This window comes from Buteo buteo, chromosome 3, assembly GCF_964188355.1.
Source record: "Buteo buteo chromosome 3, bButBut1.hap1.1, whole genome shotgun sequence".
Classification (NCBI taxonomy): Eukaryota; Metazoa; Chordata; class Aves; order Accipitriformes; family Accipitridae; genus Buteo; species Buteo buteo.
This window is the reverse complement of record NC_134173.1, coordinates 36,921,963-36,994,051: the sequence shown is the minus strand read 5'-3', so window position 1 is coordinate 36,994,051 and position 72,089 is coordinate 36,921,963.

Genomic DNA, 72,089 nt, shown 5'->3' with positions numbered 1-72,089 from the left:
AAGTGCAGAAGTCAGGTGATACAGTGAAAGCTGAAGTATTGGGTGCCTGCTTTCTTTCAGGCTGCAGGAAGGAGATTAGTCTTCACCAGACACTGAAACAAAGTAAACAGGGAAATGGGGCAACACAGACCAGAGCAGAGTAAAGAGTAAATTAAAGAATATTTAGATCATACAGATGTATTTGAGTCAGCAGCGCCTGATGAAATCCATGCCAGGGTACTTAAGGAAGAAAGGAGCTGGCAATGATCTGAGATCTCACACAGACCAGGGAGAGCAGGGGAGGTATTGGAGAATATAGTCTTAAGAAAAGGAAAGGAAGAGGACAAGAATTACAGGACAGTCAGGCTAAGTTTGATACCCAAGAGACATGTTATCAAAATCCAATGCCTTTATAGACACCTATAGAGTAACAAGGCACAAACCTCAAGATGAAGTTATCAACAGTTCACTTCAAACTGAAGGGCATCTCACACTGAGAGCTGCAGGAGGTGTCCATTGCTAACAGTTACTTTCCATTTTCTTCTTAAGAACTTGCTGCACTGACAGAGAATATGTTTCTGAACTTCCTGAGCAAAAGCAAGCTCAGGAGCATTGCCAGGATCTGAACTCAGCTCATTCTTGATGAATGCAGTGAGGGGTGGTCTGTGATCTTTCAGATTAAATTGGATGAAGATAGATGCAACATGCTATGCTTCTTGTGGAGAAATCAAATGCACAAATACAAAATGGGGAATAACAGGCTGCGAGCAACCCAGCAGAAAAAAAAATAATAAAAATATCTGTGAGTCCTACAGGATCTCAGGTTATATCCCAGAATGGAGAGGAATTCTCACCAACCCAAGGTCTTGCTAACACCTTGCTAACATTTTAATCACCTAGCATATATGTAAGAAGGAGGTTGAAACTATGGGTCGAGACAGTAGTACTATGAAGAAATAGAAGTCTCCATGCCACATGGACATGGAGAAATGGTGCAGAGCTTTACTGAAGCTATCTCTCAAGGGTCTCTAGAAGCACATCTTAGCTGGGTCTAGCAGCTTCTTCAGCCACTATTCAATCAGCTCAGTAAGTGCAGGTAGTCTCTTCCATGACAGAACAAGAAGATGAATTTAAGCCACTGCATTGGAAATATTTTCTGCATTGGAAACATTTTCTGAAAGTGCTAAAGAGCCTAAACCATTGGTTTCAGTAATAAGCAGGTTAGATCCTGCAGCATGGGTACTGTCTCACAGTCTGGAGTGACCCTATACTATATATCCATATAACAGACTTGGTGTGCAATAAGAGGTCTGAATAGGAGATGCTGGAAACATGTTATGTCAGTACCCACAATGAGGCTTACCTTAGGATGAAGAGCTCAGTCACCTAACTGAGTACACATTCCCCAAGATTCAATAAAAGGGCATATGCAGGAAAAGAAAAACCTAAAAACCTTCGTGTGAGAGGTATTAGCAGCAGTGTCATTTGCAGGACCCCAGGAGCAACTGCTCTGCTCTGCTGCCTGCCTTGGAAACCTGAGATGATCTGTAGGGTTCTCTCCAGGTTTGTGCACCACCTCTCAGGAAAGACATAATGAATCAGAGAATAAAGAGGAGATGAACAAGAATGAAAAGAAGATTGGAGGGATAAAGTTTTGAGGAAAAGGAAGCATATGATAGAGGTGTTTGGGAAAGCAGTTACACCATTTTCTTTCTATGTGTAAAATGCTTTAAAAAAGACAAGGGAGATCAGTTCCTCTGGAGGTAGGTGATAAAGGATAGGACATAATTTTGCAGCAAAGTCAAGTGAAGATGATATTAGAGTAAGGTCAGAAAAGCAGTAGGACAACATCTCACAACAGCTACCTGAAGAGCAAATGATGCAGAGGACCTTGACTTCATTAGTGAGCTTCCTTCTCCCACTCCTGCGAACCCTTGCTGTGGCTTATATCAATGCCAACATACGATGTGGACTGAAGGACTCCAAATATTTGTCGTCCACTCAGCCCTTTTGTCAGTCAGGTTAGGGTGCAGAGGGGGAGCAAGAGGGCTGCAGCATGCAGAGCTTTCGGATTGACTGAGGGTGAGGGAGAAGAAGAGACTGCAGTTTAGTGGCAAGGCAGTCATCACCAGTGATACAGATGACTCATTGCCTCTTTCTCAAGCGGTCACAGAATCTCCATCCTTCAGTCTGTCCCCTTCACTCTGTATTTTTCCTAATTCACATTTCTACCTCCTTTATCTTTTTCCTCTCTGTCTCTGTTTCCCATTCCCTTTTCTCTCTTCCCTCACCACTTTTTCCATTTTTTTTTTGGCTTCCCTGACAGAGACCCCACAGTACTAAGTCTTATTTTGATTGTCTAATTGCGGTGGGTTTTCTCTCCTGTGACTGCTCTACAGCTGGGCTCTGTGCACATTTTCACTGCAGAGCTTTCCTGCCAAGAAAAACATAGACTTCTCTGAACTGTTCACCCCTAGGAAAGACCAGACTAAGTTGAGGAGAAGCATGATGTGGAAAGGGAGGACCAGGGGAAAGTGTTCCTTAACATGGAATATGCCTGATTCAAGCAGGAAACTTGGCAGACCTGACAAAAAAAAAGCAGGATCAGACTGCTCAACATCTGCTCAAAATTAGCTAAGGACCAGCAATCAAGAGGTGCTAACATCCAGCGCACACCTTTTATTGCTTTTCAGCAAGAAACCAGCCCAAACCCTCTGAAGGGCACCCTTGGTGCCAGGTCTTCCCACCAAGGCAAGCAACAAGTCACTAATTGGATCACCTGCCTGGAGGTCTGATGAATGCATTGATGTGACTATTTTAGGAACTTCAGCCTGAAGGAGGAATTTAAAGAAAGAAAAAATCATTTGAAGGGTGGTGTGGCAGCTACGGGGTCTCAGAAAAAAAGGAAAATGAGGAACAGGTACTATTAACAGTGAAAGAAATCAGATATGCTATTACAGAACAGTTCAAATGGTCAGATAAAAAGGCTGATTATGTGTTCTCTTAGAATGAGCCACCATGTAGTTTTGATCATTACCAACCACTTTCTGTCACAGCAGATAATTTCTACTTCTGAGACATGACTAGAATACTTTGTGACAAACATATCTGCAGTCCAGGCTTCAATTTCAATCTTAAAGAGCTCTGTTTTCAAGAATAGCATGTCATTACACAAAGTGCTTGGACACAAGGAAGTCAGCCGGTTAGATGGCTACAGCGTGAGACCACTGCCTGCAACTCACTCAAATACTTTATATAACCAGATAGAGAAAGCCTCACAAGGAACTGCAGGTCATTTTACTACTGGATGGCTGTCCTGCACAAGATAACAGGGCAGGCCACGCTTCTTTTGCAGCTGCAGAAATGATGACCCAAAGGAGAGGCAGAGAATAGTTTCACCATTATGCCTTAAAATGCATAGTCTGAGGTGATCTCTGCATGCTGACCATAAGCATTTCCTGTGTTCTCCCACATTTAGAGATGCATAAACAAGTATCAGAAAACTGATGCAAGACACAGCTGTTAAGAAAATCCCTTGGTTATAGGATTAAAAGAACGCTTATTCAAAATATTGCAGGCATTTGTCATTAGATCAATATTTCTGCTGGAGAAAAGAAAAAAAAGGGCAAGGAAAAAGTAAAATGTTCTCTGAGTGCATCTTGCACTCAGTGCTGACGGAAAAAGGAGTAACAGCCCCCTCTAAGAGCAGTCGCTCAGTCTATTTTCCATAAATCTATTGGGCAACTTGAATCAATAGGGTCTTCTGGAACACCTGAGGGTTATTAGATCCCTTTTCCATGATATACTTTTTTATAGTGGCTCAGTTTATTTAGTCTGTGTCAGTTTGCATATCCATCCTTAGAACTAATCTGAAATAATGATGCAATAATGGTTTTAAGGATAGGCCTTTTTTGCCATATAAATCTTTATGTTTTAAATTATACAGTGGCCCAGTGGCCCTTTAGAGCTCGTGCACTCCCTGACTGATAAGATTTAAGTCCCTGAGGTCCAAAATGAACTGTACTGTAGCATGCATTATGGCTGCATCACAGAGCAATTTTATCAGGAGCAGGAAACACAGCAGAATTACACAAGTCTGTAGTGCTATCAATAGGAAGTGATGACTCACCCAGCTAGTGCTTTCAACGTGGCAATATCCTATACAGTGAAATCGTGTTTTGAGGGTGGTAAGTGACCCCATTGCCAGGAATAGGTGAAGGAGTGATAGCGGCAAGAAGAAGGAAAAAATAAGTCTTTACATATAGCATCCAGTACTTCTAATACCTGTAAAACCCCTCATTTGTACTGTGATTTTTGGCCATTAAATTGTGTAGAGCTTTGCAAGGATTATTGAAGCGGGTTTTGAACTGAGATGTCATCCTTACAAAAAAAGTTCATGTCAGTCTTCACAGAGCTCACTGACAATAGTCTGATCATATAAACACAGTCTGATACAAGACCTGGGACATGTTCAGACAGCGTTGTGATAAAAGAACAACCCAACCCGAGTGGTGGATAATATTTAGAACAATAGGTGAAAGGTGCTCGTGGAAGTTAAAAGAAAGAGTTCTCAGTACTCAGAATGAATCCTAAAGAGGAATGACACGATTTGGTCGGGTGCAAGCCAATCTATTCTGCCATTCAAAGGTTTTGGAGACTATTTATATGGAGCTCCAGAGACAGCGTTTGATAAGCTTAACAATCCATATGGCACCCTGCCAAATCTGCATGAGGCAACGGAAATTCAAGTTGCTCTCAGCTTTCCAGAGAATAGATTGGATGTTAAGTAGAGCAAAGCAAAGTAGGTTTCTGCTATATGTCTAGACTTGGATGGTAAATGACTTTTCTGAAGATGCATTGATTAGAAAAATGACTGCTTGCCCTTGAGTCACTGCCAACCTCAGACTGGCACTATATCGTTGTGGAATACTGATGCAAGAGGAATGAATAAACTTCTGTGATAACATTATGTCTACACTGTCACTGAGAACTTTCTGAAAGGAAGAAGAACTTGTGGATAATCTACTTACCTAAAGAAAAGGCAAGAAATAAAAATGCAGTTTAAGCTATCTTGATATATAATAAATAGTTCAGTGGGCTCTAGAGGTAATGGCTTCTGATTTTCATATCCTCTTTGTTAACAGACTGACGTTGATTTCTAAAAGAGTATGGATTCTGATTAAAGATTCTTGGGGTTTTGTGCTGTTTACTAGGGTTTTGTCCTCTGAAGTTCCTCTGGCGTTTAGCAGCATGTGTGCTCCATGGGAGAAAACCTTCCCCTAACCAGCACTCACTTTTCTTCATTACAGTAATACTTTTCCTTCTATGAATCACACAGGGATTTTGATGCTCTCTTTGAGAATTTCAGACCTTTCCAAACTTGGCTGATGTTGGACAATGGATTCAAATGTCATCAAGTCCCTGGAAGGCCGAGCATATACACACACAGAGAGCAAGTACATTTTGTCTGTGTAAGAAGCCAGCGACGCAGGGGCTCCTTGCAATGCTGGATTTTCCCCTAGCCTTTGCTGAAACTGCTCCTCAGCCTGTGGCTTTCTCCTTAGTGAAAGAGCAAAATGATTCAAGAGAACTCTAATTCCTAAACTGCAAATGTCAAGAGGGATATGTTAGGCACAGGCTTTATGTTAGGTACCAATAAAGGTAGCAGACTTTTCTTTGGACAAAAGCTTTTACCAGCTTGCTTGTAATCCATTATGAAAAGGTCAGTAAAAAGCTGCAGTGCTTATGCCAGACCCACAACTCAGATTTGTCTCCTTGGTCTCTTCATGAAGGACAATAAAACAATAAGAGCTGAAGTAGTGGAAACCCAGGGAAATGGCAAATAATACATTTATTTAAGAAAGATAGTCAGAGAGTACAAGCAAGATAAGAGCAGTGCACCAAATAAAGATGAGGCAAATATTAGGTCCCAGCTTCTATTGAAGCCACCTAAAGGGCAGGCTGGAACTGTCAGAGAGATTCACATCTCTTGATTATCTCCAGCTACATGTTTCCATCACCAGGCCGGTGCCAATGCCTGTGTGACATGAATGATCAGGGAACCTGTCCAGTCAGAAACCCATCACTTTTTCTTATTTTTGAGCTGGTTTTCAGGCAGATCAGTTTACTGAACCAGTTCACTGAGCATCAGGATGAGTAGTAGAGGTGGCAAAAAAGGAGAATTGGAAATGCATGGCCAAGGTTAGGTGAGACAGGCTCCACTTCGGTTGACTTAGCGCCATTGTAAAATCACAGCCTGAGCTGTAAATACTTGAAAAGTTGGAAGATATTTCTCTCAGAAAGCAGCTGTGCAGGACAATACAATGCAGGTAGTGAAACATATGGACATCTGGGTCTGTCGTGGTTTAACCCCAGCCAGCAACTAAACACCACACAGCCGCTCACTCACTCCCCCCTCACCCAGTGGGATGGGGGAGAAAATCGGGAAAAGAAGTAAAACTCGTAATTTGAAATAAGAACGGTTTAATAGAACAGAAAAGAAGAAACTAATAATGATAATGATAACATTAATAAAATGACAGCAGTAGTAATAAAAGGATTGAAATGTACAAATGATGCGCAGGGCAATTGCTCACCACCCACCGACCAACACCCAGCCAGTCCCCGAGCAGCGATTCCCTGCCCCCCCCTTCCCAGTTCCTAAACTAGATGGGATGTCACATGGTATGGAATACACCGTTGGCCAGTTTGGGTCAGGTGCCCTGGCTGGGCATGAGAAGCTGAAAAATCCTTGACTATAGTCTGAACACTACTGAGCAACAACTGAAAACATCAGTGTTATCAACATTCTTCACATACTGAACTCAAAACACAGCACTGTACCAGCTACTAGGAAGACAGTTAACTCTATCCCAGCTGAAACCAGGACAGGGTCCCAAATAATATTTCTGTAGACCGAGCAGATACAACACTTAAGCTAAAGAAATTCTCTTTGATCTTAACATAAATAAAGCATCAGAAGCTATTAACAAAAATCACTTAAATACTTAACAGCTGACTTCAGTTGTACTAAAGGAAAAAAATCCAGAATAGACTTTATTCCCACACCTTGACAGAACTGGTCTAGATTCTCAGCTCAATAGAGAAAGGCAGTAGGCTCCAAAACCTAACTTCCTGGGACGTCAGTAGTGCAGAATTCAGAGCAGGTTTTGTCTGCAGCTTTAGGAAAATACTGTTTTCTGGGAATTCCAGCTAGTGGGACAGCAAATGTGACTTGAATCCCAGGAGTTTCTGTGGAAATGGCTACATATGTACAAGTATTAGTGGGGTGAAATTAACTAATTCTTTTCAGGTTTTCTAAACAAAGCAGAGCACAAAAAGGTGCAGGGCTCAGTAAGTCGCCCAAGCCATGGGCCATCTCCTAAATAAGTGAGAAAAAGCTGCGGATGATGATGAATGATTATACAGCAGAGCAATACTCTTCTTTTTTTTTCTTCTTTCTTTTAAAATAACCCAGCATATGTACATATTTGATAAATTATATCTGTTGTTTAGCAGTAACATGAAATTCTGAAACCAGGAAAAAAATCATGCCTGTTGTGGTGCCTCTCTAAAGCTTCTTCTTCAGTGATACAGCTAAACTAATGGGTCAATTTCCCTGCCTATGATGCAACTACCTTTCTCCTTTGACAACCAAGCTAACTTCCCTGACAAGGCAGTTTCATCCAACTTGCTGTTTCTGAAGAGTGCATTTTGTGATCTCTGGGTAGGGTCAAATTTGACCAAAATGCTAGCTAAAAAAAGGGACTCTGAGCGAAAAATGACACACTGCCACTGCTCTCACTCACCCAAACGTTAGCTCTGCATGGTAATAGCCATGTGGTAGAAGAGAAACACTGGTCCATACTAGGAATATATTATATTAAGCAGAAAATACAGTAACAAGAGAATTTGAAAGAGTAAAAAGATAAAAAAGAAGAGCATGCTACATACTGTTCACTATAGAAGTCCCTATCCAGAGGGACTTGTAATTGAGGGCATTTACTGTAAGAGACTTAGCTGAGACATTAATCACTGATACCAAGAAGTTTAACCAGTCAGTTTAACACTAGCATCTGCGTGAGGTGCTGGGCTAAGAGTGCTCATGTAGCACCAAAAAAAGAATATTACCTCTACATCTAGTGAGATGAAAAAAATAACAGACACTGGCTGGGGACATGTACCCACATGAGAGATAAGTACTGAAAAACTGGAGACTCTTTGAAGACAACTCCCTAAAAGAATGACTGAATGGTTGATTGGGATAGCCTACAGCAAAAGTTTTGAGGGGTACAAAGCTTAGCAGAGAGAGGATGAAAGGTTGTGATTAGTCACACTGCCATGTTTACACGGCACAGAGATGTTCCAGTAAAGGGGTGTCACAGAAAAAGATAAAACAAGACACAATTTTATTTTCTTTAAAAAAAATGGGAATGGAATTAACCAGTGGACAAGTCACTAACAGTTAACACTGAGCTTGTGTCCTGGTTTCAGCTGGGATAGAGTTAATTGTCTTCCTAGTAGCTGGTACAGTGCTATGTTTTGAGTTCAGTATGTGAAGAATGTTGATAACACGGATGTTTTCAGTTGTTGCTCAGTAGTGTTTAGTCTAAAGTTAAGGATTTTTCAGCTTCTCATGCCCAGCCAGCAAGAAGGCTGGAGGGGCACAAGAAGTTGGCACAGGACACAGCCAGGGCACCTGACCCAAACTGGCCAACGGTGTATTCCATACCATGGGACGTCCCATCCAGTATAGAAACTGGGTGGAGGGGGGGCAGGGATTCGCCGCTCAGGGACTGGCTGGGTGTCGGTCGGTGGATGGTGAGCAATTGCCCTGCGCATCATTTGTACATTTCAATCCTTTTATTACTACTGTTGTCATTTTATTAGTGTTACCATTATCACTATTAGTTTCTTCTTTTTCTGTTCTATTAAATCGTTCTTATCTCAACCCACGAGTTTTACTCCTTTTCCTGATTTTCTCCCCCCATCCCACTGGGTGAGGGGGGAGTGAGTGAGCGGCTGCGTGGTGCTTAGTTGCTGGCTGGGGTTAAACCACGACAGCTTGTTTCTTAGGTGGACATGAAGAGGATATTCTTCTGACCAAACATTCGGGCCTAGATTCAATGACAGAACTAGGCACTTTGAAAGTGTAATGTATCATCTGATCCATTTTAAGTGTATACTTGCAGAAGAGAGAGATTGTGCCCTATCAGTGCGTGTTTCTCCACATCAGCTATCAAAGTGTGTCCAAAGGACCACCTGGTAAACTAATGGCTACCACACCAGTTGTCATTCTATAGTTATGCTTCCCTTCAGGAAAAAAATACCAGGAGATAAAGCCGTATTTGTAAATTCTGGCCTTACATCCTGTGAATGATAAGAACTCAAGAGAATTGTCCTAAAGGGTAGTACTAGCAATTTCATATCACCCATTTATTTCCTGCATTTGTGTTTCCCCCATACATAGAAACAATTATTAAAGCAGACTTAAGAATATTCTAAATCCAAGCAGGATGAGAAACAGTATAAAGCAAACACCTTTCTGCTTCAGCAGCAGAAATACAGATTACGTGGTTCGATTTTCTTTCTTTACTTTTCTTTCTTTTTTTTTTTTTTCTTTTTCTTTTCTATTTCGCTATCTTGACTGGAGTGATTCTTAATCAATAAGCTATTTTGAGTTAGTATTTTTGGTTTTACTTTGTTGATTTAGGTTTTGCTTTTTTTCTTCTTCCTAAATACTGTGCAATGTGTGTCTTAAAACAAATGTTCTTCCACTCAGGAAGAACATCCTCAGAGATGCAAACTCCTTATTTAAAACACATTACATTTTGATGGCTGATCTGCCTGGCTGATCATGGAGCTGAAATACTACTTTGTGGACAAGCTTTGGATCTAAATATCATTGTTTAATACTACTTTTTCCTTTGGGGAGGAGAAATAGCAAAACCTTACAAAATTCTTCAGCTCAGTTTGAGTGGAGATATGTTTTATCTTGGGCTTTTTAAAACCAGTTGTATGACATGGAAATGATCTTAGAATTTGTAGAAGGTTTTGTTTTGGTTTGCTTTGTTTGTCTGTCTGCTTTCCCCATTTATGTTGTTTCCCACCTTTCACCTGCATGAACACTTCTTCTTCTTGATAATCACACTCCCATTTAACTGCTAGCCTTGTCACCTCTATAGTTAAGTGAAATATGTATAACAGTGCAATACCCCTTGAAAATAATGAATTTTTTTTGCATGGAGGAACTCATAAAAGTGAGCTGCCTCTGCAAAAATAAATATGTAAATAATGGTAGGATGATTTGGTCTATGTGCCCAAGAATGGATTCATTTCAGTCTATTACATATTTGTGCAACCTCATTGATTGCTTTCAGTGTCTGAAAGGTGTGAGAGTCCAATTGAAGTTTCTCCATATTTGAATGCTGATCAAAGTTTCCTCTTTAGCTGGATTCTCAGAAAGCTCATTTTACAGCCTTTCTTTCCAGGATAACTCTTGGGGGGTTCTCACTTTAGGAATTACAGTTAAAAATTGAAGAGTTCTCTTTTTCCTTTTGTGCTGCCTTTTTTCACAAATTGCAGATGAAAGTATTTATATTAAGCAGATATCTCTTGGGTCCTGGTCCCCAGTCATGCAAACTGGGATCTGGTCACAATTTCCTGTGGCTCCCTTCTGCCCTTTTGCCTGAGTTTCCTTCCACAGGATACTGGGCTACAGAAGAATATGATGTGCTTGGTTCTGACCAGGGACTTCAAATGCATGCTTTGAGATCTAGGCACAAATGTTAGCAGTGGAGTGGCAAAGGAGGGGAAAGTGCACAGAGGGAAAAGCACAGGCAGCTATAGTGTCCACACTGGACACCCTTGCTTTTATAGGAAATGAAAAAGATGTGAAAAAATCTGGAGGCAATCTGGAATGAAGTGGAAAATTGTTTTGAACTAATCTGGGCAAGAGTGAAGCTGGTCAAAGCAGTAAATGTAAGAATAAGGATTTTTTTTTCTTTCTGTTCTTTTTTCTTTTACTATAATAGTGCTTGCTACTTGTGCTTTAGGGAGAAGAGAAAACATCATAGCCTGGTTATGGTTTCTGTCTAAATCTGTATCACCAGAAAATGACAGAGATGGAGAACACAGCCTTCTTCCCTTTCCCCAGGGAATATCTGGCCAGTCACCAACATATTTGTCACTTACAGGTGAGGGAAAGTCAGGTTTTTGTATCCACACTTACATCTGTCACCTGAACATGACAGTCCTCATTCTCAGTGGAGGTTTGCATTCCCATGCATGCAGCAGAATATGAAGCTATATGCTCTGGCCTAGCTCTGAATAGATAATATGCATTGTAAAACCACATTAACATCCCTTATTGGCTTGGGTGCAGTGCAAGTCTACTGCTTCCAGTTGCAGAAACTGCTCAGGTGTAGGCTAATGTCTTTGTGGAATATACTTAGGGCTGTGTTTCCTGAACATCTCAAGATCTTGGTCATAAAAGACCTTGTAGTCAAAATCTAGTTTTCTTTAACAACTACAATTCTATCAAGAGACAAGATAACTCCAGTTCTCTGAAATAACACATTTGAAAAAGTTACAAGATAAAAGTCTCAACAGGGATGTGGCAGGCTACGAGTAGTTCAGAGGTTGCTCACAACTGGAACACGGGCCTTGCTCTTAGAGACATCTTTTGCCATTAAAATAAGATGCTTTTTAATTTTAAAAGTCTTTGAAATCCATCTATCAATCTATCTGCCTACCTGTGTATTTACCTACCTACTTACCAACTAGCCCACCTATCAGTCAAACACATTATATTGCAGAGGCTTTATTGGTTAAGAAGGGGGGAAATGAGCACTGTATGATGTTCTGAATTATTTGGTTCACAGAGGTCTAATCGGAGACAGATTCAGAGCTGAACAGCAGAAAATGAGCCAGTGAAATCAGAATGGCTTTGGTTGAATAACAGGAGGAGAGCTCGACAAAGATGGCTATGCAACTAAGATGTGCATCAGCTTGTAATACCTGATCCTTCTCAACAGGAAGAGTTCTGCTACAATTATGGGTAGAGCTATATCTGAAAGGCTTGAATTTCCACAGAGTCTGAATACACCAATCAGATCGTGCAATTTACAGAAAAGACAAGCCTGAGTATCGTGTTTTGCAAGGGTGAGACAGCTTTGGTAAGTATCGCAACTCTCACTGCATGATTGCTAAACCAACAGTACTTGGGACAAACGCAACAGAAGGAGTCTATAGGCTCTAGACAGCTTTTGATGTATTGCTGCCCATCAGAGTACAAAGTTGCAGGAATAACCTATTCCTTATTGAGAGCAAGGACTGACAGAGGCCAGAAAGGCATAGGTGGACTTCAGCAAAGAGAGCTTCTATTCAAAGCTCTTCCAGAGTGATGGTAGTACAAGTTAGGAGATGAGATAATAGGAAGTGGAGGGGGAATTACAATGACACTGAGTAAAGCACCAAAGAAAAGGAGCAGTAGTGACAGAAAAACAATTCTGGTATGTGCATTTTATAGCTAGTGTGAGTAGGAGTGTTTCTCCCACCACACTGGCATGAAAGCAAGAAGAGCATCTCATGCCAGGGGAGTAGCAGATGGAGCAACTATATTTCATATGAGGACTTGTGCTCTGGGACTGTCAAGCTGCTGTGGGAGCTGCTCAAAATTTGTGTGCCAGCATCATTGCTGCAGTCCATGACTTATACCCGAGGACAAAAAAGCATTTTGGGTTACATTATCTACAGAGATACAAGTTGTCCTTTACTCTGTAGAAGTTGTTTTACTGCCTTCTTTACCCTGTGTTCAAATACTTTCTAGAAGTGTTTTAACTAATCTCTGACATATGTGAATCATTTTCTCATCCACTCTCCAGAATAAATTATGTGTGCAACACAGTTTCCTGTTAGATATAAAAATGTTGTTGTTCAGGAAAAGTTCCCCTTACACAATAAGAGGGACGTGGGATGTTCTGCAGCAATCCGTGTGAGCTGAGGACTTTTGGGGATGTCCAGCAGTTATGCGGCAATGTTGCAGGCTGACTGGGAAGTATCTACAACATCCATAATGGGACAGGTTTTTGGACAATCAAAAATGACAGACACTTATTCACAGGTGCCTCTTCAATGTGGCAAACTAGAGTCTGTGAAAACTCCTAAATCTATATGCTGATTCGATTGATGTAGGGACTTATATCTGCACACAGAGAGATGGTGTTATGTCCACAACCTCCCCAGAATGCTCTCCTTTACTTCCAGCATAAGCTTCAGCTTTGTTTTAAATGCTTGGTTTCTTTTCATCCACAGACTGAACTTATCCAAGCAATGGGTCACTCTGGAAGTAGCAGTAGCCCGTATCTGATGTAAAAGGCAAACCACTGTCTGCCTACTGATTAATTTTGGTTAAGAGCTGGATCCACATCATCTTACAGGATCTCCTAACAGCTGCTCATAAATTCTATACAGTGCAGGCTGGAGGCACAGACTCCACTTGTGTACAATGCAGAATTGCAACTTTTTCTAGAATTTAGACATCCAACATCTTATTTCTGCTTTACTTTTCACATTTTCAGTGTTTGAAATGTCCAGGAAAAGGAAAATGGAATAAACTCCTTTTCAAGGAGGCAAGAATGCAAACAAAAATCTTTAAACCAAGTAATGTTTTTTTAAAATACTGTCTGGCTTCTAAACACAACTATCTTAAGGAGTATTAGCAGCTACATTAAGAAAATACAGGGCTACCTACAGCACAGGTCAATTAGCAGCTTTGACTTATCTGTCATCTTGCTGAAGACCAATTTTCACATCCAGTTCTTTGATAGATTGTCAAATTATTTTTTCAAAGGAGGACTTTATGCATAATGATAATGGCTAGTCAAATGACATGAGCACAATTTATGAATGGCTCTTCTTTTTTTGCAGAGGACAATCTCAAAAGCCTACACAACTGCTGCAACATCTTCAGTGCCGCTTGAAAATCCCACCATCATCTTTCTGCATTTCAGTCCAGCAGAAAGAAAGGAGAGATGAAAAAGCACTAAAAAGGTTAAAATATCCTGCAGATCAGGAAGCAATTCTGTTTATTTAGCTCATTGTTACTATAAATGTTTAGAAGAGAAATGCAGAGAGAACAGGATGAGATAAAATTCCCCATCCAGCTTAAAAAAAGTTCAAGTGCAAATAGTCAATGACAAGATAGCAGACTAATGACTGAGAAAAAACTTTACAAAAGCATACAAAAAACCTTGGCTGAATGTGATCATATTTCAGTCTTGGACACATGCTGTATTCTTATAATACAGGAAGAGCCTCATCATGCTGGCCTTCACACAAAGGCAATGAAAAGAAAAACATTGTTTTTAAAAGCTAAAAAACATTGTATTTAGTAATACAAAACACCTAAAGAAGGAAAGACAGAAATAGCTCGTGCTCATGTATGACTTCAATTCTTTTTCAGCAAGAGACTCGATTTCAAAGAACAGGTCAAGGCATTTAAAGAAAAGAACTGATCTGGAGAATGATTCTGTATTACTCTCATAACATGCATTCTATGAAGAATAATTGTGCTTCATGACCCACTAGTTCTAATAATGTAATTCAGTCCAGAAATTTGCACATATATTATATATTAATTTGAGAAAAATGAGGTACTACAACCAATTGTGAAAGCTGCAGATTTTTATTCATGTTGACAAACCATATAAAAACAATGCCATTTATATATATTTTTCAGGTAACACAAGTATTTAATAAACACAGTAGTCTTAAGAAGACACTGTTTACAAAGGAACTAATTTCATAACTGAATTATAACATATGACTGTCCTACAGTATGCCCATTTCATTTTTGCAGGCACTGAAAGGGTATGAAACTCTTCCTTGTTTTCCTCTTAAGAATAGTTTCACTTAAGCTAATGGTGATCTGTATAATAAGGATGAAATTGCCTCCAAGATAGTAATTTAGGAAGTGATCTTAAATAGATCCACTTTTGACTCTGTGAATATTGGATTAAGGCTTGCAGGATCATCTATTAGCTTTTTAAACGAAAACCAAAACAAACAAAAAGAAAGAATTTTTTTTTTAATCTGGACCTACAATAAAATCAGGGATATTTTCGTTATACTGGTCTTGTTGGACACTGCTTTTTATCATGACATTGAGACTAAGACAGGCAATTATCAGCATCTTTCAAATCTCTTACCATCTGAGATTTACACAACAACCTGGAGGGCAGTTCTTCCACAAGAAAAGATTCTTAGCTGCTTGACACTTTAATGAAAGTAAAGGCGGGGGGGAAATCTCCCTAAGATATTGAGTTTGGTTTTGTACCTTTGGCAACTCTACATTTAGGATGGGGCATAAAGTCATAGATGGCCAAGCTCTGATAACAGCGTAAACTAGCTCTGGCTTCAGACCACTGTGTATAAGGTCTGAGACTCCTTTTGAGACAGAGCAATGGGGCAGGCTCTCAACACAAAAATCTGAACGCTTCAGATCCAAGCTGTTGCGCCTGCATGCAAAGCCTTTTCTGCTTATTTTCCCTGGAACCCATTTATCAAGACATTAAGCATCCTTCTATCTCCTATATATATTAGTTTACACACACATTCTGGATTCTACATATAGTGTCTTTGAAAACCCTCTACCATGTTCGGAAAGTGAAATAATTGTATTAAGGTTGCTTCTTATTAATACCATACTGCTGCATGCTTACCAAAAGGTTAATGACAATGAGAAAAATGTATGTAAACCAGGACAGCTGGGTTACATGATTATCTTCCTTGTATGACACAGTATTTTGCATTGTTTGCACTATTTTGAGAGATTATTTACTTTATTTTATTTTAAAGACTGTATGTTAGTCCTGAATCTCCGCGTATTCCCCCCTCAAGGAAAGATCTTGACATTTTGGGTTTTCTTGTTTTAGTGTCGAATGGTCTGGGTTGTTTCTTAAAGTTTTGTTCTGAAACTATCCAGGAAAAAACTATTCAACATCCCTTGGAAATTAACACTGTTGATAGGACAGTATTTCAGGGACAGAACTGAATTAAAATTCAGAGATCCAGTTTGTATGAGTTAGCTGTTTGTTGCTGAGCTTTAGTAGTAGATGCACCTGTGATGTAAAGTTAAACTGTATTTCCATTCATGCCTTTCACAATTGATCTAGAACTGTCAGTCCTTTTTCTCCCCTGATCTTCTCTTTGTTTTTGCCTTTGAAGATACAGCTTTGTTAGACAACATTAATGTAATTTATTCCTGTGTAGCACAATATATAAAAGAAATTACTGCTTGGCATGGAGAAAATGGATGGGTTCTTAGCAATTCTGTTGAATTGGCTCATCTGAGAGGCTACATAATTGATATTTACTATTATTGTCTGCACTTTCTTGAATTTTTCATATGAAATTTAATCACCAAACCGATAAATAAAATGAAATTAAGGCAAACTAAAATATAAATAGATACACCACCTGGCAGCTCATGTCAAGAGGTAATAATAAAGGATGTTCTCAGTTTAAATATTTATACAAGGAGTTTTTCTGAGACAGCAAGTGTTTTTAAAAAAGGTCAATTTACAGCACATTTTTTCTAAACATAATGAGGTTCCTAAAGCTTAAATAATTTCATGAATTACATTAATTTTGACATCTCAAGAAAGTAGCTTATAATGAAGAGAAGCCCAAACAAATCCACTGACAATGAATTGAAGAAAGTATTAGCCTGGCTTTGATTGAAGAGATAGGAAAATCTTTTACAATGTAAAGAGAGGCCTATCCATCAGTCATTTTGTTTTCATAAATATTCCTTGCGTGCTTTTAAAAGTTCAACCACTTGGTTGAAGACCAGCACATGTTGTAGCCCAGTTGAAATAAATAGCAAAATTTCTTCTGATTTCAGTAAGAAAGAACTTATTTCAAGGCCTTCCAGTGATTTAAGCTGGCTGAAATTATTCAGACAATTAACAAAAAGGTGGAATTTGCCTATCATGTCTCAGCAAGGCTGATATACATTAATTTCCAAGAAAACTTTTTAAATCCAAGAAGTACCTAAGTGAGAGCATATGTTCTTGTGTATTCTAGAAACACTGAAAACCACAAAAATGATAAGATTACATTAACATTTCAGAAATTACTCTCCTGCAGAAAAATGGCAGCAGAAGCTGTGTTCTCTTAAAAATATCTTCCTCTGGGTTACAAGAATGAAACGTAAACACCTAGCCCTTAAAGACAGAACAATTCATAATGCTTTTGCACTCTTCCTTAAATGTCATCTATGCCAAATATTAAACAAGAATGATTTGGGATACATTCCCCCTTTGGAAACATATAAACAGTTAGCACCCAGGTTTTCCCATCTTATTTTAGACATCAATTATTTCAAGATTCTTCAATACTTTATATTAACAAAAGGAAATGAATTGTTTGGAAGAAGGCTGCACATGATAAATAAATGTAGATTTAATATCATCATAGTAAGTCACAGTTTATAGAGTACATATTTTATGTGGGGTTGACAGCACCAACTAGACACAGATGTCTGGCACTTTCCTTCTAAGACTAGTTTCAGTTATGCAGAGGTCTCTCTATGTCACAGTTTGTACTATGCTTTGTGTTGATCTAAATTTTTTATTTAAAAAAAAAAATTACAGGGAACCTTTCAGTATACAACAAGCCACCGCTAATGATCCTTCCAGACATTGTGAAGTAATAAAAAATCATCAGCGTTGACTTATGAATGCAATGCAGACAAGGGACTTCATCACAGCATGGTGGTGAGTTGACTCTGGCACAACAATGTGAAATGCGACTCCAGGACTGGATGGGAAAATAAAGGCGGATGACAAACCTCCACATGTCGTTGACTGAACCAAAGACAGGGTGCAACAAGGGACTTTGTGGGGTGTCATAGGGTTTGGTTGTGGGCTTTGGAAGAAAGGCCAGGTGCCTCTCTGGTCATTCTCAGCTCATGGGCAAGGAAAGATAAATGACAAGTTGTTACTAGCATAGATGTGACCTGTCTTGTTGGGACAAGGGGCCATTTTACTCAGGAGAGAAGCCTCTTAGGTAAGGGAAGGAAAGGACTACTAATGATAAACTAAGAAGAAAACCACCCATCTAATCAAGTGTACAGTGACTTGCAGGGATATGAAGAGATGAAGTGTGTAAGATTAACAGAAAATTTACCTTCTCAGGAAGAAGAAATACACCATTAAGCCACAGTACTAAAAGTCTGTGGAAAACTCTGTATGCTTGAAATAAAAGTCATCTGTAATTTCTTTAGGAAAGCTAGAGAGGGTAAAAAAGGCAGAATAATGCTTCATGGAGCCCTCAACGTACCCTTGGTTGCCTTGGAGTTATTAGTAATACAAGCAATATAGGACTTTGAGCATTCATGGATCACTTATGGTTCACTAACAAAACCAGTGTAACATTTTGTAAACTATAAACCAGAGCAAGTTAATCGATAAGCACTTCTCAGTATGTGAAAAAGAAATCATGTTATGAATGCCCTCATTCCAGGAAACATTTCGTGAGGGATTTGTGCAGGGCCCCACTACTCTGCCGTGATTGTTCAACAATGGAAGTTATGAAGTAAGGAGGAAAAAGTGCTTCTGCTAAAATTTAAGGGCTTTGAGAAACTGCTAAATAATAATGAAGATAGGGAAGTCACACAATAAAATGTCTCTTAACAGATGGGATATACCAACAGAATGCAGGACTGTACCCTGGAAAGCAGAGAATCTGAAAAGAATTAAAATTCACAGCAGGGGAGACAACCTCATTAATACCTCTGAGTGACATGCATTAGTGAAAAAGGACTGTTTGAACCCTGTAATCCATGAAGTAGAAGTAATTTTATCCCTGTGTGAAACATAGGTGAAGCTAGTACTGAAATACAGCACAGAGTTTTGGTGGCTGTATTTATAGTGGCGTTTAGAAGCCTCAAGAGAGCTCCGAAGATAACCACAGTAGTTATTCTATTTTCTGGAGAAAACATCTTGCTCTTAAAGGCTTAATGCTTAAATCTGGTTAGCTTATTAGAAGACTGAGGGGTGATTTGATTACAGAGTATAATGCCTTCACAAGGAGAAAACAGAGGCAAGTACATATTCTTTTATTTAGTGAGAAAGGTGTAAGAAAACCTAAGAAATTGAATCAGATAGATTCTAACAGGAAATAAGATACAAACCCCAGTAGCACTCTTACAGATTATTTCCTGAAGTAAACTACTTAGAAAATCCACCATCTCCTAAACTGTCACCATCCTTGAATCAGAGCAGTACAATTTGCTTTGAGGATGTGCTATTCAAAACACAAAGGCCATTGGACCCAGTAGAGTACTATGTGGTAAAATTCAGTGGTATGTGATACAGATTCAGACTAGCTGACTGAGGAACAACTAGGGCTTATGCTATTGCTTGTTGCAAATCTTTTGAATTCATCAAATCATCACTTTCTAATACTCTCAGTTTATATCTGCTCATTAGGCACTGAAAGAACTTTAACAACTACCTGGCAGGAGCACCCCTCTGACAGCGAGTGTGCTCCATGCACACACAACCCTTTGGTGGCACCCCAGCCCTCACACAGCACCTGAGTAAGCCTTTCCTCAGGACCTCAGAAGTGCAATCCTTGGACAACTCTTCAGATTACGTCCTTTCCTTGGAGGAAAACAAGACGTGGTACCACGCTGTAAAAGGGTGTGACTGGACACTTTTTTGCATTGCAATGGCTTGCCATGCAAATGTTTTTGCAGTGAGGAACAGGAGGAATCAGCCCTTCTGGATTGTAGGGTCTTATATGTGTGGTAAGGGAGCAGGTTGGGTGGACAGGCAAACATGGGAAAAGGGGCTGAAAATGTCAGAGGAATAAAGATTAAAAAAAACCCTGAAGTGAACAGGAATAAGTGCACTATGTGAAAGGAGAGAAGAGAATCAGCAGACACATGGCTGAAAGGGTGAGGAGGTAGGAGTGCTGCATGTGGAAAAGGGGCCAATTCCAAGTTAAGCATCCTAATGCAAGCCACAATGCCTACTAAAATTCAGGGTTGGGAAGGTGGCAGGAAAATCGATAACCTGTACTAAAAGAGTCCACAGGAACAGACACTAAAAACAATGTCAGGGCTATAAAATTGTGATTTAAATATATGAAAACATTATCATTTTGCACAGAAATACTAGACTTGTGAATTGCTAAATACTGTGAATGAGAAAGCAATTCCACACAGGGATAAAAAAGAAAGGCAAATGCTTCATAAAATACATTCTGTACATTCAGCAGGAACAGCCTCATTATTACTGAAATAGTGAATGCTTCAAGATAGGGTCTCATCCATACAGTCACAAAAATGAAGTTAGCAATGAGATTGCTATTACCATGATTGCTATTGCTGGAGTTGCTACATGAGCAATAGCTCTGCTATTAAATCTCCAAGCACAGAGGGAAATTCCTGGCGGTGGGCTGTCGAGGGGGGCTGACTGTTACATTCTGCCTGGTTCATTTTATGTTTAGATTCACTGGAAGTTTATAGGGCAAAGGGATAATTCTATAAAAAGCCTGAAGAGAAAAGGAAATGAGAACAGAAAGCCAGGTGCTGTGGAGACCCCTCCTGCCACCTAAAAGATCAATGAGTGGTTTGAAATAATTCTCAGGGGCTAGTATAAAAGTAAATAATACCCATATCCACCAAAATTTTGCCCTGCTTGTAAAAGCTAGGATGACTGCCCATCCTAACTCACATACAGCTTCTGTGTTCAATTTCCACCTCGCCCTCAGTCTTTTTACCTTGGTTCCGCAGATCAAATTACTTTCCAATCCAAACTGCAATGAACACTTCAGATGTCTAGGCCAAAATCTCAGTAATTTTGTTTGAGGAATTTTAGGGTTGCTTGCAAAGGCAAAGGGCCTGCACTTTCTGTAAAACCCTTCAGTGCATGCTTTTAAGGCTTCACTACTTTTTAGAGTAAGACTCCTAAAGCTGAGAGCCATCACAAAGCAGCTGTTAGAACAAAACATTAGAGGCACTTGGAAATCTGTAAAGAACTGATGTATCATTACCTATGATATTTGAGGAATTGAAATACCTGAAAATGTGACAACATGAATCACATTTCTCTTTGTCATCACCATGACTCACTGTTTCCCACTTGAAAGAGGATGTTCTCTAACTCCTTCCTTTATAAATCTGGCATATGGGAATTATCCCTCAGGTAACCAGGATGATTTTTCCTGAAGAGATGCAATCATACCTACATAAGGAAAAGTTACACAGTGGCAAGAAAAGTTCCAAGGTTAAGATTTCTATAAGTATCAAGTTGTATTTTAATTTTTAAACATAACTTAAACCATACGTGTATACCGCCTCACCCCAGGGGATGAGAAGCATGTGGCTTCAGAAGTGATAAATAACAGGTGTGCAAAATCTCCTAAAAGCTTGCTGACAGCTCTGAAGAAACCACCTGCTCCCAGCAGCCAAAGAGCCGACTGCCGCACCAACAATTTACAAAAGTTACGCTGAAACTCCCTTTAGACATTAAAAGACAAGAGGGCAAAACCAGTGCATTTGAAAACAGATCCAAGAGCTCTAGCATGGGAACTCTGATGAGGGTTGAAATATGCTGGGGATTCAACATAGAGATAACCACTGGAGGTAGTAACACGAATCTAGATGCTTTAAAAATCCCATCTTTCCCAGCTCCAGGCAGTCTCCCTGGCACGGAGGATGTCTTGTGCCCCAGTGCCACCGTGCTGTGCTCTGCTTGCTTTCTCTGCAGAAATATTTTCTTCCCGTCACCTCTCGTGAAAGGTGAGATTTATCTGGGAAAGAATTCAAGCAGAAATCTCGAGATAAAAACATCTCTAAGAGTTTTATAGGTTACCATGTACTTTGATAAATTAACTTTCTAAAATGTTTCTTTTTCAGCTTCTAAAGCTTTTCTCAGATAATGTCTCCAATGATCACTGTAAAGGTTTCCTCTCCTTCATATTTACACTTTTCTTAGGTTTCCAGACAGGACTGTTTGAACACAATATTTTTTCATTAAGCTTTGCTATCCATTCCTAGATAGTGTTTTCATTGGTATCTTGCCCTCCTTTCAGTCTTCTCAAACTGAAAGCATCTTTCTCTTTTACACTCTTGTCTTTGATTTATAACATAGTATTGCTACATTTTCTCTTCAGAAAAGGTGTATGCTGTTATCTAGGTCCCATATTAGTTCTCAGAGGACATTATATCCCCTGAGGCCAAATGAAATAGTACCAATTTATCTAGCATTTTTTCCCCAGAAACAAACTGAGCTGTGAAGTTTCTCTCAACAACTATAAGAAATGCTTTCTTTCTGGGATGTCATCCCATCCAGTATGGGTATATTTAATTCAGCAATAGAATGAAGCACTATGTAAATAGCATTAACAGTGAGCTAATAACCTAATAGAGCTAGTCAAAGCATTTCTCAAAGCTTGTGTCCTGACTAACACCACCACTCTAGCAGGGTTGTATTATGAACTAAAATCTGGCACCTACTTATGTCTTGTTAATTTGTCACTCAAGACCTAGGAACCCAGGACAAGGAGATTGTGTCAGTAGGCTTTTTTCTAGCAAGGATGAGAATTACTTGGCACATTGAGGCTGTTCCAGTAAAGACAGATGTTACACAAGTGTTCTTGAGATTGCTGTTGAGTAAGTCAGTAAGTGCTCCCTGGCACATGGCCATAAACCCCACATGCACCCTACCATACCAACAGGGAGGAGAGCAGCTCTGGAGCACGTTCTCAGGACACTCCTTCTGGATTGCCTTACAATACACTGGATAGACATTTAATTCAGATAATATATCATGGTGGGTTTTTTGCAAAAGGCTCCATCATTCACAGAATTCCCTGTTGTTAATCTTTTTTCATTTGCTTGTGGAGCTCAATAATGTCATTACATGGTCTTTGATTAGGTCCTCATTCCATGTTATGGACTTTGTATCTTTATATCTATTAGGAAGCTTTCGGCAAAGTTCATTAAAAAAGTGAAAAGGTATAGTAGAAATAAAAAACAAGAAAACCCTTTTTAATCCTGACTAAGGAAATCTTTGAGTTAAATTTCAACCTTTCAATGACAAGATGTACAAAATCCTTAAATAATAGGAGATACAACTTTTTGGAAGATCCCCATCTCCTTTGGGATGTTTGTTTAGACATCCTTTTGAATGACCCTTTGGAAGATAATTTAACCTGACAGATAAATTTGTAACATGAGAATTAGATGAAAATATCTATAAACCTAGTTTATTGTTTGAGAAAATACATAATTCATATCAGACTGCACTGCAAATCACAGGCTATTTCCTATGCCTTAATTGTAGACTACAAGTAGACACTGAAGTGACAAATTCCGAACACTTTAGCAAGCTCAGTTCACCATTAGGAAGATATGCAAAGCCTGTATAGATGATTTTTTGGAAATTACTGTTATAAATGCCAAAGCAAATTTATTTTAAAATGTGCCAGTCACATAAAGACTAAGCAAATTGATAGAGACCCTGAAACTAAAGGTCTGATTGCTCATGACCAGCTCAGATCTGCATATGCCAGACTAAGATGTGTTATTGTAAAATCTCAGAAAGTGTATGAAATGGATTCTCTGTCCTTATTTTAGCCTTTCACAATAGAAGTGCTGATATTATTATCTTCCGTCTGCAATTTAGATTTTGTTTTTACTCATTTACTAAAACTGCTTGAACATTATCTCAACCTTTGCTGATGTTTATGTCTTCTGAAAAGAAAAGAATTTGAAAATAGACTTTTCTTCATTGGCAAGTAAACACAATCTGACTATTTATGTGGAAGGCTGAGTTAAACAAGCCCCAGGAGGACCTGAAATGTAGTTTAGTTTCTTCCACAAGCCATCTGCTGTCCCTGTTTCTACAGAAAAGAAAACAGACTTCACCTTATGTCTGCTTTACAAAGAACTATAGGCAATGCAATGCTGAGTCACTGTCGAAAAGGTTGGGTCATGCAGCCTGCACTAACTCCTGCCAAACACAACTTGAAGGTTAGAAGCAGGGAAGAAAGTTTCCTTTTAGGCAAATTGTTTCATAATCATTCACCATGAGTTTTTTCTACACATTTTCTCTCCAGCATCCAATACCAGCCCCCATTATCTGATCCACAAGTGGTGCTGGGCTAGGAGGGTCAAGCAAAGCCAGGGATTCCTGGTAACTGGGAGACCTGGATCCAGCAATGATTTTTGTATATTTGTATATTTTGTATATTTTCCTGTGAGTGTCTTGGGCAACGAGCTGGCTGGACTTATAAACAGAGCTTTAAACTAGATTTGGGATGGGGGGGAAAGGTATGGAGTTCTAAGCACCGGAGAAGAGCCAGGGGCTGCTAAGGCATTAGGAAGCAACATGGAAACACCTGTGAATTGCTTCGAAGGAAATAGGGAGAACTCCTTTAAAAAGGTGATGTAGCTGACAGGCTAGCTGAAGTGCCTCTATACCAACACATGCAGCATGGGAAACAAACAGGAGGAGCTGGCAGCTGCTGCCCAGATGGAAATACTACAACCTGATTGCTATCACAGAAACCTGGTGGGATGAATCGCAGGATTGGAGAGCTGTGGTTGATGGCTATAAATATTCAGAAGGGACAGGCAAAGAAGGAGAGGTGGGGGAGTTGCCTTTTATGCCAGAAATGGGAGTGATTGCACAGAGCTATCTTTGAAGAATAGCAATGTGCAGGTCAAGAGCTTATGGATGAAAATTAGAGACCAAGCCAACAAAGGAAACTCTGTGGTTGGTGTCTACTACAGGCCACCTGATCAAGGAGAGGAGATTGATGAAGAGTTCTTTCTTCAACTGCAGGAAGCATCACGCTCACAGGCCCTGGTCCTGATAGAGGACTTAAATCACCTAGAGATCTGCTGGAAAGGTGGCACAGAGAACTGCAAGCAGTCCAGGAAACTAATGGTGTGGGTTGAGGATAACTTCCTAGTACAGGTGATGGAAATCCTGAGCAGAGGAAAGGCACTGCTGGACCTGTTGCTCACTGATGCAGAACTTATTGGAGAGGTCAAGACCGGAGGTAGCCTGGGCTGCAGCAATCATGCCCTGGTGGAATTCTCAATATTGAGGGGTACAGGATGGGTGAAAAGTAGAGTTAGGACCCTAAACCTCAGAAAGGCAAACTTTTGGCTGTTTAGGGTGGTAGTGCGTGGGGTCCCTTGGAAAACTGCTCTTGGAGATAAAATTGCAAATAAGAGCTGGGTGATAAAGATACTTTTCTTAGGGTGCAAGAGCTCTCAATCCTGACATGCAAGACGTCGGGCAGGGGAGGCAGGAGGCCAACTTGTCTGTTAAGTCAATACCTTTTAGCCAAACTAAAACACAAAACCAAAATGCATAGGCAGGGGAGGCAGGGATATGCATCCTGGGGAGATTATAGGGATGTGGCCCAAGAGTACAGAGAGGGGATCAGGAAAGCCAAGGCTCAGCTGGAGCTGAACTTGGCTAGGGATGTAAAAAAATAACAAGAAGGGTTTCCTCAGGTACATAGGACAAAAAAAGGAAGATGAAAGAAACTGTTAGGGTTGTTTAGCCTGGAGAAGAGAAAGCTCCAGGGAGACCTATAGCAGCCTTCCAGTGCTTAAAGGAGTCCTACAGGAAAGGTGGGGAGGGACTCTTTAGCAGGAAGTGTAGTGATAGGATGAGGGGTAATGGTCTTAAACTGAAAGAGTGTAGGTTTAGTTTAGATACTGGGAAGAAATTCTTTACTGTGAGGGTGGTGAGAGAGTGGAACAGGTTGCCCAGACAAGTTGTGGATGCCCCATCCCTGAAACCATCCAAGCTGTTTGGACAGGTTGGATGAAGCTTTGAGCAACCAGATCTGGTGATCTCCCATGGCAGGGACATTGGAACTAGATGATCTTTAAGGTCCCTTCCAACCCAAACCATTCTATGATTCTATGATATTTTCACTAGACTAAAACCATAGACATGAAAATATTTTTTTAATGGTGTGTGTGATGCTGGATGATAAATTATATGACAACAAATTGCAAACCAACGTATTTGAAAACCTGAAATAGTGAAAGGTCCAACCTGATGGCTGGAAAACAGTATAAGTTAAATCAAATGCTGAGTCTCATTTATACTCTAGTCACACTACTGGAGTGGTCTAAAAGTGGGTAAAATTGTTAACCTCCTCTCACTAAAAGGCCCCTTTCTCTTGCCAGGAATATAAAATAGTGAGCATCAGAGTCCAAAGCAGAGCTTTTGGTCAATGCAGACACCATAAGATGACTGGAAAAAATGTAGCCATAGCCCTAGCCATCTATTTCATCTCAGTTTCTGTTGTGGCAGTCAAACACCATGGAAAACTAGCTCGGGAAGGAAACTGCAGAGCCACCCACCTTCCCCATTTCCTTTGCCAAGAAAGCAGAATCACCACAGCTTTGCAGTCTTTGGTGGTGCTGTGGCAGACTACAAGTGCTGGAGGTGTCATCTTGTGCTGGGTTGACCCTGGCTGGATGCCAGGTGCCTACCAAAGCAGCTCTATCACTCCCCCTCCTCAACTGGACAGGGGAGAGAAAATATAACAAAAAGCTTGTGGGTCAAGATAAGGACAGGGAGGGATCTCTCACCAGTTACCATCATAGGCAAAACAGACTCAACTTGGGGAAAATTAATTTAATTTATTACTAATCAAGTCAGAGTAGGATAATGAGAAATAAAAACTAAATCTTAAAACACGTTTCCTCCACCCCTCCCTCCTTCCTGGGCAGCACAGGGGGATGGTGAATGGGGGTTGCAGTCAGTTCATCATGCATTTCTGTCACTCCTTCATCCTCAGGGGCAGGACTCCTCATACTCTTCCCCTGCTCCAGCGTGGGGTCCCTCCCACAGGAGACAGTCCTCCACGAACTTCTCCAACGTGGGTCCTTCCCACGGGCTGCAGTTCTTCACGAACTGCTCCAGCATGGGTCCCTTCCACGGGGTGCAGTCTTTCAGGCACAGACTGCTCCAGCGTGGGTCCCCCATGGGGTCACAAGTCCTGCCAGAAAACCTGCTCCAGTGTGGGCTCCTCTCTCCATGGGTCCACAGGTCCTGCCGGGAGCCTGCTCCAGCGTGGGCTTCCCACGGGGTCACAGCTTCCTTCAGGCACCCACCTGCTCCGGCGTGGGGTTCTCCCCGGGCTGCAGGTGGAGATCTGCTCCACTGTGGACCTCCCTGGGCTGCAGGGGGACAGCCTGCCTCACCATGGTCTTCCTCATGGGCTGCAGGGGAATCTCTGCTCTGGCGCCTGGAGCATCTCCTGCCCCTCCTTCTGCACTGACCTTGGGGTCTGCAGGGTTGTTCCTCTCACATGTTTTCACTCCTCTCTTCAGCTGCTGTTGTGTAGGGTTTTTCCTCCCCTTCTTAGATCTGTTATCCCAGAGGCGCTGCCACTGTCACTGATGTGCTCAGCCTTGGTCAGTGGTGGGTCCGCCTTAGAGCCAGCTGGCATTGGCTCTATTGGACATAGGGGAAACTTCTAGCAACTTCTCACAGAAGCCAACCTTGTAGCCCTTCCACTACCAAAACCTTGCCACGCAAGACCAATACACACCTTTTTCCAAGCCACTCTTTCTCACTGCTTGACTGCCTGCTCTATTCTTTACATCAGGCTTCACTCTCTTTCATGTTACATGTGCCCTATCCACCACACAGGTGGCAAATGCATGTTTCTCCACCTCACTACCATCCATGAAGATATATATTCCTCTGCTCCCATTCCACGCTTTTTTTAGTGTTAAAAAATACTTTTCTACTTTTCTTTGAATATTCTTGCAGTTATTCTCCTTCCAGTTCTACCTTTATTGCAGGTCTTTTTTGCCAAATGGAGACATTGCTCCAGCCAAGCCATTACCCATGCTGAGTAGGACTGCTATACATCATGAAGACCTTTCTTGAGTATCACATCTCTTCTCACAACAGCTAAATTTTTTTTGCTCTACCTTACTTAATGCATAACTTGTATACAAGTCAATAATGATCATATTGGCTAGAGTCAGACCCACTATGAAATCAGTGAAAACCTCTTGATGGAGTAGCCCATTTTAGCAATTAGGCAATGATAAAAATTGTTATTAATTCATTTTGCATTATTCTGTAGAACTTGCTTCTGGATCATATTTCCTTGCTTATGAAAATGTCATGTTAAGCGGCACCAAAGTCTTATGAAAGTCAAATTATAGCACATCTATAGTGCTTACACCTTAGTCATAAGGCCTGACATTCTGTCACAGAATGAAACACAGTATATTTGCTCTTAACAAATTCATATCTGCTGGTGCTTACTTTGATGACTTCCAGATAAATATAAATTGTTTAAGTGTTTGTTCCAGAATTTTTCTGGAAATTGAAGTTATCTGCCCGCTCTGTAATTCCCTGATCCCTTTCATTTTCTTTCCCCCTTCTTTGCCTCCCCCCTCTTTTTAGATGCATTATGTTTACTCTTTCCCATCCTTCCTATACCTTACTATTCCTCCATGACACAACTGTTAGCAGTTCCAGACTTACCTGATTTTTTAGGTGTCCAAGGATAAAGTTTGACAGGTGTATTTGATGTATGAGATAGAGTACTTTGAAAAGAACTGATGGGTTTCTTTCTTATTCAAGTCAGAGACTTTGCCTCTTTTTTCCTCCAGTGTCAGTTGCTCTAGTCACCTTTTTGTATTGATCTTTCCAGACTGATGCTTGGGAAACTGCCAACACTCCAATGTTTTAATATTTTTTTCAGAAAAATAACAGCAAAAAAGCTTTTTAGGGCAGCATAAGATTTTGCCACCTTTCTGATCTGCCTTGCTTTTCCTATGCATATATGAAAGATTTCCTGCTGAAAAACTAGGGGTCTTGTGTTGATGTATCTTTTCTCTATATATCATACGTTGATTTTACTAGCATCACATGGAGATTTTGAGGTTCTTTTTTAACAAACTTCCATGTTCTGCACCACAACTTAAGGAACAGGAGATCAGACTTCCTTTTCTTTCCCTTTTTTTCCTAGCTTTACAGCTTGCTGTGAATATCAGAAATGGACAATTCTTCTAACTGTGAGTGGGCAGTAAGTAATGACAGAATTACAATTTATTATTTTGTAATGCAGAAGATCTGTGCACTAGAGTTCTGGCACAAATGAGCTGCAATCGTGTGCTCTTGATTATTTATCCTTACATGGTGTCATTAAAATAAATCACATTAATTTTGGTTTGAGCATCAACTTTAAGTTCTTTCTAGCTGTGACTAAGTTACTTCTTCTTCAGAATGACTGAGAGTAAAGTGAGATTAACCTCAGCCTTAGTGTCCATGACAAACCCATGAAGATCAACCATCCCATAGCATCCTGCTCACTACTCTGCAGAAAGTGATTTCAATGGGCAGCTGAGGAGACCTCCTTAGCATCATTACAATGTGCAGCAGCTCAATGAAGACCATATTGTCACTTTAGCTAAAATAAGGAAGGGAGCAGTGCGTGAGGCCATGAAACTTCTTCCAGCACAAGCCTTTTCATTCTGGAGATCTTCTCTCAAGCCTGAGCCTTTACTGCCTGGGGAACGAAATATTAGCAACTGCGTTCTCTCCAGCCAGCTCTGCACAGGTACACAGAAATGCAATTTCTGCATAGGAGTGGGGAAGTTGCTACATAGACAAATGGTGAAACAGCTTCTCCTTGTTCAGGAAAGGCTTTTTTTTTTTGTAGAAGTGGAACAAGGCAGATGTGATACATCTGATCTTATATACCTCAGCCAGTTACTTTCCCTTCCTTATTCCCTCTCACAACTACCAGGGGACTTTCAAGAAATAGAGGCAATATTTTGTGAGATGGGAACAGTCACTTAGATCCCTTTGCAACTTCTGCATTCATAAGTAGAAGCAGCATAATCCAGATATAGAACTGAGGATCTAAGACTGTCCTGGTTTCGGCTGGGATAGAGTTAATTATTTTCTTCCTGGTAGCTGATATAGTGTTATGGTTTGAGTTCAGTATAAGAAGAATGTTGATAACACCGATGTTTTCAGTTGTTGCTAAGTAAAGTGTAGTCTGAAGTCAAGGATTTTTCAGCTTCTCATGCCCAGCCAGCAAGAAGGCTGGAGGGGCACAAGAGGTTGGGAGGGGACACAGCCAGGGCAGCTGACCCAAACTGGCCAACGGGGTATTCCATACCATGTGATGTCATGCCCAGTATATAAATTGGGGGAGTGGGGCTGGGAGGGGTCACCACTCGGGGACTAACTGGGCATTGATCAGCAAGTGGTGAGCAATTGCATTGTGTATCACTTGTTTTCTATATTCCAATTCTATTATTATTGTCAATTTATAATTATTATTATTATTATTATCATTACTATTTTCTTCCTTTCTGTCCTATTAAACTGTCTGTAGCTCAACCCACAAGTTTTACTTTTTTTGCCTTGATTCTCTCCCCCATCCCACTGGGTGGGGGTGAAGTGACTGAGCAGCTGCGTGGTGCTTAATTACTGGCTGGGGTTAAACCACGACAAAAAGACCTATGAATGGGCCTTATGTCTCCTGTCCCAGAACTATAGCTGGCAAGTCACCAAAAATTTCTTTGCCTCTGTTTAAAATGGGCATAATGATATTTCATACCTGCTACTGTCAAAATTCAATATACTGTGTGAGCTCCCAAAATATGCATGATGCAATCATGTACATTAAGTTTTTAAATAAACAGCTGTAACAATCTTTAGAAAAAGATGGTACATAGAGGTGGCAAAGAAGGAAACTGAGGCATGAAATGTTCTGGGCAGAGAGGGTTTCTTGGCTGTCCTGCACTATAACCCATTTCTTAGTTAACTTTTAAGGGCATTTGCAGTGCTCATGTGTCTCTATTTCTATACCTTCCCACTGTCTTTAGAAACTTTAATATCCTGGCCTGAGAGTATAGCCCTGGATGAAACCAGAAACCTTAGGGAGCTAGTTGAAAACAGACTAAACAGGGAAATAGGTTTCCCCAGTACACAATTCCTTTTATTTAGCCACAAAACCTTCACTTTTAGCAGCTTCCCTGAATGCACATGTAAGCCCACCCTCCCTTTCAGCTGGACATACAAACCCGTAGTTTGATCTGTTTAAACTAACATTTTTAACCTTCGCTCCCTGTGTTTTGCTATAGGACAAGCTATAGGACAACACTTCCTAGCCAGGGGAGGAAGGAGTTTCCAGTAACCAAAGGAAGGAATTGGATGAGCAACATGGTGCCTCCAGGGAAAGAAAGAGATGGGAATATTCACAGTCCAGCCCTCGAAGGGAGGCAAAATATTACATCCCTATTACAGTAGGTTTCCTGAGCCAGGCTCTTGGGATAAAGCCTGAAGATTAACACCCCACCCACCTGCCTGCTGAGAAACAGTACTCTGAAGCGTAAATTATGCGCTACCCAGTCCCCACTGCACAGTTATATGTTATATTAATCATTCAGTGAAAGGACTAGAATCCAGCTTTCCTTAGCCTCAGGTGGTGGCTGTAATTCCTAATGATTACTCTTTCCTCCGTGGTGAATATTTTTTCTTGTTCCTTGGGAGGCAGAGTGCTGAGAGCGCACCTGATGATGCAGACCCATCCTGGGCATCCTGGGGCTTAAAACCCTGACCGAGGGATGGAGGTGCTGAGCCTGGTTAGCTGGGGGCAGTGCAAGAGGGGTCCCTATGCTAAGGGTGGACAAGGACCCCTTTCTTTCCTCTTTGGATGGATGGGATGTCTTCTCTCTTTGAAAAGAAAGATAACTAAGCCCTTAGTTCGGGTCAGAGGTCTGAACTGTGAACCCTGAGCAGGGGAAAGTGTGTCTCTAACTCAGAATAAAGTGCACAGATTTATAGGAGGGAATTCTTCTGTTTTATGCAGTTTCAGTTCCCATTTCTGTCTCTCTGTTCCTTGCTGTGTACTTCACAGGAAGTCTTCATGTTTGACTTTGAGCCCCATTGCAGTACCCAAGGCCCTCTTATGGATCTCCTTCATGTCAAATGGAAATACTCAATCCCTCAAGCTGACCAGTTAAGGTGTTTCTCTGCCCTTCCAGAACACCTCCCCCATCCGCAGTGAACATGTACGTTCATTTACAGCTCCCATATGGAAGATTCTGTCCTCATAAACATCAGCAAGCACACTGTGGGTATCTCGCAGGACTTACGTCAGTGTTTCTGACAGCAGAATTAGATCCAAAGGGCTTTACATCATTTTGCTTGCAGTTGGGAAAGCGTAAAAATGAAATGCAATTACATATGTGTATATGAGAAAGCAGAGATGGCAATCATTTGTGCATTGAAAAGTGATCAAAAGAGGCTGTCCTTTTTTTTTTTAAATTTTTCTCCTGGTATTTCTTCCACACATGCCGTTTCCAAACATAGTTGCAAATACTGAAGTCCTTGCTGTAAAGAGCCTGCCACAAGCTAAAGTCTGATAAATCAGAAGATGTTAGTGATAAGGCCTAAGTAATGCTCAGGTCCTTCAGGCACATCTGCTAGTACCCTTTTAAATTGTGTTATCAGATGACATAAGCATAATGATACCAAATATTCCTGCCTACAGTATTTGCACTCCATTAATGCCTGAAAGTCCAGCAGTTTCAGTCTAGCGAAAGAGACCCTGCCTGGGAAATTTGTAGTCTAAATAAGCAAAGATGGAGGAGCTATTTCAAGAGACCTTGCTGAGGGATTAAGTGATGTCAGACTTTCTGGCAGGAAGCCTGTGGGAGGCCAGGGAGCCAAACCGAGGGCTGCAAACCCCCAGCAGCATCAGCCTCCAAATTGTTCTTTACCTGGCAGCTGCCTTCCTGAGAGAGGTGGTGGCTGCTAAATGAAAAGCAGATGGAGTTAAGTTTAGTTAAAGTAGACAGTCATAACAACAAAGAGCTCTCATCTAATCACCCAGCGGTAGTAGGGCTGAAAATGTAATCAAGTTGTTTTCTATAAATCATTTTCACAAGATAAGAGGCCTGGGTATCCAGCATGGCTCACTAAGTATTTACACTGTAAACTTTCCTGCCCTCAGCACTACCCCTTCGCTCTGAATTATTACTTTAACGCATTTAATCATGAAATGTAACAGTCGGATAATAAGAACCCTGTAAACTTCCCCCTCCTTTCCTTTTAAATTAAATTATATACTGGTAGTAAAAACATGATTATTTGAAGGTTGCGTTTATGAGAATTCTTACCCTCTGAGGAGGGCGGTGAGGAAAAAAGAATTAAAAATTTTACTTAATAGAGAAAACAGCTTGTGGAAATAATTACACAACTTGAGCCCTGCACAGCATCTGTATTTAACAGTATTATATTTGTGCCTGTAGAAGCAGGCAAGCAGTCTGTCTTTCAGACAGTTGGATATATAAAGTGTCTCAGTTATAGTGCTAATTTACTAATATATTGCCAAGATAAAGTGATTGAATCTGCTGAAGAGAAGAGGAAGGGGAGGATGCTGATAGTGTCTGTTGTGATGAGGAACAATAATGGGCATAGAAGTTTATTAACAAACTCCACACGTCACTGCACAGCAATAGCAGTGAAGCAGTAAAAGAAAAATTCAATCATGTTCTGTTAGAGCTCGCAGCGTGCACTGACCCTCCTCATTAGGTGAGTTCACAGTCGTCCAAACTGGAAAGGTTGCCTGCGGATGGGAGATGGGGAGCAGAGTTTTGCTGCTTCACCTGCACCTCAGCCTGGCTCTGGCTCGCATTCAGCTGGGTCTTCTGGTTTCCTCTGTTTGGGGCTTTTAAAGATTTTCAAGATTAACATGTTTTGGTTTACAGTCCATGTTCCCATTCAGCTCTGGGATCTTACAGGCTGGCCAGACCAACAGCTTTTCCTGCAGCCCCATTCCCTTACATTGAAGGCAACTGAAAAGAATGATTCACTCCAATTAAATAAACTCCTGTCCACTCAGGTCACTGCCTTAGCCTCAGGAGGATTTAAGGTAAATAAAGGAGTTGGATGACAGTGCATTTTTCACTTGGTTTGTTTAAAGATGTACATTGTTTTCCTGGAAAGACAAAGCACTTTCCCTTAATTCGAGTTCTTGCATTTCAGTGGTGCTGGAAAACAGTGATGTTTGCCAGACTGGCCTGTTTCCTGCTGCCAACATCTTCCTGACAATGGCTGAATGACTTCAGGGGTGGACATGCACCAGAGCTGCCCTGCAAGCTCAGATCTATCAGAAGACAGAAACAGGGTTGGTACTTATATGATGTCTCTCATATGGGTTTCTCTTTCTAATGCGTTAAGTCATTTTAATTACACAACTTGCTGCATAGAGGCCTTTAAACATGGGGAACAGCAGCAAAACACTGAAAGAAAGGGAGCTATTTTAACAGTTAATTTTCTGAGGATTTAGATGCTTGCATCATTGGTTATCTAGCAACTTGTGCCTGCTTAAATAATTGATTTGACAGAACCATCTAAAAAGCTTTAGCTAAACCCATTTTAAAAGACCATGTTAATGAAATTCAGCCCATGAAACAGCCTCGTTTGGTACAGTAGTTTCTGTTTTCCTCTCCTGAAGTTTGAAATCTGACAATGCTGCAGCAAACAAACAGCAGATGGGATCATAACAGGGCTTTTAGAATAATGAATATCTGTGATTTTGCACTAAGACTCAGCCTCTGCCCTTGGACGGCACCTAGGGTGCTCGTAATGCCACTAAAAAAACAAGGCAGATTGTTGTTTTTCTCGCACACAAGTAAAACGCTGTCAGTATAATGTGCAGGAGCATGCTTATGTTGTATATCAAGGGCAGGCGTTTGTGTGAGCCGGAGGAGAGGGGGAGAAAGGGAAGTTGCATGAGGATGTCAGCTCAGCGCTGGGCCAGAGCTGTAAATCCTGGGGACGGGGTTTATGAGCAGGGGCTCGGTGCTGCCTTACAAACTCCCAGGGCCCTGGGGCAGCCCACAGAGGGGCCTGAGAGAGGACTCAAGTTAGCTTTGAGCACAGATGGAGAGAGCCTGCCTCTGTCCAAAATCTACAGAGTCTCTGTCATCCCGCCAAGGAGAAAGGAAGGAAATGTTAATAGATGCGTCAAAGTCCAGTCCACACAAGTATCTCCCTGGGGTGTCAGACCAGCTGTGAAAAACACAGTGATCATAGTCGTGTAGGGTCTCGCTCCCTCCTCACGGGGCTGTTTGTAGGTTTTATCCCAGGAAGATTTCATAAGGAAGGTGTATTTGTTCTAGCCAGCCCAAACCAGGGCCTTCTCCCCAGGGCCCCCACGGTAACAGGGTGAGTCTCCCCCAACCACGCTGAGTCACCTCCTCTGTCTTGCCTTCTCGACTACTCCTGCACCTTAAATTCCCAACTACCTGAACCCCAATAGTGCAGAGCACCCATGCCTGGGGACCCGGCGGCTCCTGGGGCACAGGCTCAGGCCCCCTCAGCCGGGGTGGTGATGGCTGTGATGGAGTCCAGCACCCGACCGACAGACACGCGCTCTGCAAGGCACCAGCACAGCTCCACTGGGCTCTCTTCCCAAGACCTGAAAATTGCCTGAACAGACAATGGAAATGGCAAACTGTCCAAGGTGACTCTTTGCAGGTTTGCAGACGTACCTGCCTTCCCCCGGGGGGAATTTAAACAATTACACCCGGCAAACTGGGCTGCTCAGCTAAAAAGTCTCTGGGAGCGTGCTTAGGCTGGCAGCTAAATTAGAGGGAACGCATCTCCCTGCATTATTAGAAGTAACAGCCTCGCTTTTTTTTAATTTACTTTTACTGTTTCCTTTGCAAATTGCTAGGCACTTCTGAACACAAACCGGTTTTGCCTTTTCAACTTTCCTCACATTACAGCCCAGCTAACTCCATTAGCAAATAAAGTAAATAGCCAAAGCACTTATGAAAGTCTAAATTCCCCGAAGGTAATAACTGTATAAAACACATGGGAGTTGTTATTTCAAGGCAAGGAAATGGAAAGCTTTTAGTTTATCATTACACTGGCTTAGTATTTTGGTAGGCCTTGGCACTATTTATTAACAATTTATAAAGTCAGACTGGGTCTACCTAAGTGATACTTATTTTTGTACTGATATGCAGTACTTGTGCTATTTGTCCTGAACTCCATGTAAACAGTGCTTAGTAAGCTCTGACTTGGCTTTTCTCATTAAACAGTTTTCCTGTGTGGAGTGAACTCAAGACACTGCAAGTTCCTGCAAGAATTCCCCTTCAATGCAGTAACAGTGTCGAGAAGCACCTTTCCAGGCTGCCATTAGTCCAGAACTCAGTATTTAGAAGCAACTCCAGTATGAGGAGCCTTTGAATTGTGACAAAAGGATTAGAAACTGTTATATGCAGGAGGGAGCAGGGATGAATGAGTAGGAATGAAAAACACCCCAAAAAGGAGAAGAACAAGATCAGACACTGTCACAGATGTGATCCTATAGGAACCTAAGTCCATCAGCTTATGGTGCAAGGCCATGCAGGTTCCATCTTTCGCCCGACATATTTTCTAGCTCTAGCTTGACTTTTCTGGTCCCACCTTTTAGTCCTTCCGTTCTTCATCTCCGTTAATGCTCTTTCATTTTTGACAGTTCCAGTGTTGCAGTGGTTAGACCAACTGTTCCATTCATATTTTATCTTCTTATTCTTTCATCAGTAGTATCTGACACTAACTCCTTCATGCTGATAGCTTCCTGTGTCATCACTGTTATATTCCTTAGAAGAAGATGTTCCATGCCCTAACAAAAGCTGAGATGATGAATTGGTATCTCATGCACAAGCAGATATCTTGTCCCCTATATTAGTTCTTTTAACATTTTGCAATGCTCAGCAATACTGTGAAACTGTAGTAATAAAAACTTGAGGTAGTTCTCCATACTTCTGGCACCAGTTAGTAAGGTTGCTGCTTTCATTTAGAAAAAGTCTGTTTATGAGATGGCCACCTGAAGCTTCATTCACTCTGTTGTGTACATATGCCACCTCAGCGGGGACACTGGACAGACACCAGGACAGGCACAGTGGTTTCCTTCTGCTTTCTATAAGCAGCTGCAAACTGGCTGGCATTGCTCAAAAATCTACCTATCTACAAATGCTCATGACACCAAATTTCTAGCAGTGGAGATGTTTACATTAATGTTGTCCTAAATACAACCAGACTGACATTTTTAAGATCTCTTCCTTAATATCTCACTATTTGCCACTCACTAACTCTTCTGACAGATTCCTTGGTTAAAGACATTCACCCATTCATGGCATCATGCAGCACAAGAGACTCTGGGCTCGAGTCTGCAGGCAGTCTCTGTCAGTTTTCCTGGCCACAGTGCATGCTACTGAGACCAATGCCATTCTCCAGAGACTGCAGAGTGGAATTAACTTTTACACAACCAATTTTTGTGTGCATGGTCAATTTGCTGAGCTTCACCTCCTGATTTCAGAGGAACCAGAGCCCTGGGAATGGATGCTGTGATGATAGGTCTGAGAGACAATTTGCAAAATTATTCTGGGATTACATACAGATTGAAACGAAACAAGAAGGCAAATCAACAGCCCATAAGCTTCCTACTTTAGATTATTTCTTTTCTCATTCCGTCCACTCTGTGCGTGGTGGGACTGTTCAAGCCTGAGATGACAATTATGTACAGCAATTAGTGGAATATGCTGCCTGTTAACTTTGACACAGCCTCTGTTATGAAACACACTCTTCATACATGAGGAAAAACTGTAATGATTTAGTATCTACTGTCTGCCAGTGCTTCTGCAGTAATCCATTTCAGAAACAAAAACTGAAGTGACATAAGTAGAGGGAGAAAAAAACCCAACCCTGTTTGTTCTTCCTTTCCAACAGGTCATTGCAAAGGCAGGAGTTATCTCCTATACGTTTGGACGTAATACAAACCTCCTGTTTCTATTACAAATTTCTATTTAAAAAATCTATTTTTAGAAATGCATTGCAAATTTGATTTACAAATAGAATTAGAAATTTGTAATATTGATGTTTCATCCTACACCACTCATTGTCCATTTCTCTCCAATGAGTGCAAAAGGAACCAAGATGATTAGCTCAGATGTAGAGATGTGCATTGTAAGTATTTCTGTTCAGTCACAGGCTTTTCACCTTCCAGTGAAATGGAAACAACTGGACTGAGTTTCCTGAAAGCAGATTGTCTTCTGCTGTTCATCTCTTTTACTAAAACATAGTAAGACTGTACCTCTAGCCCCTTCTTCTCACACTGAGAACTGGTGTGGTTTTGTTGATTCTCTTTCTTTACAAGAATGCCATTTGTAAAGTTACCTTCAGATTGGTTGTAAACGAGTTTATTTCTTTTTGTACTGGTACCTTCTATCAGATTGTATTGCCCTTAGGGAACAGAAATATCCTTCACATTTCTTTTCCAATCTACTGTGCTAAACTTGTTTTTTCCTTTCCTTTACTTGTTCAAGGTTGGGTCTAGATCCAGACAGCTGTTTTTTAGCATCATATTTTATGTGATGCTTCTCAGATTACACTCTGTGGGAGCAAGAATGGGTGGGATGTCAACAGTTCACAGAGTATTTAAAGAATAAGTTGCACCTTTCTTGCTTGTTCTTACAGCCAAGTTCCCAGAAATCTCTCCATTTCCAGCTTAAAGACTAGAAACCACTTCTTTTGGAAGTTTTTGAAAATATGGATTACTTTGGCACTTAGCTCTTTACTGCAAATGTTTTCCTGATAAAATATCGCGGGCTTTCCATGAATGCACACTGGCTAATGATCTCCAAGCTTGCTCAAGTGCAGGAGCTGTATTATCATGATTGCTTGATGATTTTACATCTGTAAACTAAAAGCTATGTAATTTAATGTTCACAGGAGATAAATACCTACGGCTCTGTGTCTGATTGCGTTGTCAGCCAATATGACATGCATATATTTGGGTGCAAAGATACAGCACACAAGGCCAGGCATCACTTCTTTCCTCTTTGCTTCCCCTCCACTAGTAGATCCAAGAATGACCAGCTGAACCTCATTAACACTGAGTTCTTTACAGTGCTCTTGTGTTTAGGGATAATGCTCTGGTGTTCAAATCCCCATCAGGAAGAATACTAAGCCTTACATTAAAAGCCTGAAAAGGATCTCTCTCTGGATAAACAGTTAATCCCAAATTTGACTTGATTTCTTTATTAGATGATTTACACCATTTTCTCTTGTCCTGCAAACTTCTTCATGTGATTCTACATTTCATAATTTTCCCCACTTCCTACTATTCATCCTTGTACATAGAATTAGAAGGTCAACCTTGTGGCACAGTAGTAGCTTCATCCACCATGTGCCCCTTTTCTAAAAGAGGACTTTGGTGGTGGTTTTTGCTGGCTAGGGGAAATTCACATACCACCTTTATGTAAGAAGTGTTTGCTTTTGAAGCTAGCAACTGCCTGAAAATAAGGAAGAGGAAACGGGCAGCAAAATCATTGCTAAAGCACACAATTGCTGTTAGGATGGCAGACCTGAGGTGGGATGGGAACTCCCCTTAGACATCCAGTTTTTTCCACAGTTAGTTATGCACAGAATTAAGTTCAGAAGTGCTGGGCACAATCATTGAAAAACAGTGTAACCGACTGTCCGTTTTCTGCCGGTCCCTGACCCGGAGGGGTGAGCACCCAGTGTGCTCATACAGCCCTGCAGCGCTCCTGGCACCAGCAGTGGGACGCTGAGAAGGGACCCGGGTCCCCTCGCAGAGGGACAAAGCTGGCTTTACCATGGACGCTTCCCAGTCCATACGGATTGGGTAGGAATGGTCAGATCTGAAGTGAGTGAGAAGTAGCAACTAGAAGTTTCAAAGAAGCAGAAAGCCTTTAAGACTCTCCTGGCCTTCAGAGCAGCCCCCTGTGGTGCTGCCTCCAGCCTGCCTCCCTGCTCTGCTGGCCCTGGTGGGACCCCCTAACCATGGCCCTTCTCTTCTGGAGGGGAGCACTGCATGCTGTCCTGCACTGATTTGGCATTCATTTACCCCAATTCTCCTGCTGGAAGGGTCACATCACATTACAATATTTCTGTGTAGACAGAACAAAGTGCTGCTCAATATTTCATATTCTTCTGAAGCCTGTTGCACAAAAGAGGGAAAAGATACAAACCGCTGCGCAGTTGAGCAACACAAATATCCTACAGTGCCTTTATTAGGACTGAGAGAGTCTATCCTGCAAGGTAGACACTGACTTCCAGTCCCCCTTTCCCATCCTGACATTTCCAGTTTGGCCAGAATAGTAATGAAATGATTATGAAGGACAAAGGGATTCCTGCAAGAGTTGATCTGTATTTACATGAAATTCTATTGTGAAAGAGAAATTTTTTCAGATTAGAAATCAACTGTCCTCACAGTGAAGCAAAATCATTTATTATTTAACCCTGGGGTGGGAGAGGGGGAGAAAGGGCAAAATTAAATAATAATGCTTAGCTCCAAGCGAAGAAAAATATTTGCTAATCTTACACTTTACTGCATCCTCTGCTGCTTCTTCTGCCTTTTGCCTGCCTTTTCTGGCAGGCCCATTTAGATGTCAAGTTTCACTTTTTTTTCTTCTTTTTCTGTAACGTCATTAACAAGAACTTAATCAGGAGCCCCCACTTGATACACTATATGTATTAATATATTACATATACACTATATATACAGTAATACATGATATATACTTTATACACAATAATAATTGAGTGGCCTTCAGGGTTTCTAAAAAGGCCACCTTCCGTGTTGTTATTGGCTGCAGTATCTTTTGTAAGAAATGTTACAACTCTGTTTTGCAGCATCTATTCAGTCCTGGGAAGGGAGAAGGAAGGGAGGAGAAATGGGCATTTAACGGCTTTTCGGGCAGAGCCTCTAATTACCAATAATGTAAGACGCAATAACTTTTGAGATGGCCACAGTAAGGGCATGGGAAGATCCCCTCTGCGGTATTTGTGGGCGGCTGTGCAGATGTCTGACTGCTCTCTTCTGCTCCACTCTCAGGCAGATATCTTTCAGACTCTCCACTAATCAATACTAATCACGTATGCCATCTGCCAGACACACAGATTACACAGCAGGACTGGCACTTTCGGCGGGGCTGGCTGAAGTGACACGCATATCTCGTGCCTCTGGAAATCAGGCTGCTCAACACTCAAAGCTTCCCCTGAGCACCGCGAAAACCCCGTGACTTGGGAACTCCCTGCAGTAGCCGGCGCACGGTGTTTTAGGCTCCCTGCCAGCACCAAAGGAGTGACCCAGCTTACTAGAAGTTTTCCATGCATTTACAGCTGAGGTGCCCTATAATATCCGGTCCTTCAAATCTATGTACTGCTCAGATAAGCCACAGACCGAAATACAAACAGGTATAATGCCATTTCTGTGACAGTTCTCTGTTTCCGTAGGTAAGGTGCAGAAAAGCTGCCTGTGAACAGAATGTGTGAAGCTCCTAAACCATCAATCTGACCTAAGAATAACATGGGTGATGTCCCCTCTTAGAGAATAGCTTACACCTTACAACAATAAATATCCATTTATGAATATATTTGAGAGCAGAATTCAGAAATTAAGTTTATCTCAAGTCCTTTCCACCTCCATTTTTATTTTCATTTTTCAACCTTCACTTTTTATTTTAATTTTTACCAATTTTATGAGACATTTATATTCCTGCACATTCTGCAGCGAAATAAGCATTTTTTTATTACATGCTGTAGTTCACGGATTCATTGTTCAAACACACCAGTGTCTCCATAAATGTGAGAGTCCAGAATTTCTTGTTTAAAGGTTTAATAACTTCATTTACTATAATACTCAAATTTTACAGTGCACATTATATGCAACTTTGAAGCACTGCATAAAATATTTATACCATGCCTAGATGTGGCAGCTACATTTGTGATTAGAGTTTTATTCCTGTTAATTATAAATCAAACATGCAGGGGTGATTGGGTTTTTTGTTCCCTTGGCAAAAATATTTGCAATAAAACTGTCTTTGCTCAGAGTCCTTCTGACAGCTCACCAGTAGCATCAAGCTTCAAATTACAAAGAAAATTCCCATATAAAATCCATAAGTTATTATTCCATGGTAGTTTTCAAGGTCTCTTGGTCTCCTCCAGGCCTATCACTTGACTTTGGCTTTGCAAAAATTGTAGTGCTCCTTCTGAATGGAGTTCATGACAGGTAATGGCATCGTAACTCTTTGTCAGTACTCTTCTAGATTACCCAGTTTTCCTGCTATAGGCTGTCTGCAGCTCAGTCATCAGCAATACTGTTGGTGTTCATGCAATGATACACTGACACAGGTAACAAGCATTTGGGTGAAGGCCATAACTGCATTCCACTGAAAACTAACCTACTTGCTTTGCTAAATAAAGGAGGGATTGCAAAGCCCTCACCTTGAATAGTAAACTTGTCTCTCATTCTCCCAACCCCAACAGCTCAAAAACAGCCATTCCATCTCTCTACATGAGTATCTGAAGGTTGTTTAGCCCTATTAACACAAATAAATCATTTTCTCTTGCTATCCTACAAGTTAAGAGTTGTACACTTATGTAACTTTACAGTCTGTTCTGTTTATAAGTATGACTGATTCAACCTAACAGAAGTGTAAACTGCTCTATAAATTATAGAGAATGACATCTGTGATAATGCTGGTGTACTTGTTATAAGTCAGTCAGCTGTACTCTTCTGCACTGTCTTAAGTCCTATTTCTCCTTGCTCAAAGCATACACTGGCTCTATATCTTCACACTTGTACAGCTGCAGAAGAAATTGTTTAGTCAGATTTGATTCTTCTAGTAAAGATGTACAAATAGACCATCATATACTCACTGGTGCTGAATAGTAAATACATAATTAATGTCACAGTGCTAAATGTCTTTGCAGCACACATATGTAAGGTTGGATGTCATTAATTTAGTAGCACACACTGTTTTATACAGCATTGAAACTTCAGCTGAATCCCTCATCTCTTAGAAGCCAACTTAAAATTTTGTTCTTTGTGATGTTGAATGTCCCATTATTATAGGACATAATTCTATTAGAAAAATAAACTCCTAAGATGAACTTTAAATGACAATTCCCATTTAGTGATATGAATTTTCTTCCTAATTGGAATTTGTTAGTCACTCATTTAATTACTGGATATATCTTACTTCTTTCTTTTTTTCAGTAACAAATTCTGCAAATATATTGATTTAAAACATTCAATTAATGATTTTGGCACATAAATCATTCATCAGCACTTCATTATAGGTATTTGTTACTTCAAAATTAAGATACCAGTTGCTTTGATTAGAAACATGAGCTTCTGTACCTTAAAAAGTTTCTGAAACTTGATTGGATAAGCCAAACTCCTAGTATCATGTGTCATAAACAGATAATAAATAAAAAGCTCATTAGCACTTACGTGAGGCCTTGATGGATTTTCTTCCCCAAACACTATGTTAGTGTTACTGTAAGCAAGAGAAAGGGCAGTAAATAGGTACCTGATACAGGGATGCTTCTTTCTGTATTCAAATATATTCAAAAAGATGAAGTTCCATTTTTTATCCTTTTATGGCTAAATAAAAAGCCTTGCACAGCAGGCATCACCATTTTTTAAAAAATTGTCAAGTGGTCATTGATACATTGAGAATGATTTGGGCAATCCAAAGAGTAGTCACTAGTGAACCCACCTCATGATGTAACCACAGCCTCCCCATCCCATTACAGCAGTTTTAGGCTGAAATTTCTTGAGTCTTAAATAACCGTGCAAATGGGAACACCAGGCTCGTTGAAAGTGTTTGACCAAAATTCTCTAATGCAAGTCAATGTTCAAGGCTGTGTTGCTTTTCAGCTTGTTTTAGGAACTGGTTTTAGTCAGTCTCTGAAATAGCAAGTATTGACATAATTCATTGAACCAATTTTGTTCTTCTCAATCTCTGAAATAATGAGTCAGCAGTGGGTTGTAGAGTTATGAGCAAATAGCTGTATAGTAGGTGTGGCTGCATCAGAGTATAGATGCACATTCCTTTAGAAAAAAAAAGCAGTCTGTATAGAAAGAAAGAATAAATAACCATGAATTAAAGTGGGTATCCCAGAGGAAGCTAGCTCCACAAACTCTCCTTTAAAAACATAATGTGTGATAACTTTTGATCATCAATAAAGACAAAATGCAGCATTAACACTGTGTTTTGAGTCCCCAAGCCCAAGTTCAGTATGAAAGATTTATTTTTATGGAGAATTCTATGGGTAACTTCTTAATTTGCTAAGTCAATATTTTACAGACAAAACTTTTACTCAGGAATAAGAAAAGAGAATAATGAAAAAACCATGCTTGAAAGGTTATTTTGAAGTGTTAAACCAAGGTAACTTGCAGGTGAGGCAATCCCAGCTACCTCTGCAAGGAACATACCTAACAAAATCTTGCTGGTGAAATCAGAACGGAACATTTCGTACCTGGCACGTAAAGAGACTGAATTCGTACTGTCCTGCAAGCGAAGCCCCTGCTGTTGTCGGTGGCGATTATACCAGCCAAGGTGTCGAGTCACAGCCCTCGAGGGGTGCAGCATTCGTGGGCCGTGGGGTTCGGAGAAGCAATGACCATGGTTGTGCCCTTCCTGCCTCCCGGCAGTGCTGGGACCTGTTCCTCCATGGGAGCCCAGGAGGGCCCCGAGGTACAACCCGCGCTTGCTGCTGCCCCGTGGTGATGGGTTTCCTTAGACATCTCCGCCCTTACAGGCTGGGGGATAGCCCTGCAAGCCTTGCCCAGGATTTTCCCCCTCCACCTCCTGCCCCTGCCTATGCTGAGCAGTGCCCTGGCTGAGGAGAGCATCACAGTACTGTGGACTGTAACTGGGGAAAGGGGTATAGAAGTGTTTTAGAACAAAAAAAAAAGTTAGCATCATCCAGGAGGTATTCCCTAGCTGTTGTGTTGTTACTCAGCACGGGCAGAGCTCACCTTCAGTAAGTGTAAAACTGCTGTCCGCACTGAGCTCAGAGTTCTGCCAGTTCAAACCATCTGAAAATCTGATTCCGTGTCTTGAATCTGCCATCACAACTTATATTAAGAGGGATTAATCAAGAATGTGTTCTGTGTCTGGGGACCAGAAAAGATCATGGCAACTGTATTCACTGCAGTTTAAAAGGACTCTTTACAGTGTGGAATCGTCTTTGCATTGATTTCAGCTGGGACCTGTTGCAGCTACGCTGTGAAAGGTCAGGATAATGACAACAGCGCAGGATTTTACCCTCTGTTCATGTTTCCAGCTACTGCCTTTCCTTATCTGCCATATTCATAATGCTGAGAAAGGGTGAACCAATACTTACACAGCTGAGGGAAGAGCGTTAGCCACAGAAAACAAGGCATTTTGCACGGTGGTTGCATGTTATTCTGGGGATTAAATGCTTGAAGAGAAACTTGTGCCCCAGGTGTCTCTGGGTGGGTAGAAAAATGACAACCGCAATTGTAGCAAGTTCCAAGTGCATGTCATTCTGAGAAAAGAGACATGCATATCATGACAGCTGCAGCAGTAGAAAGCAAGGAAATCTTACAGTCAGGGAGACAAATTGATCTCCTACTTTCCCTTGCAGAGAAGAAAGTCAGTTCTTAGGACAATTAATTGCTGAATTTCTAAAAAATAACTATATTAGAGAACAAAAAAGTCTCTTCAATGATTAAGTAATTAACATTTAAAGTATTGAGGTAAACAATAAAAGAAAGGACTTCTGAGTCAGTTTTGATCACAATTATTCTGGTGACAGCAGGGGAATAGGAGAAGGACATTCAGCATTCAGACAAGCTTCGCTGTGATCTGAGCATGGCTGCTCCTGGTCCTGCCTAACGGGCAGCAAAAGCCACAGCTCCGACAAACCCCTCTAAACCAATGGCAAGCAGGGTTTCCCTTTGATTAAAAGTTCATACATTTAAGTTCCTTCCATCAGTCCAGAAAAGAGCAAGCTCCCTAAAGGAGACTAATATTAGTGCCCCTGCTCTGCCCTCACCCTGGACCTGCCTGGGTCCCAGCAGCAGGGCGGCTCTGTCATCGCCTGAAGTTACCCCTGCACTGGAGGACAAAGTGGAATCCAAGGAGAGAAGGATCTGAAGACAGTCTGTTCTGTTAAGACTTGAAAAAAAGAACAATAGAGAAGAACCACCAAAATAACACCAAACTAAATCAATCCAAATCTCTTGACCTTTCAAGTGTTGGGTTAAGGATAAGGGGAAAAAAGCAGAACCTACTGGTACTTACCCTCTACCAATTTGCTTGTGAAGAGGGGGATTTTGCCAGTGGTTCCTAAATTTATCACGAGTGTAGTGCTGGACCAAATCCCCTTCATAGGGACACTTTGGTTTCCCCGGTTCTGGCTGCCAATCAAGTTTTGGCTAAGCTACTTTCTTCTAACTCCCTTTCAGAAAGCTAAAGCCTTAGCAACAGCCATTAAAGCAATGTGTGCTCAGCACTTGAGAAAGGGAGGACACATGTGAGCTCTTCAGTTCATATTTAGAAACCTCACTTCAGTCTCCAAAAGACTCTTGTTATCCTACTCAGTGAGTCCGACCTCCTGCCACACTGGTCAGCACATCGTGTCCTTTCCTCCAGCACGGCCGGTCTTTGTTTTACGTAAAACAAGCATCTGCAGTGCCAATGCGCTGCAGCATCACGGGGACTGTACAGCAAGAGCTGCTCGTCTCTACAACCCCCTGTGCACCTCTTTGAGTCTGCGTTTCAGGCCCAGTGAAAAGGAGGCTACAAAGTAAAACAATGCCTGTGAGAACAGACAGCACATAGAGGCTGTTATAATTCGTACAACTGTAAACACAGGAGTCTATTTTTCACACATTGCACAGAACAAATCATTGAAAGCCAATGAAAACAAACACCTCCAAATAACATTTTTGTTCTGTATGAAAATATCTCCATTGCACCTATTTTGATAAATGAAACCTGCAGGAATAAGTACATATGTATATACATAATTTTTTTTTTCCAAAGAAAGACCATTTCAAGTTAATGTGGTTTCATCTCCAAATTCAGAAAAAGGAGACAGAGACCTCCTGTTATTTTTCACCAGTACAGTATTCAGTGCTTATTAGTAAATCAAATTAGTTGCTCCATGATTTTGCCATTTCCACTATTAGACCTCAGAGAAAAGGACCCCCTGGCTCTTCCTGTAGCACCTTGTTTTCCTACAGCATTGATCAATCAGACAGCAGTGATGAAGACTGGACAAAGGATAAACTGGAATATCTGTCCTTACCTGGGTCCTTTGTTTGACCATGACATTCCCATAAAAGCAGTGGCCTGCTCTAGTCCATGTCATACCATTATGCTCTTCTGGGTTTTGCATCTGCCACGCCTGTCTGCTCCTCCAACTATCAATAAAACTCATTTTCCATTGCAAAGCCTGAGGAGCAGACAGGGACAGCAGAGCTTTGCAATGGAAAGGGAATCTCATTCATAGTTTGTCAAGTTATCCAAGTAAATGCCAAGTTAGTGGTTGTTGATCTAACTGAAATCATCCAGCCAATATAATTCCTAGTGTCGGCTTATACAAAACAGAGGCTGTGGGAGGGCATCAGAAGACTGGCAGTCTAAGGAAGCAACAACCATCTGATATCTGATGCATGGCATCTTGTGACAGGGAGGAATAATAGCCAGTCTGGGAAGTGACTTTATTAGAATGTTAACAGCTTATTTCAACTTGCCTTTATAAAGAAGAAGCATTGCTAGAATGGAAAGCACTCTTCAACTTCTGTTTCTTCTCTGGAAATTTGCCCCAGTAAGAACATTCAAGCAACTAGTTTCCTTGATGCTTACCATGAGCTTCCCTTTTGTAGCACCATTTCTTTGTAACAGTGCAAGTTACTGACACCCATTAAAATGATAACACACTGGTTTCAGACCTCCTCCAGGTCTATTAGTTTTTTAATGAAGAGTGCAGGATACTAAAAGAGTGTCTTGACACTGGAATTTGAAAGTCCTGATCAAGCCTGTTTAAAGTTAATTGAAAAAATCCAGAGCCTGAAGAGGAACTGACTGGGCTATTTAATCCTCTGCTGTCACTGTCTAGAGTCAAGAATTGCTGTCCATCATGTGTTACCAGAATGTAAATTGCACAGCTGGAAAAGTAAATGAAATCTCAAAATATGTGAGCTGCCAACAGATGCCATGAAAAAATTTAAGAAAATCTATTAACTGCAGAAGTCTCCTCCATCTAATGAAAAAAAAAGGTATCAGTTCTTTCCTCTCTTTTATACCGTGTGGCTTTAATAAACTCCAGGAAGCTGGTGGGGAGGGGGAACTATCCACATGCACACACATGCACACACATCTTCAAGCTTATCTTTCTGTAAAATAATGAATTACTTTCAATCCATCCCCTACAGCATGACACAGCTACCCAGTATCAAGGTGTGGGGAGTGAATGAGTTTCTAGTACTTGACTGCTTCTTAATCATATTCTGTGCACAAAATGCTTTCAGAAATCTATTTTACTTTGTACTGTGTTCTCTGTTCAGAATGAACAATTCATTCAGCACCAAATTAGTACCTGAGCAAATAAGAGTCACAAAACCCACATCAGAATACATCAGTGCAGGTATGTAAAGCAAAAAAACCATCAACATATTTTGAATGTTAAGTCCATTATATGAATCCGGAACACAAAGGCATTCATTATGGTGTTTCAGAAGCACAAGTAGAACCTTAACTTTTCAGGTTACTAATTCTTAAAAACAAGAAAAAAAAAAAAAGAAAAAGCAAAACCATTAGCTCATATATATGCTCTATGCATATGATTACAGTGTTACCTCTTAATCTGTGGCTTTTCCAGTTATATATCAGGAACAAAAATGAAGTTTCAAGCATCTGGCAGTTAACTATGAAGTCTTCACAAAATTAAGCACTAATGCTAAGATATATACATCTCACCTGTGTAACTGTATGCAGAACACCAGATGATTTAAGAGTGCTACTTTTCACAACATGGCCCTTTGAACAGTATTTCTTAGATATTAATAGGTAGCACTACTTTGCTTAAGAACTCAGCTTTCCTCAAGATCATCATAAAAAGCATCACTTCTGTTGCAAAAGGCATAGCAGACCATTAACAGCATTTTCTTGTTCCTTGCTAGCTGAAGTAAACTAACTGGTGTTCTAAAATTACATACTTTTGCTCCCATTTAATTCTTTGTTTTTTCCAAAACTTCAGTCAGATTTGTATTATTTGCTTTTAAGATGCTAATAATAGCTCATAGACTGGAAGAAATTGACAGTGAAGATAAGCCTTACATCAGGCATGCAAACTTATTTCTAAACAGACTACAGCTCATCCCAGGCTAAGTGATAGCATACGGGTTATATCACTGTCCTGTTTTCACTTATACAGAAAAATTGGAAGACATGAGCTCTGCCTGGAACCATGAAACTTGACTCTGAGAATTGCACATGAGTATATCCTTTAATACTGATTTTGGTCAAAAGTTATACACTGTAGAGAGCAACTCACCAAAGCCTGAGCTGTAAGTAGAGTCCTGCCAGTTTCCTCTATAAAGCCACTTCATCCCATTGCTTTTCCCAGCAGGAGCTGAGCAGGAGCAGGAGGAGACAGGTCACCTCTCACCCCAGGGCTGCTGTTCTCCCTTTCGTGTGACAAACACTTGAAGACGCCCAGTGACCATCCTGACAGGGACAGCGCTTTAACAACAAGTCATGTCACTCTGCTTAAGGGAGCTCAAAAGATCAAGAGGTCTAAGAGTTGGAGGACAGAAGGGAGGAAAAGCTTTTTCAGGAGGGGAAGTACCTGGCGGGGTGGGGAGGAGGGCAAGGGAGCAGCCGCTGAAACTCCTGTATGATGTTGCTTTGGAGGATATTTATGGGCCAGGGAGGGATGCACATGGCACACATGCTTTACTTGCTTGTATTTCCTTTTCTTTAAAGCCAGAATTGAGGCAATTGCTGAGTGTATTTCAGGTTCACAGTATATTTTCTTTAATTTCTCTTTTTCCCCTGAGACTATAAACAGCTTATAGAAGTTTTAAACTGAGTCAAGCAGGATTTAGATGTAGAGAATCTATCAAATTATCCAGTAAAAAAAAAAAAATTACACTTTAGCTGGAGGATGAACGTGTCATAAAAATACGTCTGTATCTGTGTGCGTGTACTGCATGTGTGCATATCCATATGTATGTATACGTGTGTAACCATACTCATTTTATAAGCCCTTCAGTGGGTCCAGGAGGTTAACAACGTTTTGAACACATCACAAAAAGCAGTCCAGGAGTTGGGGATGTCATTTGCCCATCCTACTTAATATACATTCAGTGATGCTTGCTATGTTTATCAATGTAAAGCAGTAGCATGGGAGATAAAAGACAAGTGAGATTAAAGGAAAAAAAGAAACAACCTAAACCATTGCATGATTATTTTCTGGAAGGAAGGGAGAAAAACACTGCAAGCAGTTCTTGCCCTCATGAGGGTTTCTTCAATGTCCTTGAACCGGCAGGGGGACCAGCCTTGTCGCAGCGCAGTGCAGCATGTTCCATCCCCGGACAGAACCCAACCGAGGAAAACATGCTGTCTTGGAGGGTCCTGGCCTCATTGCACTGCTTTGCTGCAGGAAGCCAGCATTACTGGTCAAGAGACATGGTGGTTCCAGTTTTATGGAAGAAGTACTGGTTAGGTGGATAGTTCAAACTCTGGAGTAAGGCCCTGAGGAACCTACTGCATGGAGCAGGGGTGAATATAATCAAAACACTTGCCTTGTTTCCCCATGGATTTGACTTTAGTGTTTGCAGCCTCTAATTTCTGAAGCCAAGTTCCTTATTATGTTAAGGAATTCCTGTACATAACTGACCCATCTCAAGACATTGCTTTGTGTCAGCTGTCTGATCTCACACCTTCAGAAATGAAGTACCTACACCAAGAAGGTTCACTGTACAGATTTTATATGAAATAATTGATCATGTTTAATGTGCCTGGATCATCATGGCAGGTGATCTGAGACCTGTGTACAAGTACAGTAGGACTGTGGAAGGAAAGTCAGTACCCAATGTGCTGACAGCGTGTCCTCCATCACACTAACTAGCTCCGAGTGTAGCAGCATGAGGGTGGCGTCAACAAAGTCAGCTTACACTTACAAGTTCTTGCTATTGCCCTTATCTGTGGCCACCTGCTTCTGCCCAAATGCTGCAGTTTGCTGTTAGTTTGGTTATCTGGTTACAGTCCAGCTCTTCAAACATTCACTTAACACAATGGATAAAGCAGGACTTTATAGAAGTGGGAAAGAAATGAGTAAATGCAGATGGGGAGGAGGTAATCTTTGACATCAAAGTCAATATATATACAACTAAAACCTCTCAGTTACCATAGAAAATGCATGTTAAAGCATGTCAATTATTAGCTAAAGAAATGCAACACTTGTGCTGAAATGTTCCCTCCTCATGCTATGCTTTTAAAATAAACATAACTGCATACAATGCAAAGTGTTTGAAGTTATGCACAGATTCCTCATTCCTAGAAATATTCCCAGCCTTCACTGCTCTGCATCTGCCTTAAAAACCCTGTGGTGGAAAAGTCAAAGTGAGTCACAAAGAAAGTGAGTGCAGAGGGCTTGGTGGGGGCAGCTGGGGTGCACGGGGATTTCACCCAGTCAACAGCTGTTCCCTGACAGCTCTAACTCCTTTTAGGGGGTGTTGTAAAGCAGACATCACAACATCTGCTGCTCAGTCTTGTGAGAAAGCCGTAATGCTGTTGTGTTGGATTTTAAAACTCTGGTTGTTTTCATAGAATTTACGTAATCTCAACAAATACATCCACGAATGGTGTTGTACTGTTATTTCATACCATAATACAAAGCACAGCAAATGAAAAATTTTATTAGACAATACATCCCTTACTCCTGAATTACCTAAAAAATTTAAGGAGAATCTAGAATGTTGAATTTTAATGAGATGATAAAAAATATTCAGGCTATATTAGTCATTCCCATATTACAGCAATGAAAGCCTAACAACAACCACTAACTTTTATATAATACGTCATTTAATATGCAGCCAAAATTCCTGCAGAAGACTACTTTTTAAACAGTGCACATTCACAGTGAACCCTTGATGAACATTTTAACGGGATGTCAGCGCCACTCAGAAGAAACCAAAAGAATAGCGCTAAAACTTACACAGAAAGCTGCACACCATGTTTTCTGCAGGTCTCTTTATTACAGAAACCCTTCCACATTTAAATATACTAACAGTGCCTTTAAAATACTGTCAGCTCCACTGAAATCGCACTGGGATCCTTTCTTACAAACCTTTGCGAATGAGATAGAACAGCACAGGAACCTCTGGCCATCATAGAAACAGCATCAGCCTGGTTCCGTGGGACACCTGATCATATGCTTAAGTTAACAGATAATTGAACTTAAAGTAAATACTCACGTGTGTACAGCAGTGGCTTAGTGTAAATACCTGGGGCTAGGACCAGTCACGTAACTGTGCCTGGCACAAAGGAAACCTTACGGTCCTCTTGGCGCAACCATCCTCTTACAAACTGCCTCTGAGCAGTACGATCTTGAAGACCAACACTTTGGCTTTGCAGGTGCCTTCGGGAGGTGGAGAAAATGTAGTGGTTTAAGTCTTCTTTTCCTATGTCTCCATGATCTGAAACAATGTACTTTCAAACTGTAAAATATTTTTCTGCAGAGAAAAGCTTTTGGGATCCAGGATTGAATGTAAGCTGCTGTTGTCCTCACAGAAGTATATTATGAGGCAGAAGAGGAGGAGAAAAAGTTTCTGTATTTGGAGGAGAAAACCTGCATCTAGTCATCTGCAGATGCACATGCTTACAAAACTAGATTACATGACAGTAAGATAAACCTCATGGACTGGGGTGCTGAGAGCAAAGGCAGTGGTGGAAAATCCAAGATAAAAGCATGATATTAGAAGGAAATTGATCTGAATGGCATGGCTCTCAAATCTGCTGCATTTGGATGTTGTGTCTTCTTGTATCATGGCCACAGTTGTGCGTAGGAACCGGTGTCTGCTCTTTCAGAGCTCCACAACTAGGAGCAAGGTGAGGAGGCCTGGGCTTGGTGATTGGGCATAGATTTAAAAATCTGGGGAGAGAGTCAGTAAAACAAGCTGGAGGGTACAGGCCCCACTCAGGCAGCAGTAAACCCTTTGTACTCTTAAATCCTATGTAAAATATTATCCCTTAAGGGACCTAAACACCACAGCAGCCTCTGTCGTGCTTTGGCATGCTCACATGCTAACAATGAGAGCTACACTATTCTACTCAACCACCCTTTACGCTGAAGTGCTGTACAATATATTAAAAATTATAAAAAGCCTGCATCACCGTGAAGGTGGAGGAACAGCAGATCCTTCAGTAAATGGTAAGTGTCCCAAAGAAACTCTTTTTAGTGTCTCGAGGCAGGAAAGTTTACGAGCAGGTATAGTAAAAGCTGGCAGGAGGCACTTTATTTCATGTTTCCATCTGCCAGTTGTATTTCGTGAAATGGAAGATTGTCCTTTCACCCAATAAATTCACCTTTTTTACTGCAGAAATTTCACATTAAATACTAATAACATTGTTTCAGGGGATCAACTAAAGGACATAGCAGGCAATTAAATAGCTCCAATTATATCATAATTTTCTATGTCAACTTATTTCAACAGATTATTGAATTTCTATTGAAATGGTATTCTGAAGGGGCTTAGCAATGTTTTAAGCATATGTTCCAGGGCTACAGTCCCAGCACTGAATACTAATAACACAGTTTGAGATGTGTGCTCTCATGTGTCACAGATATCATAGTTTCAGTTCATTTTCCATGAATTATTGAAATGAAGAATTATTTCCTGTTTTCTTTTTTGAATCAACACTTACTACCAGCAGCGCTGGAAGGAGTAAAATCCAGGAAATGTGCTGCAGTAGATAAGACTTGAAAGCAGTGTGTTGGGGCTGTTACCTGCATTTACATATTTGTATTTTATTAAGTAATCGAAAGAGGCTGTCCACGTTGTGTAACTCATGCATCATAAATAAATACAAACCAGATAACTGGAACCAAAGGCTTACACAGTAGCAACAATTCATACCGTGCCTACAGCAATTGCCTGGGCAATTCTCCACTTTGTCTTGCAAGATTCTCACTACCCAACTCTCTTAAGGATTGTTCCAGCTCCCTGGGAAATGGTATACAAGGTCTCCTTAGGGTCACGGAATAAAAACAAGAGGTATGAGAGCATACACACATTCAAAGGTTAAATTTAATCTTAGGAACTTGATTTGTATACTGCATAGATTTCTGAAAAGCAGGAATGTGAGGAAAAACTGGTGAATAATGCCTGTTTAATAGCCAGCGTAAATTAGATCATACACAGGTCTAGAGGCATTATGTAGCTATTTTAAGGTGTTCATGGTTTTAAATCACCTGTCTGTGACTTGTAAAGGGAGCCCAAATCTAAGTGTATAAAGCAATATGCAGCCATGTAAATTGGTGCCTTCTCTAGCTTAAGGCATGTTGAAGAATATGGATGTATCTGTGTAGACTGTATATATAGATATGCAGCACACAAAGAGTTCAGAACAAACCCTTTCACTTTGCATGCTGCTCTTCCAGGGGAAGATGCCAAGAGGGAACTGTTGTTAATCAAGTTGTCCAATACTTCCTCGGGACTCCCGTCCCACGTGATGAGCTGCAGCATGGGTGTTTGGATGGAGCTGGATTTATATCAGTCTGGAGTACTCCACAGTTCTCTCCAATATGCACCACAGCTTCTGAGCTCTCCATGCTGTTAATACTTAGGCAGAATAAATTAAAATATCTTTCAAATTTAGAAAAAACGTAATTTTTCCTTTAAAACAGATCTAATGCAAATTAGTTTTGATATTACGCTTGTGAACACCCTGAGCTGTCTATAATAAATTACACATATTTAAAGAAAAATTACATTCAAGATGTCCAAATCTGCAGTCAAAATTTCAAAGAGCATCAAACCAGTGAAGGGCCAAACTGATCAGCTTAGAACCTGAAGCCAAGCATGTTAAGGTGATACAGTGTTTTTCAGCAACAACTTATCTTTTGCCACTCTTGACCAACAACTTTCTTTATTTCAGTTATTTAGTTTAGGCCAGTGCTATAGCTATGTCATACAACATCCAGAAAACAAGGACAAAGAAAATTGGTTTTCCTCTCCTAATCTATCAATGAAAACAAGATACTGGAAGAGGAGATACACTACCTCTAAAATCCTGAAATACATGTCAACAGGGAATAAAGGATCCAATTCACTAAAGGGCAGTAAAATTTATTTATTAAACAAAAATCATTAGCTGTAAAACACGGTCTAATATACAGAAAAATGGATTTATCCCATTTATTTATTTTACTTATGTTTAATTAAAAAATGACAGTTGGTTTTCTCTATATTTAATTCCAATTACTATTAAAAACCTTGATATAAGTTAATGAATGTAATCAATAACACAACTTTATCATGTCACATAAAAATTAAGCATATGAAAAGTGACTCTGTAATTGGTTAACTATGCATAAGGTATTCTCCTCTTTCAGCAAAAGTAATACCATTTTTCAGTGTATAAGCTGTACTTAATTCCAGATCAGTATATTTTAATGGATGTTCCCCCACAAGAATCAGTATCTCTTACAGAAATTAGCCAGTAAATGTAACTACATAACAAAGTTATTCAGTGTATCTAACACAAGTTGGATGCTGATATAAATTATCATTAGAATGTGTGATTTTAGCATTTTATTTAAATCATTATGCCCTGAACTGAAAGACAGAGTAAACTATTTAGGTATAGTTTTAGGAATTTTGCATATATCCGTACTTCTTTGCTAGCTTTATAGCTTTACTTTTAGTGTATCACAATTTTTAACTATGCCACTCATTTTCAAATTACAAAACTAAATAATACTTTTTTTTTTTTTTTTTTAAGTATGGACAGCTAAGCATCCCAAATCACAGTCTTACCCAGCTGAAATGATTTTTAACATCTGTTCCAGTCTGCAATTAAATTATGCATGTTGATAAAACAAATCCATTTCTTAACACTCTTTGGATACAAGAAGTACTTTTTCCAGACTAGCCCACATCAGGATAAGAAAACTCTCTCTCAGCCTTCCACCGTTTTCAACAGTTTTTGTAGGCCTGAAATGCAGCATCTGTGCTCCCTTCATTTTTTCTACAGCCAGTATTTTTGAAAGCAGGTTTGCTTTAAATGGTTTTTGTGTCTCTGTTTTCATCTTTTTCTAAAAATACAATTCCCATTTTTCTCACCCCTCATTTACAAAATCTGACTCACCATCTTTGCACTCTCTCATAACACAGCATGACAAAGAATTGCCAGCAGGAAACAAGGATTAAGGGCTTGGCTTTCTTAAGTTAGCTAAAAGTGAATATTTTATTCTCTCACCCCCCAAAAACCCCAGGCATTTACTATATATTTTCCAAGGACACCAGAACATTTCATCAGGTATTTTTGACAGCTATAAGTATCTTGTACTTTCCAAAACCAGTGGATATTTCTTTTCCTAAAGCCATTCTGGGCTCTTGGTTAACTCTATATTCAGATATTCTTCAAAGAACTCTTTTGATTCCCTTTTTCCAAAAAGAGTAACTTATTATAGAGTAAATGTTTGCCAAAGTTTCTATATTTAAGTGAAAACTGGGTTTGAATACAAGAATCCATCCTAATACAACTCAGTGTTTTGGGTTTCAGGGGATATTTTTTTTGAAAGTTTCTTTTATATTTGCATAAAGAAGCTGGGACAAATTTATGGACCTTCGGGCTTAGAGAGGCAAAAATAAATGTGACTAGTGGAGACAGAAAATGCCTTTCTCCGGAAATCTAGAGAACACCTGAAGTTTGACTCATAGACCTCATAATAATGGGGTGCATAGAAGAAACTTCAATTAAAACTCACCCTCTGCACCCTCACACTACAGCTAATACTGCACATGGTCGGGTACTACTGGCAGAGACTGTTGCTATATGCAGACTGGCTAACTGGCTAAAGTCCATGTGATAGCAGTAAACCACAGGGGCTTTGCTGTAGACTGGGTAGCATCACATAATCTCACACAGTAGAGTAGCTAAATGAAGTGATTGCTCAGTCTCAATACGCTCAAGCACTTTGCCATTTCTTTTCAACAAGAACAAATGAGACCAGATTTTGGAAGATATAAAGCCACTAATAAAAGAACAAGTCTTGAAGGTTTTCTCACGAAAGTCCCACTTATCTGAGAGCTTTCTGTGTAAAAGTAGCTATTTATTAATATTCTACAGCAGGGAGTTTGGGGTATTTGCTATCTTTGCAAACAGATCTCATTTATTTTTCACAGAGTGAAGAGAAATCTAAAGAAATTCTCCAGTGATTCTACTGGGCTTGGCTGGGAATACAGAATTTACTTTACCGAGTATCTTTCTGGAATAGAACTAAAGACAGCATTTGAAATTAAGCTAGTGTCAAAAAGCCAATTTCAGGTAGCCTATAAGTCTTTCCTTGCAAAGTCTAATAATTCTCCCGTCACTTTTTTAAATAGCTTTCGTATGTAGATTCAAACTGTCCTGTGAGCATAAGGAGCAAGGTTCAATTTGTAGTATCTGGATATCCACTTCTCCAGATTCCAAATACCTGTACAACTCAAATCTGCCTTACTTCTTACAGGGATTCCCCACACTAGAGAATGGTGCCTTGGCAGAGTTTGTGGGACAAATGAGCATTTGAACACATTGCACCAGTGCTATTAAGATCTTGACTTCTAAGTGCTGAGTTTATACAAAATGATAATATGGCCACTTTATCACTTAGCAGCATCTGCAAACTTAATGTTCCACAGTGCCCTAAATAATGATGTCTGTTATCAAAAATAACATTCACACAACCAGCCATGTGGAGGAAACATTTCTACACCGCACTTCTGACAATCCAATCATGTTTTTTAATATTTCCCAACCTTGGAACCAAGTTCTGCTGCACAACCCTCCTTCTGCTTGGCATTATAAGCCTGTGTCATGCCAGAAGTCATTGCTGATCTACTGTGCTATTTGATTGGTGACATGTGGTGCTTCTGGGCAATACCTTAAGTTGGGCTATTGCAGGCTACCGGGGTTCTCAGAGTTCTTTAATATGTGAAATTACTCCATTTCCTGACCTGTCACGGGCAGTTGAACACCCAGGCTGCTGCTGCCAACCCAGATGAAACACGCTCTGGATCCGCAGCTTGCCTGAGGTCCAAGGCTGATAACAGAGAGACATCTCAGCAGCGCAACAAACCTGGACTTGCAGGTCAACAGCATTTTTTTTTTCATTCTCCACAGTAAAGTTTCAACCTCAGTTGGCTCAGAATCCCAGATCTAACCCACAGTATTAGGAAGCCAGCAGGCTTGAAAACAGACTCAGAACAGGAACCTTGGATTTTTTCCTCCTTTCCTAGCTCTCACAGATGGACACACTCCATTTGCTTACCCGACGGGGTTTCTTACTCCAGGAAGCATTCAGTCATTCCTGCTTCACCTTCAAAATATAGAAGCTTGGCCCAATTTGTTTGGTCTAGATCATTTTCTTTTATTTCCTCTATGAGCTAACAAATTCTCCAAGTGGGTTTTACAGCATCTCATTATTAGAGGTACATAGAAGTAATACATGCATGAACACAAATTTTTATATATATCATTGAACCACAGGCAGCTTTGTAATGTCTTTTTTTTTTTTCCAAACTAGATGCCAGTGTTACACTGTTAATGAGAAAGAAAATCACTTTCCCTCTTCCAATTTTTCTCTTTTTGCAGAATTAATATATTAGGATGAAGTAAGAGAAACACTGCTCTAGGTAGCTAGTAAGTTGTGGGACAATAAAAAAGCCTTATGAAAACATTAGCCTAAGCAAATAATATTTAGAACACAAGATGAAAAGATGTTTTAATTTCCTATACCCAGGGATAATATTGCCAGTCCTTATTTTTGGACAGAAAAAAAGAAACACGTGACTGTTCAGGATAGAAGGAAAAAAGGACTCTTCCAAAGTCAATATGCATTTCAGTTCTAGCCATATCAAATAATAGTTAGTGATTTAGTGTCAGTTTGATTTTGGCATGAGCAAGGCCCTGCCAAATTACCAGTTCCTCGAACTGTAGTTTCCATACCGGTCCTCCACGGTTCAAAGGGATGTATAGCTCAAAAGAAGTTGATACAGTGCCTAAAGGGACTTGGTATAAGAGAAACCAGGAGATAGCAGAGAGCAATCTGCTAAGGGAGAAAAAATGTAGCTTGGCAGGAAATGCCCAGAAAATGTGAAGCAAGGGAAGACTGAATCAGAGTGGAAGCCAAGGCTGTATTTATGAAATCAAGCCTGAATTACGGTATAATGTTTTGTCTTCCAAACCAAAGGAACAGCACACACAAGGAAACTTGCTCAAAATAACCTTGCTGCTCTGTTAGTGACTTCCTCTCCTGAAACACCTACTATCCTGAGCTAGCGAGTAACCTGAGGTATTAAACATACACCCATGCATTGTAATTTAGAGCTATAGTTACATTCCTTTGAAGATTTATCACTGTTTGCTGTGAGAAGGATCTGCAATTAAAATCTATGTCAACAAGCAGAAGTCAAATGCAAGGATAAGGTCATATTGATAGAGGAAAACACCTGCTCCATACACTTTACAGAGCACAATGACACAATGTCTTGGGAAGGCAATTGCTTGTTTCACTTTAATTTTAGAAAATCAAAGAAGAACTAGCAGTGACTGAAAAGAGGTAGCATGATTTATAACATGGAGGTGGGAAAAAAGAAATTGTGTCTAAGGCAGCACTTAGGACAATACTTTGCCTGAAGCACATGCTTCAATTTCACAAACTTAACTGATGTGAGAAGGTATTTAAAAGTAAATAAATGTTTATGTGGAGTTCTGAATCTGAGCAGATCCAAGCTGATAAACAAGGATAATATTATCAAGATTTAAATCTTCATAAATCTTGGAATCAAGACACTGGGGGTTATATACATTATAAGTAAATAGTGGGGTCCTAATTATAAGTAAATGGTGGGGTCCTAAATATAAGTAATATTAGTTCAGCTTCATGTAGCAGCTGGGAACGAATTGCAGGCAAGTTTGGCTTCTAATTGCACAAGCACCTTTTTGTTGTTGTGCTGCATGCAGTCAACAGTGGGGCTATGAGGACACTTGGCAGGTGTAAGGGGCATGTTCCTGCAAGAGTGAAGAAAGGTGGGAGACTGCAGTGAAATTACAGCAACGGTGGCAGATCAGGAACCCAAAGTAAGGGACAAAACTGGCAGACAATGTAAACTGGCAAGGGACCTGAGAGAAAGTGCAGCAGTATCATCTGCCTTTCCTTGAACTTTACAAATGGGTTTCCAATTTCCTCATTGTACATATAATTTACAACCCCAACAGCTTTGTCCCTCTTACCCTACTTATTTTTTTGCTAGGGAGGAATGAGTCGCCTGTCTCCTCTTTCAGTTTTTGTTCACTCATACCCTTCTTGCAAGATAATTTGGCAACGATTTATTGTGCGATCCTATTCCAAACAGGTGTCTGTTTTCTGGCTCCCCCTGCAAACTCAGTTCCAGAGAGCAGATGGTAATAGTTAGCTGCCTTCTGCACCTGCATGGATGAGAGCAGATCTGAAGAACCTCTTCTGTGTGTTGAGTAGCTCAGAGCAATATTTAGATGACCTTGTGGTTAACATATAAGTAGCCAACTGTATCCAGCTTGGCACTGACACTGTGGTGATCATTAGCCGAGCTGAATTTAAGAAAGAAAATGGTTTTGGGAAACTAAGATAAGGCAGGATGATTTGGCGCATCATCAGCCAAAAAGGCACCTTAGGAGCACCAGCATGAATGAACAATACCTGCCCAGGTCTTTTCTGCCACATTTCAGGAATTCTTGCAGCAATCACATGAATAAACTCATTTACTGTATTTCAGACCATATCCAGCTGTCAGGATTCAGCTAAGGGTTTGAGGACTTCTTATTTAAATACATTAAAGCAAAGTTAGTTTTCTAAACATGCATCAAGTTCAATTGGTTACTGGACCAATGTAATCTATAATGCTCTGACACAGGAGAAGGAAGGTGTGGGAGCGGTGGATTTGAAGCCTGAGTTTTCTGAAGGTGATAAACAGCCTGAGAACTAGTGAGCTAAAAAGCAGGAGTGAGAGAAAAGGGAGAGAAAAGAGAGGTGAGGGTTAAAAAGGGAATTAAGGAACATTACTCAAATCCATGCAGCGTAAAGGTGGGAGATAAAGTTACTGAAAGAAACAAGTGATCAGCAAAGAGTAAGAAAAATCTGGAAATAATAATCAGAAAATTCAGTCCAGGGAAAAGCTCTACACTTGGGAAAAGCTTCATTTATTCAATAGCTGTTTCTAGACATGCTTTGAGGTACAAACTGAGGCAGAACATGTGGCTCTGACTCTGGTGCAGATCAATAGCAGCTCTGGGCATCAAGTCAGGTGTTCACCTGCAGGGCAGAAGAGTCAGGTTTATGGGTTTGGGTAAGACCCATCTCTAAACCACATCAACAGGGTTCACAGAAAAAACTCTTATCTTCACAGGTAGACACTTTTTTCTCTATTGAGGCCTTTGCCAGTTCTTGTGTGCTGAACACGAGGTCTATAAGCCTATTCAGGGGGTTAACTTCTTGGTGGGATTTCTGCTCCTGGGTGGTTTTCCCCACATTGTACAGCTTGTTGGGGGCCAGCAGCACTGTTGGGTACCTCACCGGGTTCTCAGGATCAATGGTTAGAGGCTTTGGGTACTTTTCCTGGAGGAATAATAAGACCACAACATGATCAGCATGTCAGCAGCTCCCTGCACAGCATGAAGGACAGCTCTTCTTCTCTGGGACATATTTTTTTGATTAACAGGAAGAATCTAGCAGAAAAACTGTCAAGTAAATACAAATACATGATTATTCAGATTTCTAAACCACTACCAAACAGCAGTAGCTATACACTAGTAAAAGTATGCACAGATCCATTAATGCATGGTTGAACTTTATATCTCAAAGGGCAATTCCATAAAAGCAGGTACTTTCTCCTGACTGTTACACTTTAGGAATTCACTGTGAAAATAATCACTCTAGATATTTGAGAATCACATTATTCAGTGGGAGAAAATAAATCTCTCTAAGAGTCCTGTTAGCAGAGAGGAATTATAACTCTTTGGAGGTATTACTGATTTCAATATTAATAACAGTATTTTGCAAATCTATTTTTCTAATCAGTTTCTGAATCTGTGATCAAAATTTTAAGTCAGGGTTGGTTTTTTTCAGACCTAATAGTTTTCTAATTCCAGGGAGGAAAGACTCTAATAACCTTGTTTCAAATCCCTGTTAAGAATCACCTCACGTACAGAAAAAATAAGTGCCTTGTAAAGACTGATAGGCTTTAGGAGTTTTTCCTCTATTAAAGTTGAATAATATTTAAGACTTTCTTATCTTGATATTACTGTTTATCATAGAAAAACTAAAAACTCATCACTGTAATACCATTTGAGTGGAAACAAGTAATTTCACTCAAAGTTTTCTTGCACACTCTAAAACATATGCCTCTTCCCCCTTTTGTTTTATGTAAAACTAATGGTTATTTTTAACTTGCTTTTCATTTCATTGGCACGCCTGCATTATAAGACTCCTGTGGGTTTTTTTTAATGCTTTTGATGCCAGTAAGCATGGCTTGAGAGCAGATATTGCCCAAGAGTGATTTGATCTTCATGGAATTTATGAAAAATGCTATTGGAAAGGGCTGGATACTAATGTGATGAGTGGGCTATAAGAACCTGTACAGACTAGAAATAGAACCGGCAAATGTGTTAAGTAGCAGACTCTTGGGAAAGGACCAAGGGTAAATCCATTTATTCCTTTTAACTATTAAGAAATCACTTGAAATAATTTTTTCTCCTCTGCCTTGTACTTGTGCTGTCAAGAAGACTTGTGCTGTTATGCAATAAACTGGATCTGAGGATTCTTGGTTTCATGGGAAATACACAGCTATGAGTAAGATCACACATTTGGTCATGGGTTAAACCAAAGGGCTATTTTGCCAAATGCCACTTGGAAACTGTCAGGAGAAGCTTTGGGAAGGACTATGAGGATGGGGGAAATAGCCTCTGCCATGTATCTTCTATATCTCTGAGCAACAGAAATCTGGAAATGTCTCTTTGCATTTAAGAGCCACTCCTATTAATTTATCTAATTTCATGAGCCTTTGAATAAATTGATATCCAGTGCACATCATTTTTGTCATGCGCTGTGGGAAATATTAAATAAAGTATCATACAAGATAATACCTGTTATGTATCTGAGATAGCTCCTCTTATCTCAAGCTCTGTATTGATATGCATTCTCTCTGTGTGACCCAGACATACAATGGCCAATGGTAATTTTTGGCTTTGCAGCATTTGTTTCAATTATAGATTAGCAGGCAATATAAAGGTGTGTGTGATTGCGCCTCTTTTGCAGGGCTACTCATGTAGGAGGAGAACAAACACATCGTCAATAATTAGTAAAAGAGGTGCAGGGTAGAGGGGAATAGTCACAATGGAGCTTGGAAGAGTCCTTACCTTTCATCCAGGAGCTCCTCAGAGAAGGATTTTTTCCTTCCCCTCCCTCAACTTTATTCACCATCTTTCCCCTCTTCCCCATCAGACTTACGAAGATCCAAGGGTTCAGCAGTCACAAGGATGAGGGATAAAGCAGCAGAAGCTATTTATTCTTGCTATTTCAAACTGCAGAAGAGGGGTTGGACCCCAAGACAGAGGCACACCTGCCAGAGTTACCTTTAGGCCAATACTCTGAGGAGCCAAGGGAGTTGGTGGCACATGCCCCTACCCCTCTTCTCCCCACAGGCTTTTCCTGCCCACTGGGCACTTCCCCACCCATCCCAGGTGGGATCTTACTAGCCATCAATTGCTTTTTTGCCCCACTGCTACAGCCCCCTTCCTCAGCCAACAGGCTCCTGAGCCCTGGCCACCCCTGCCCCCCACCATGGCTGTCGCCGTGTTTTGGCTATGAGGAGGGAAACCATTCCTCCGAAAAATGAGGTATTAGAGGTGAGGGAGAGCACTTGCAGTGCTACGAAGTGTTTGGATACAACACAGACCACAATGTACTTTCCCTATGGTGATCTGGGGGCCGAGCTTGCTTTTGGCTGAACCAATATCGAATGAGACTCATTCATCACCTATCAGCAGAGCTGCTCCAGACTGACACTGGTAGGACCAGAAGCAAAATTCAGGGCCATAGTGTTTACTTTTCTGGCTGAAACGATTAATTATTCAGAAACAAGTCTATCATAGGCAGAGCATTTCCTTCAATTAATTCAAATTAACATTTTGTTTATAGCAAAGAGTAAGCCTTTTCCTTTTCGTAGTTCAAAGTGAACCCTGGGGGCTCTAAATATGCCTCCTGGTGATTTAATTAAAAGATAAATATGCATTTTAAAAAAAAGAAAAAGTACAGAAAGAAGGAAAAGCTACAATTATAAAAGCAGTAGCTATGAGGAAAAGGAATCCACTATATAAGAAATGAAAAGGAAACAGAAGTGACTAACAAAAATGTATGAATTAAGACACAGAAGAAATGAAAGAAAACAGCTTCTGAATGCAAAGAGGCGTAAAAGAGTAAACAATGCACAGTGAATATTGTTTTGAACACAAAGGTTACATGACCAAGTGCGTGTCGGATCCACCAGGGCTCACGGTTGGCATTGTAGGGTGGAGGAGCAAAGCTGTAGTTCCCAAAATGGTTGCTGTTCCCCAGGCTGTAGGACTTCAGTCCCACCATATTTTGGGGTAACAGGCTAACAGAAGCAAGGTTCATTACCAGAAGCAGGGTCCCACTGAAGAACATATGGAAGCCAGTGCCAGACCCTGGGTGGAGCAGGGAAGTAGCTAGGCGTGATGCACATATTGTGTGCATGAAAGACATATTGCTTGGTCTCTACCACACCTTCACAGCAGTAGAAATGGAGTGGTGTAGATCACAAAAGATGGGAGATAGAAAGGATGGAGAAACGTTACCTGCGTGAACGTTGCAGCATATACCCTGTTCCCAAAGCCTGTCCCTCAGGCACTGCACAAGGCATAGGTCAGTCAGTGATCACCATAGGGCTACACAACATACTTGCTGAGCTCTGTGTGCCTGTGAACTAGCAGGGACCACGAGTGGCACCAGCCTCACACCAGGGTGCTGAGCCAAGGCCACCACTGTGCTGCCTGCAGGGCTTGCCCACACCACAGCTGCTGTTGTCTGTGCTGGCAGAGGGATGCTGCAGGGTCCCTCTGCTTCTGCCTCTGCTCCCTGCAGAGCTCCAGGTGCTCCATCACGAAGCATTTTCCTGCTGCCGTAGCTCCACCACTGCAGCAACGCTGCTGCTGAGCCGGCCAGCCTCCAGTTCTTTTGGGCATGTAATTATAATTGCCTGCAATTTCAGACGACTGCAGAAGAGTGTGGGTTTGCTGATGATACAGGTATGAAGTAAGTGTTCTCCTAGCTCACATTCTTTTAACTGCTCAGCATAAAGATTTTGAAAAAAACCCACCAGTTCACATCTGTTTAAAACCGCTTCTGAAGTCCTATTATTTCATATTGACCACTGAGCATTCACAAAAAGCTGTTCCATTTCACAGTTTCCCAATGATACAACTTCCTCATGTCCTGTCTTTTTTTTTCCAGTGTCCAGGTCCTAAAGGATCTTTTCAGCTTTACGCTGAAAGAATGATACTGGTCCAAAACAGACAATTTTCACACCAGTGGTACTAACAGCTGTAGACTCAGTCCGAGTTCAAGAGTCTATGACAGAAATACATTTTTTCTTCCTGCATAGTATTCTATACTGGTTGGACTAAATAATGAATTGCAATTTAAAACTACAAATGGAAGAGAATGAATATACTGTCAATATTAAATTGCAGTGGTGAACCTGGCATTTAAGCCCCTGCCATTGGATTTATCTCTTTAATACATTCACTAATTGTTAAGGATGGTGGTTTTCCATCCATCCTCACATCTATTGATGACGTTCACTAGATCCAGTGCATGATGTTGAGCTCTGCTGGGCATGTTCTTTTTTGAGATTAGCTGCCATAAGTACAACATGTGTGTAAAACCAAGGGGGCCTATGGTTTCAGAAAGCTGAGGTGTTTGTGATCCTGTTAACTATCCACTGACTATACAGTCTGTAACAGGTGTAACCTGGATTAGGTCATTAAGCAAGCTGGTTTTCTGATCATTTCCCACAGTGAGAAATGTTTCTTATAGAAATGCAATAAAATGTATCAAGAAGAAAAGCCCACCTAGCTGAACATTCCCTTCTCTAAAACATTCTTCCACAAGGGCACTCATAGCTTCCATTAAAATCAGGGGAAGTTAAACACATATGGAGACATACAACAATATTGCCTGAAGAACTGTAACATGCATCTGCACCCACACTTACACAAGAATATACACTCTTCACACCTCCACCCAGGAAATGGAAATTTAGCAGAACAGGGATATTAAAAATTATAACTGATCTTGTCAGGAACTTCAGACAATATTTAATTCTCCAGCTCTTGGAAGAGAGGATTAGGAAACAGTTTTATAACTTGGGTGGGGAGAAACTGGTGAATTGAAATAAAGATTCTGGGCTGATGAAACAGCTCAGCATTTCTGAGTTCTTGTCTCGCTGGTTATGATGCAGTTCCTTTCATGGGTATCCCAGCTGAAGTTCAGGAAGGCAGCAATAAGTCTCAAAACCTTGGGGTTGTTGCCAAGACAAGTGAGTGTTCTTAGATAGAAAATGAAAGAATGAGGCTGTCTGTAGTGTTCATGTCTTCAGTCTCACTGCTGCTCCTCACTGTTGTGACTGCAGGAGCTAGGGATATGTATGACTGTAGCTGAGAAAGTCAAAGGCTGGGGTCCATTTTGAAAAGATAGGTTTGGCCATGAGGGACTACTAAAAATGCAAGTCTCAGGTGTACCTGATAAAAAATTACTCCCTGAACAAACTTAAACGGAGTTTTCAACAAAATCAAAGAATTATTTTTTGCAAAAAATTATCCATATTTTCATGGAAATTGTCACTCAATAAACAAATTCTTACAACCTGAATATTCAATAGAAAATGAACTGTAGTTCAAGAAAACAGCAGTTCCAGTGATTCAAGCTCTCAATTGCCTAGATGAGTCGACATCTTCAGCTGAAATACATTTCTCAGACATCCTTTGAGATTCTCTTGGAACACATGCTCCTTTGTCCTACAAACAAGACAGTTGCATCAAAGAAATTTTTTTTCTAAAACGTTGACCTATGGGAGGTAGACTAGGGGTTTAGGTACCTGAAACAGAACTCTGATAAGCTCCATCAAAATATTTTAGTTTTACACCAGAAGGCTGGATGAACAGCTACACAGCACCTTAGAACTACTCAAAAGCTTTTTGCTAACTGATAATATAAAGATCAGAACCAGTTTGCCTACAATCATATTCAAAGGAGAAGATACACATCAAATCCAGATAGCTGGAAAAAATCTCTAGGCTGTATAAGTGAAAGCCACAAAGCCTGAAGCAGCTTTTGATATCTTTCAGCTCTACAAAATTTTCTTGTCTTCAAAATTCATAAATGCTGCAGCCTCGTGGAAATATCTATTTTCAAATACATATTTACATATCTACCCTGCCAAGGGTAATGTTAGGACTCAAAAAGAAATGGAAAATCATCCAAGTTTGAATTCATTGCCAGTCTGTTGCAGGCATGAAGAAGTAGATTTCTGGTTTTGCTATTGATTGTGTAGATCTTTATCAGAAAAATGGTATTTATCCTGAAGAATCAAGGTTGCACTAAATACCACCCTTGCCTTTCTTTCACCTTCCCTCCACTGAAAAAGATATGGGAATAGAGATAAGAAAAAGTACAAGGAATCTTCACAATACGTCAATGATTTAAATCATCTATGGTGTATTTTTCACAGTAGAAATGAATGCTGCTAAAAATTGCATACACATGTTATGTAGGGATATTCTTTAAGTTTTGTTCTTGACTGTGATGGTAATGCAAAGTATTCAAACCACCTGACTCCTCTCAAAATGATTCATTCTATTTAACTGAATCTGAAAGAAATTGTGCGGCAGTACATGCATAATAGGTATTTGCGAATTCAACAAAATCATACATATACATTACCTAAAATGCAAACATGCATCAGCCAAGCAAGACTAACAATGATTAATCATATTCTAATTTCCACCTATCTTTCAAGTTAATTTGGTGGTGACATTGCTATTATCTGAAATTGAGCTAAGTCCACAACACTGCCTGCTGTGATTATTGATGGGCTGTGGCTTGATAAATTTTTTAACTGTTGGTAAGGCCCAGCACCACCTGAATTTTAATAACACTCAATCTTTCTCAAATCTTCATTAAAAAAGTATCCTCATAGGGGCAGGCAACAGCAGTTCACGAGTCTGAGTACACAGTCTGATTCATGAGTTCGACACAGCCGAAGCAGCACAGGGCAGAAATCTACTCTGTAGAAATACCATCACTCTCCTCCAGAAATAATGCAATTGATATCACCTTGAAGAGGGCAGCTTATGATTACTATGTGCAAATCTTCGTCTCAGTGCTCTGAAAACATTTTAATGCTTTCCACTACCTTCCCAGCACCCGGACAGAAAGAGAAAGAATGAAATGTTCTCCCACTTAACTGGCAGCTATGTTTGCGTCCCAGCACAGTGAGACCAAGTTTCCTTGGTCTGAGTAGCTCTAACATTGTCCTGCTCTTTTACCCACTTCGTGAGCTCTCTGGTAGCTTTCCGCAGAAATGCAGTTTCTCAGCCCAGGACCATCAGATTCCCAGCACCAGTGCTGACCTCCTGGACCACTCAGTAGCTTGAGCAAATCCCTTGCTGGAGCTCCACTTCCAGTCATCTCTGCAGAGAGGTATGGGAGTGAAAGCAAACAAGCTCTGCAGAAGTTTGGCAACATGTTTATGCCTAGTTTCAGCAGATACTGCCGAGCAGGTCTCCTTTCGGACTCCCACAGCTCTTGAGCAACACATTTTGTGCTGACCACATAACATGCCGCAGGCGTCTCCTTCCCCTGCGAGTTCCCCTGCAAATTCCCTTGCAAATTTCAGAGTTAACTTCTTTATTTCCTGTCTCTGCAAGCAAAGTCAGAGGCCACGTAAACAACTTGCCGTGGGTCAGGGACCACGGCTTTACACAGTAAGTACATAGGCAGCCTGCATACCTAGATAAAAAAATAACAGAAGCCTGTGTATGTGCCCCAGCTGCATCAGCACACGGCAGATTTTCAGAGGGGAGAATTGCCCTGAGGCAATTCGCGTTACTTCCGTGACTCAAGGTATTGTGGGAAAGTTTTATTACACCCTTCCCATGGATTTGCATTTTTTCTGAGGCCTTTCTAAGGGGCAGGATATCTGACAAGTCTGGCCTGATGCAACTGTTCTTCATCCACCTCTGTCCTGTGGGCTGAGGGCACGTGGCCTCCTCTGGCTCTCCTATGGGAAAGGACTAGATGATCGCTGTAGGTCCCTTCCAACTGAAATAGTCTAGTCTAGTCTATTCTAAAAAGGTGCCTGGGCTGCAAAACTGATGCTTGTCCCTGTCTATGATTCCCCCGGCCGATTCTCTCCCAGCCCTGACCCCCCAAACTCTGTCACCACACAGCAGGGCACCATTAATGCCTCTTCTTTCTCCTGAACAGAGAACCTATTCTACAAATTCATGTGTTTTCAGGCCAAATTCCCTCAGTTTCAGACATCAGGCTGCCTCCATCAAAAATGAAAATGTGGAGACACAATGATCCTATGTAGCATGCAGTCCCAAAATCAGATGGCAGCTTCGGACAGTCATTCATGGAACATCAGTTTCATAATACCAATCAGAACTCATAAGAAACTTTCCAAATTGTCCTAAATCCCTTTTTTTCCAAGGGAGTTTAAGAGTTACACCCCACTATAAAGCTTAGCTTGTAATACTTCAAAGCATTTTATCTCCCCTGCTTTATAGGAACAAATTAAGTATGCCACATTTCCCAGCAATATAAGCTAACTCCAGCCAGCAAAATGAAGTATGTCTTTAGTAAAAATAGTAATTTTCCTTTGCTCTTCATTAACTATCTGAACCCTAACCAACCCTCCAAAGAATCCGGTGGTTTGCGTAAAATGGGATAGTGATTGCGATTTGAACTCTCTTTTTACACAGCTGGAGAACATCTTCTTCTCTTTTCCTCATCCAAAAAAAGAAAAGAAAAAATCAGCAATGTCATGTCTGTTCTCCCGCTGCTTGTTTCATCAATCATTTGTATTTGTGATAATGCTAGCTGACTTCTTCAGTGAGGTTCAAACAACACAGTGATCAGCTAATTTCATTATTTACAATGAAGTTATAAACTGCATTTTACAGAGATGACAAGATGTGGTTGTTACAAAGTATTTATTTAGCCTTCTAACATCTATAATGCCATGATGGCATTGGACCAGCATCGATAAATCTATGTGACCCCAGTTCTTGGCACAAGAGTAAAAACTGTCAGGGGATGGAAAAAAGTGTTGCCAGAATGCACTCCTCTCCAATAAAGAGAGCTAGTCAGCAATTTTTTTTTTTTTTTCCCAAAGTGTCTCTGAAGAGAAAATATGGTTCTGAAATGACTGGAGGGGAGAGGTGATATTAATTTTTCTATAACATTTTGATCTACCACTGTTTATAGGAAAGCATTTAGTTCCTAAGTTTTCATTTGTGGTCAGCATTCTGGTTTAGATCAGTTCAAAATCAACCTGTATCTGCATGAGCTACTGTGGTACATAATAGGGACAGTAGTCTAGATCCCCTTGTATTCCCTTTTTTCTCAAAAGCACAGTGCTCAGTGGAGGTTACAGTCCAGATTGCTTGGTCCACAGGTGAAGGAAAGGACATGAAGACCCTGCACTACAGTTCCTATGCCAAAACTCAGGTGCAAATATTTAAAAAACGGACCAAACTCAAAGCAAGTGTTTAAATACAATTTTTAAATGTTTTCTTTTTTGTGATCACCGACTTCTAAGGATTTTTTTTTCTTCCAGAATTTGTCACTCCACTAACATCTTTAAAGAGTATTTTTGCATTTTTCACAATTTAGGCTTAATAGATATGTTAAGGTATAAGAACTTTTTGTTGGTTTATAGAAACTCTGATTTTCAGATCTACTGGAAAACCTCAGCTTCCTTATAGACACTAAAGAGGATTGTGTTTTGCTTAGGTCACAAATGGTATTCCTTCAGCAGCTGTTGAAATTAGGAGAATATCTAAGTGAGTTAAAGATATCCTCCTAAGGTAACTTTTCTGTACTGAGCAGCACTGAACAGAATTTTAATGCTGAGTGTGATGTAAAATGAAAAAATAAATTAATTCTAATCACTTTTTTTTCCCCAATGAAAATATGTGCATACAATAGTGGCACATTTCTCCCAGTCTAGATGTTTTCAAAAAAATAAACAACTGTTTCACACAGAATCTGCTTTGCATTTCAAAGATGGTGATGGAGAGGAGAGGAGAGGAGAGGAGAGGAGAGGAGAGGAGAGGAGAGGAGAGGAGAGGAGAGGAGAGGAGAGGGACTAGATACCATATGGTTTTGCATAAAGCTGGTTGAACACTCTAAGAAAAAGAAATCTATGTCATAAAGGATTTCTACCTAGGAAAAAGGGTATACATTTCTGGCCATTTTTGAATTTTGCTTGTGTCCCAGACAATTTCTAGCCTTAATATGTTGATTTTGTTGGACAGGGTTTTTTTCCTGAACGTGTTTTAACCATGCCACTCAGTATCCTGGTAAGCAAATAAAGCTCTAGAAACAAAATCATAGAGTGAGATAAAGCAACATATCCAGCATCACTTGCTCATCTCCTTAATGACAGTTTTGTACCTGAGCAAATATTCCCTCATGGCCAAATCATTTAACCCATCAGAATTCAAATTTCCCTTGTCTCCAGAACAGCTAATAATGTGGCTAATTCAAAATAATTTTCACTAACCGCATTAACACTTCAATTTGGCTTCAGAATAACTTGAGATAGTTATGTGTGACCTTCCAAAAATTACTATTTATTACTATAAAACAATATTTGCATGACATGAGGCAATT